General features: G+C 33.1%; 5 protein-coding genes and 2 long non-coding RNA genes across 8 annotated transcripts; 2 read left to right on the top strand and 5 right to left on the bottom strand.

Annotated features, from left to right (window-relative positions):
* The first annotated feature begins 5,517 nt into the window (after positions 1 to 5,517).
* LOC105109598 (uncharacterized) lies at positions 5,518 to 7,881 on the top strand. Its single transcript, XR_839295.1, has 3 exons — positions 5,518 to 6,922; positions 7,197 to 7,732; positions 7,820 to 7,881. It is a non-coding gene; the product is annotated as an uncharacterized LOC105109598 (long non-coding RNA).
* Positions 7,882 to 34,772: 26,891 nt separating this feature from the next.
* Positions 34,773 to 37,491, top strand: LOC105109596 (FKBP-like peptidyl-prolyl cis-trans isomerase family protein). Its single transcript, XM_011004345.1, has 6 exons — positions 34,773 to 34,905; positions 35,221 to 35,343; positions 35,431 to 35,564; positions 35,656 to 35,735; positions 36,761 to 36,853; positions 36,972 to 37,491. The coding sequence occupies exons 2-6, from the start codon at positions 35,235 to 35,237 to the stop codon at positions 37,120 to 37,122; spliced, it is 567 nt and encodes a 188-aa protein (XP_011002647.1). The 5' UTR covers positions 34,773 to 34,905; positions 35,221 to 35,234; the 3' UTR covers positions 37,123 to 37,491.
* On the bottom strand, positions 35,787 to 36,823 carry LOC105109595 (uncharacterized). The gene is made up of 2 exons (XR_839294.1): positions 36,731 to 36,823; positions 35,787 to 36,682 (listed from the first exon to the last, which is right to left on the bottom strand). It is a non-coding gene; the product is annotated as an uncharacterized LOC105109595 (long non-coding RNA).
* A 114-nt stretch (positions 37,492 to 37,605) lies between the features above and the next one.
* Positions 37,606 to 41,563, bottom strand: LOC105109597 (E3 ubiquitin-protein ligase SDIR1-like). Of its 2 annotated transcripts, XM_011004346.1 has the most exons (9): positions 41,393 to 41,562; positions 41,128 to 41,319; positions 40,979 to 41,033; positions 40,782 to 40,834; positions 40,432 to 40,660; positions 40,143 to 40,257; positions 39,229 to 39,274; positions 38,370 to 38,498; positions 37,606 to 37,926 (listed from the first exon to the last, which is right to left on the bottom strand). In XM_011004346.1, the coding sequence occupies exons 2-9, from the start codon at positions 41,203 to 41,205 to the stop codon at positions 37,801 to 37,803; spliced, it is 831 nt and encodes a 276-aa protein (XP_011002648.1). In that variant the 5' UTR covers positions 41,206 to 41,319; positions 41,393 to 41,562; the 3' UTR covers positions 37,606 to 37,800. The 2 variants fall into 2 exon arrangements, with proteins under 2 accessions (XP_011002648.1, XP_011002649.1); XM_011004347.1 differs by lacking the exon at positions 40,782 to 40,834 and having other exon boundaries at positions 41,393 to 41,563.
* A 2,434-nt stretch (positions 41,564 to 43,997) lies between these two features.
* LOC105109594 (aspartic proteinase PCS1-like) lies at positions 43,998 to 45,940 on the bottom strand. Its single transcript, XM_011004344.1, has one exon. The coding sequence runs from the start codon at positions 45,641 to 45,643 to the stop codon at positions 44,309 to 44,311; it is 1,335 nt and encodes a 444-aa protein (XP_011002646.1). The 5' UTR covers positions 45,644 to 45,940; the 3' UTR covers positions 43,998 to 44,308.
* A 9,417-nt stretch (positions 45,941 to 55,357) lies between these two features.
* Positions 55,358 to 57,318, bottom strand: LOC105109593 (E3 ubiquitin-protein ligase RING1-like). Its single transcript, XM_011004342.1, has one exon. The coding sequence runs from the start codon at positions 57,053 to 57,055 to the stop codon at positions 55,844 to 55,846; it is 1,212 nt and encodes a 403-aa protein (XP_011002644.1). The 5' UTR covers positions 57,056 to 57,318; the 3' UTR covers positions 55,358 to 55,843.
* Positions 57,319 to 65,061: 7,743 nt separating this feature from the next.
* On the bottom strand, positions 65,062 to 67,090 carry LOC105109592 (glycerol-3-phosphate acyltransferase 5-like). Its single transcript, XM_011004341.1, has 2 exons — positions 66,346 to 67,090; positions 65,062 to 66,029 (listed from the first exon to the last, which is right to left on the bottom strand). Exons 1-2 carry the CDS (start codon positions 66,892 to 66,894, stop codon positions 65,112 to 65,114), a joined length of 1,467 nt encoding a protein of 488 aa, XP_011002643.1. The 5' UTR covers positions 66,895 to 67,090; the 3' UTR covers positions 65,062 to 65,111.
* Positions 67,091 to 72,089: the final 4,999 nt, after the last annotated feature.

The following is a 72,089-nucleotide window of genomic DNA, read 5'->3' as shown; positions in this document are numbered from 1 at the left end:
TAACTTATTCAAATATAATTCTTTCTCCAATAAAAATATTTATTTAACAGTCTGAGTATAGTATTTAAAGTTTTAAACTTAGCTCTTTTGCTCAAACTAATTAGAATTACATGTGTTTGAAGGGGAGTGTGGATATCTATTTTTACATTAAGCTTGTATGCAGAAGGAATTACTCCTAATAGACTCTTTAATTTTAAAACTTGGATTATTAGGTTATATATATATATATATATATATATATATATCACTTGTAGACTTATCCAAAAGTATCCAATGAATTAGTAAACTCCACTATCCTCTAAACAAATCCCATATTTTTCAGCATTTAAACTTGAATGAAAAATCCAAGTTAGCCTATGAGTTTTTTTATTTTTTTTAGAGTATGTACATTTAAGTACTTGTAATTTATGAAGTAATCAATTCTATCTCCCCCCTTTTTTTATAAGCAAGAATAATAGAACCAAACAAACCATAGTCCAAAAATGTGCATGGAAACAAGTACACTAGAGAAAAAATAAAGCATCAACTAGGCTATAGTGGTTGAGTACTGATAAAGATCTATCTCATGTCCAATTCCACGACTTATCAACTATTAATAGTCGATTTTTTTAAGAAATTTAAATTTTTAATAAGGATATGATAGAAAAAATTGAATATTTAATAGTGTGATGAAAAAAACTCTAAAAAAAAATTCATTGAACTATCAACGTCTAATTGTCTCCTTCATCATCAATATCTCATTATAGAATCTGATTTTGTTAATGTTATTAGCTAGATACATAAGCATCATAACCGTCCCTGGAAGCACCACAATCTTTTCTCCTCTGTTAACAAATTGAATACATATTTTGGCTCAATTACCTACTTTCATATCTTTCATGAAAGTAATCACATGGCAGATTGCATGGCTAAACAAGGAGTGCAGAGATCAAGCGACTTTGTTGCATGGTTTTGAATTAACCATCAATCTTATAGCCTTGCTTATGTGTTTTCTGCTATTATGCTTTTAAGATTATACCTGTTTTGTTTTGTAAAGAAAAGTTTAGCTATGAGTTCATTCTGATGGATATTGATAGTCCTCACAAACTTCATTACCTTGTTGTCCTCTCTGTGCAGGGCTATATGTGGTTCTTTAGCTTTTTTTTTTTTTTTATTTCCCTTAGATTGCGTTTTGTTTTCTTTGTGGCATCTTGCCATAATATGATATTTTGCGGCTTATGTACTAATCTCGCCAGATTTTGGGGTTTAATGATATAAGTATCTTTAAAATAAAAAAAACTTCACCTCTAAGTTAAGATTTTAGATTTTCCACCAATTTCACTGCCATTAAAAATTCACAATAATCTATAAAAAAAATCTAGATTATTTGATCATTGATCCATTTCATACACAAACACTTTCATTTCTATGCTATTTTGATATAAAATAGTGACCACTCGTTGAACAAATCTCCATAATAAGTCTAACTTATTCAAATATAATTCGTTCTCCAACAAAAATATTTATTTAACAGTTTGAGTATGGTATTTAAAGTTTTAAACTTAGCTCTTTTGCTCAAACTAATTGGAGTTACATGTGTTCGAAGGGGAGTTTGGATATATATATATAACCTAATAATCTAAGTTTTAAAATTAGAGAGTCTATTATTAGTAGTAATTCCTTGTGTATACAAGCTTATATATATCGCTCGTAGACTTATCCAAAACTATCCAATGAAAAATCCAAGTTAGCCTATGAGTTTTTTTTTTTTTTTTTATCTTTTTTAAAGTATATACATTTAAGTCCCTGTAATTTAAGAAGTAATCAATTCTATCTCTTCCTCCTTTTTTTATAGGCAAGAGTAATAGAACCAAACAAATCGCAGTCCAGAAATGTGCATGGAAACAGGTACATTAGAGAAAAAATAAAGCATCAACTAGGCTATGTTGGTTGAATACTGATAAAGATCCATCTCATGTCTAATTCCATGACTTATCAACTATCGATAGTCGATTTTTTTAAGAAATTAAAATTTTTAATAAGGACATGACAGAAAAAATTGAATATTTAATAACATGAAAAAAAAATATAAAAAAATGATACAGTATTTGAAAGTCAAGTGATGTGAATCTAGGTTTTTTGTAATAACTATAGATTTATTTAACCACAACCCGTATAAAAGGGTGTTTGGAAAAATAAGAGATATTATGATTTAAAATATTTTTTATTTGAAAATATATTAAAATAATATTTTATTTTTATTTTTATTTTTTAAAAAAATAATTCAAAAACATAAAAAAATAATTTACAACAAGAAAAAAAATTAAAATATTTTTAAAAATTTTAATTCAATCATGGAGCCAAACATCCCTAAAAACTATAAATAAATGCTTTACAGTGTTTTTTTTTTTTATGGATTTACTTAAAAAACTTGATTTCATCTCACCCGTAGTATTTCCAAACACATGCTAATGTGTTTGAGATTGTAATAAAAAAAAATTTTATTTTTTATATCAGCATATAAAAATAATATAAAATTATAAAAAAAATTATTTTTTATAATAAAAACGAAACTTTTTACAGCATGGTAGAAGCATGAAAACAAACCCAGTACAAGGGGAGAGCGTCGCTAGAATCTGTAGAAATGCTGCTAAACATTTATATAACAACATTAATTATGGCATCCAGGAGGGCAAAGCATTGCAGCAACCTAGAGGGTCGACAAAGTAGTAACAAAAACGAGAAAGAGAAGGCAGGAGTTTGTACGTACGAGGAGGATGCTTGCTAGTTGGCATTGCGCAATATGGGTAAACTTCTCGACTTTCACTGTGTTCAACACTGGTTCCTCTCTGTTTTTAAGACACCGTACGCCAGGCAGCAACATCAACATTGTCACATCAGTCATCAAGTCCATTCTCTCTTTCTCAGGTGTTTTTTTTATTCCTAGCGTTGATGGTTTTCTTTGGACATAAAGGCCCAGGGAGAACTCTCTTAACTACCAATGTACCACACAGCCATGTATTGTAGGAGGAGGCTATTTGACATTGCCGTTCAGCCTGAACGTGGATGCGCTTTGAAAGAATATTTGGTAGGAAAAAGTATTAAATTGTATTTTTTAATATTTTTTATTATTTTTATAAGCTAATGTTAAAAATTCATAAAAAAATAAAAAAAATATCAATACATTTTCCAATTAAATACACTTTTAAAAAATATTCTACCGTACAATATCAATGAATACACACCTGTTATAAGCTCTAGTCAATACCTATGGAGGTTTATAATTGAGAGGAAAAGAAAAAAAAAAACTCACGTGCATATATAGTTGGTCTTTTACAAATAATGTTGATTATATCATATTCCTGAGAATTCATGTTTTGATAATAATCAAGATTGGGCAGAAAATATTATAGGGTTAGTAATATTTTCTTATAAACAACAAGTTGCATCACAATATAAAAAGAAAAGCAAAAAAATAACAATAAAAAATACATAAAAGGACACCATAATAATAAGAATGAATAATTATATTCATACTATAAATTATATTATCCACTAGCTAGTCATTATTATATTATCATGTAAACCAACAATCTAAACAACATCAATAACATCAACTCAATATAACAAGTGATCCAATCAACATGCCTATGTATCCTCTCCCCTCGCCAATGCAAGTTTCATGGATGATAAGGTGAAAGCTATCCAATCAAATCACTTGGTACTTTGCAGGCCTAATTGGATAAGCTGAATTGTTCAAAAAAATGATTGAACTATAGCTTATCACAGTGCTTATTCTTAAACAAATATATTATATATTAGTTATAGCTCATCATAAGCTCGTTGAGAGTTATATGGCGGCCATTAATATAACCCACCATTACACCTGGATGGCAATTTAATGATTTCATTTAAGAAAAGAAATTGAAAAGAAAGTTAATTTTCTTACAATTTCTCACAAAATTCAAATATACAATTATTGTTGCTGCTGTAATCTTATGTTTTGTTTTGGTTAGCCATGCCAATAACAAAGCAAACCCTACAGAGCAACTAATTATCATTAAATTGAAAATGGTTTCTTCATTATCCTAGGCAATTATGTCTCAAAGCTGAGATTCAAACCAGTAATTATACAAGTCACCATTCACATTGTGATTTGGTTGACGATGATGGTGATACTCAAAGAAATCTAGAACATTACAATTCGAGTCCCTCAGAAAGAGACGTAAGTTTAGAATCGTGCGCAAGTTGGTATGCAAGGTGGAAGCCAAGAACGATATACATACAATGAACATAAAAAATCTCACATATATGAGATGATCTTCTTAAATTCATTCCACTTGGTACCGGTACTATAAAAGCATTTTTAATACATTCATAGATAATTAATGTGCGGGAAAGATAAATCTCTCTTTTTGTATTTTTATTTTATAGAGCATGATAATTAAAAATAAATATCATTGTTTTAAATAATTTTAAACTTATTTTTTTATTTTTTATAATTTATTAAAAATTATTGATGTTACCATCGAAAAATCACTAGCTAAATCCCATAAAAAAATATATTTTGCAGATGATGGGTCTTATATTCCTAATCATTAATTTTTTAAATGCTAAAAAAAAAATTAATGTGATCACTTTCTATTTAAATATTAATTTTTTTTTTATTATTGAACATATTACATTTTAGATTACTATCATTGTTTATATATAGACACACACATACAGAAGGTGGTTAATATAACTAAATTGCTGGGGGTGGGGGGGTTTATCACAGTTTCCTCTTGGTATTCCAAGTTTCGAAAACTTTAATGAACGAAGACAGAGATTTCACGCACAAATTTTTTATTTATTTGATATCTGGCTAGTACATATATATATATATATATATATATATATGTTTAAATAAACGTCCAATGCACAAAATTGTCTGAAGTGTTGGGCAAAGAGAAAATCTGCACAATCTAGCTAGGTGGTGGAGGCCCTGGAACCGATAACACGTACCGTACGGTGTGAATGGAAACTGAGAATTCTGAATCAGTGGTAATTAAATAGAAACAGAAATATCTTGGATAGGCCTTTCAAATTGAAACACCTGATCAGTAGAAAATCGAACCTCGCATGAAAATTCCAGTGAGAGAGAGGCCGGTGGATAGGGGAATAATTTCACGCAAGACTAGGATACTCCAGTCGACTGCAAATCAATGCGAAAGTAAATTAATTAATGTACTTTGAGGGGCCTACTGAAATTCAATAATTCAACGATGACCCCATATCCCTGAAGCTAGAATGCACATAGAGGAAATGTATGGACAAGCCCTTCAAACAAGAAATAATTACCATGAGAAAAGGAACCGGTAGCTTACCATTTGTCTATCACAATATACACGGCAGTCATAACATTATATCAGCTGGAGGCTGGAGCAAATCTTAAGTTACATATGCATGTATAGATACATGCACAGAAAGATCAGAACTTAAAGTATCTCGTCCATGGTTTTAACTTAAAAAACCATGTAAGTGTATATATTCATAAAAAAAATGGAAGATATACAGACATGAAAATGGGAGTACAACTTAAATTATATAACCCACGAAAACACTGAATCTCAATGATGAAGTGGAGCCTGAAATAGGGGGGTATATAGGGTATATGTACATATATGTCGATGAAAATGAGCACTAGAGAAACAAGTATTACTTTACGTATCTAGTTAAGTACTCTTGGCCTGTTGGATAAATTAGACTGTAGATAGAACTTAAAAACAAAAAACAAAAGTGGGCATAAACTTTGCAATTCTTAGTCACGGAGAAAAGCTTCAAAAGGGCCCAAAATAGCAAGCGAGGGATCAAAACAAGGAACCTGAAACCCTAGGAGACCCCCTTCTCCACCATCCCGGGTCACTTGACATGCGAGGACTGGTCATGGCCTTGTCAATTCCATCCCCCATGCCGCCCACATGAAAACGCTTGTAGAAGACGCAACCTTTATCAACATCTACCATTACTGGCGGTCAGAAGTTCATTTTCTCATTCTCAAAGTGGCTATTGTTCCTTTGATAAAAGAAAGAATGACTTGGTCAGTGAGGTTTAAAGATTTTGGTATATTTGGTACCGTGGATTACGATGGATAACTGTTGTGGGCACACCAACAACCCGCCCACACACCACCCGCCTTACAAATCCAACCAAATAATCATCGCACCTCTAGTATTCATTCCCCATGGTAACCCTAGTGAGCCTCCACTAAGAGTATTTATACCCCTAACACACTTCAATGTTTCAGCACTCAACCATCTTCTCCTTTCCTCCCCTTGTCTGCCCATTGAGTCTTTTTCTTGAGGCTTTTTATGTTGTTGAGTAAATAGTTCTCCGTGTTCTCTTGACTCTTTCTTTAGCATTTGTCCGTTTGTGCTTAAGAACAGGCGCCAGTAATAGCTTTTTGTACCAAGTGGGTCTAACTTATTTCCCACTCCTGGACAGGGGGTTAAACTTTTAAAGCTTTTTTTAATTATCGTTCGTTATACTTTTTTTTCCCTTCACTTTCCCCTCATTGGATAGATTTAGGGTTTGGATTAGGGTTCCCTTTGCTAAAGAAAAATAAAGGTAGGAGAGAAAAAGTCCTAATTAGCCAAATAGCTCTCTACTCTGGTCTTTCCCGTTCGTTTTGTTATCTCTTTTGCATGGGGATAGTGAGATGATGATGATGATGGTTGCGAAGTTCTAGAAGAAATTAACGAAACCAGTCACTGTTTGCCTATGGAGCATCATCAAGATTCACAAGCTTTATTAGGGCAAGTGAGTGGTGATGATGGTGGCTTTTGGTGGTCCCTTTTTCTCAATCCAATAGCCCTTTGAATTGGGAATCTTGATGATGCTGCAGCGGCAATAAATGGCTTATTTATCTCCTTTTCTCCAACTTTACCGGCTCCCAAAGATGAAGGTAAACTCACTAAATACTTTGAAATTGAAATATATACCGTTTTTTATACTCAGTTAAATTATTAAACAGCATTCTTGAAGCTTATGTTTCGGTTCACTACTTAATTTGTTTTGGCTATTTTCAGTCATTGATACCTGTTAGGGTTTTGTGTTGTTTAACCCGAACTTGCACCAGGGTTTTGGTAATAGGGTGTAAATCTCTGTGTTCACTTAAGAGATTTGAATTTGTTGTGATGATTCCTTTTGAGGGCTTTTATCTGACTTACTTTTTCCAGGTGATTTTTTGGTACTGCCACCACCTCTTGATCTGATCTTATTAAGTATGTCTGTACTTCGGTATGAACCTGTACATCGTTAGACATCGTGGGCCTCTTTTATTTCTTGGATCCATGGAGGTTCTTTTGTTCTCTCTATATATGTTTCTTCTCTTATCGTCCTTTCTTTAGATCTTGATCATCATTCCCAGCTGTGTATAATATGTGCAATTGTTCATATTACTGACAAAGCTTTTAATTATTCCCGGGATATGATGTGCTTGAATGCACCAAGTCACACATACAATCATTTTTTTGCTCTTTTGTACATGTAGATTTGTAGAGTTTCGATTTTTCCGTTGCCTCTTCATCAAAATCTTTAGCTTGATGACGGGATTTTCTTATTTTGCCTTTCAGTTTCATATCACCAATATTGTAGTTGTACATTTGAGAATTAAAAGAAGGAATTACCGTGTGTTCTTCTAAACATATTCTTGGCAACTATGTTTTATTTTTTCAGGTTCAGGGAAGATCTTCTGATTTCTCAAAATTTCGGGGTGTGTGTGATAAAATATTCAAGAAAATATCCGTTTAATTTTAAGCTATTTATTAGGGTTTACTAATTTTGTTGTTTATTCTTTCAGATAATAGCTTGTGCCTAGCTTGATAGGCTGCTTGGTATACACCCATACACGTTTAATTAACTGAGTTTTTACCAGGTACTATATATATATATATATATATATATATATATATATATGTTTTTCTTTCTAAAGCAAAGTAAATATTTTAGATACCATGGGAATGAGATACCTTAATTAGATTGACATTTGATCTTTGTTTTTGCTGTAAATAGTTAATGTATGTGCAAAAGATAAATCAATTGGCTGTCTAATATCTTGTGGAAGTACTGCTCAAGTAATCTGATATGTACACTACTCAGGAAATTGCTCATGCCATATATATTAATGGGAATTATTTTGTGTTGATCGATCTGGCTCAAAAGAAAGAATTTGCAGCCTTGATTGTAGTTCTATTGTAGGAGCTAGATGATGAAGTGGATTATCCACTTTACCCTGTAGGCTTTTAATCGGTACTGGAACCCTTTCTTTTTTGACCGAAACAACCGTTTCTATAAACATTTCAATATTGTCTTGAATTCTTCTGCTCCACATAAATCCTTCACCTTTTGTTCTCTTTCCATTTTGGTGGCAATTTTCTTCCTTGTATGTATCTATCCACTGTACTCAAGGCTTTTAATCTCATGTACATGTTGCATATTCGATTATGCCAGGTAAAGTGATTTCCAAGTCATCGTAAGAAACCTGTGTTATCTGATGATCAATCTTGAAAGGAACCATGTTATTGTAAGTGATTTTGTGAGTGATGGATGTCGATGAAATCATTCCTGATGTATCAATTCTGTATTATGGCTTCACGCCTGCCATATCTTTTCTTATTTGTCATAAATCTTCTTGCAAGTACCAAGTACTATTCAATTAGTTCCACTATGCAGCTGAGCATACAAATATTTTAACTAAAGCCATGCATGGAATTGGAACTAATGAACTGTCTCTCAAAGTATGTATTGTATTTGGATTGCTTTATATTTGATGTTGCCTATGTTTTTGGACAATTTAGGGTGTTCTGTTTTTAACATTGGACAATCCTGTGTTCTAGGTGTGCGGTGAAGTGCTTTGGCTGCGGAATGTTTGAGTGATAGTCAATATCTCAAGATCACTCTTTTAAACTCACGATCATCTAGTTGAACGCCCAGTGACACTTGAATTGGCCCATTGACATTATTTATAACAAGGGTTTGGATTGAGCCTGCTGTGCTATCTGAAAGAATAAACAACAAAATTAGTAAACCCTAATATTTAGCTGATTTTTTGTAATTTGCATGAGATTCAAGTCAAATGATGTTATTTGCAATGTTTAACTTAATAAGATGAATTTCTTGTTATTCTTGCATTTGTATTACAGCAATTGACTTGAAGCCGGTGAGTTGGATAGCATCCGCTCATCATAGCAGATAACAGCATGTTAATTCAATATATATGGATAGATTCTAATAAATAATCAGTTACGATCATCATTATTTTGTTCTTAGCTAGCAGTTAAAAATGGTGGAAAATCTATCTTTTTTATTTCAATTTGAGCTTAATTGATAACAAGCAAATTTCTAATAATTGATTGAAAAAACAGAAGAAAACACAGAAATAATCGAAACAGAATGGACGAATTCGAAATTTCAAAATGAAAAGGTTGTGATTTTCTTGGATCCTTCTCCCCTCAAGTATAATTTTCCAAGAATGATTAAGTCGATTAGTGAAAAGTAATTTAAAATTACCTGTCAACTGATAATATTCAGCTTATTTTTTACAATTCTTTGACCCCCATCAAGACACTAGTATATATTTATCAGTAATAAACAAATTAACCAAAAACCTTGAATAAAGCTTATTTTGTCGGGTGATCTCAAAGCGCCAACAAACAGATTGAGTATTAATAAGTGATGAATTTTGGTGACTTGAGTTCTCGACAGCAAAAATCTTTATCAACATATGAAGAAATCGAGTCGATAATTAACATTGATGGAGCTTTTGAAGTTTTGTTCGTGTATGGTCTTCTTCTATTCCCCTTTTTAGTATTGAAAACATGTGTTATATAAGGAAAAGAGAAATCTCGAAGGATTGACGGAGATTTTTTCTTAGATTTCTAGTTTCAAACTTGAAAGCTAAACTTATTAAGATCTTCTTAATGTATTATTCTAATACGAAGAATGTGTCACTAGAATCATTCAAGAAAAACATTATTCTCAATTTACGTGTAAATTGATCCGAGAAAAATAAAGAAAAGAAAAAAAATTAGAGAGGAAACATTAAGAAGATGAATCAAAAGAGGTTATGCTAATTATTAGTTGTGTTGTGTTTTTATGTGAGACATCATTAGCCTAATTAACTGATCGAAGAAAATGAACGAAACTAAAACTCGAGGGAAGCCCGTTCCGAACACGCAGAACCATTTTAGTACAAAGTTGATGAAAAATTATGGCTTACACGTTGTTACAGGATTTTTAAGGAAGTTACGAGAAGTAAAGTACTACAGTTAAATTTTCCATAATTCAACACTTATTTTTATTATTCTCTCCATTAAAAGAAATGGAGAACATTACAGTGCTTTAGTATTTATTTAGTGTTATACAAACAGTAAATTACCTTATTTATTTATTTATTTATTCTGTTTTAAAAATTCTACCTTTTAATTTTTTTTTACTTTCAATTTTATAATTTTACTTTATTAATTTTGAATTGGTTGTTCATAATTTATTTTATATTTTTCAATAAAATCATCACATTTTTAAATATATATCTGGATATTTAGTTGAAATTTAATTTTTACAACTGTTTATTTTTCTTACCATGTTATTAAATATAAAAACTTTTAAAATAAAATTTTTTAAACTTAACAAACTTCATAATCTGGCTCACAATTTTTATAATTTAAATTATAAAATTCAGATCAATTTAATCAATCATTTAAATTATTTTTAGACATGCATTAGATAAACTAGGTCAGGTTAGAACAATTCTTACAAAGTTAAATTTAAATTAGGCTAGTGAGAAATTAGATTGGGGGAATTTAATGTTGAATTGAAAACTAGCTGTAACTAAACTAAAACATGCGGTAACGAATATAATATAATTAATTGCATGCACCGAATTTTACGCAAAATAACGAATGAAGCTATTGATTAGGTCATTCTAAGAAAAAAAAATAATTAAATCAACAATTTCGCTAAATTTAAACCTTCAAAAAATGTAAATCTCTCAATGCACCTACAAATTAAAATATGTTTTTAATTATCAGAAATGTTAAATCGTCAAGTAACCAACCATTTTTGTCCTTATACCGTGATGCTTTGAAATTGTTTTTTCTATTCAGAGGGCTGCGTATCTTGGAGAACTGGGGACGTTTCTTTCTTTTCGTTGTCCTTTTTTTAAAATCTTTATTTACATATATTAGTGGTTAATTGCTGGCATAATGCTATGATTCTGAAAAATCATGTTCCAAATAGGTTTCTCAAATTATTCCTACTCTCGAATAAGTCGAACTTCGATTACATTCATAAAAAAATAAAAATGAAAATAAAAATAAAGAATCAGAGAAAGCCATTTGGGGCATGATCTAGGATTTCTGGCGTTTCTCGGCGGTCGCATCCTTGTTGAGCTTCCGGCAGCTCAATGGTCTCTGAGGCTTTGCAAACTTTATGATAGAGTGCCACACGGCCCAACAATAATTGAAGGCAGCGTTTAATGGGCCTAGTGGAAATAATCTCGCTTTTATTTGGGTCAAGTGACAAATTAACCCCATAATTTTTGGTTGCTTTTCCTTAACTTTATTTTTTCCCTTTATTTTGTGGCTCGAGTTAGATACAAAATATCTCTTCTTCTTTTTCTTTTTTCTTTGTTCTTTTCTTTCTGGAGATAAGATATAAAAGCATCTTGACATGATGTATGTTTGTTTTTAAAGTTAAATCCATGATCTTTGTACAAGATTGTCTGACAAAGGAGAACAAAATCCTGAATTCTTAATCGTAATCAATAGTAGTAAGATCACGAAATCAAGCAATAAAAATGCAGTGATAATTTAGCTTGCTCCGAATCATCCTGGACGATTTCTTGTTCCTCCACGCCATATTTTTAACACATTTCGGTTCAGACAGCGAGGAAAAAAAGAAAAAAAGAGAAATTGATTTGAACAAAGATACGGGGAATTATGTCTCATGTTCCTATAACGATTCTCTCTCTGCTATAAAATTATGCGGTACATAGCGTCATTGCATCAGAACTAGAACAAGCAGATCACATGCGCCTGTGGTATTCTTATCCCACATGTTCAAAGACAAAAAAAGATAAGAGTTAAGTCTTCCCATTAGGAAATCGGACACGATCATTGTTCAATTAATTAGCTAACGATTACATTGTTAAATAAAGGCATGTGTTCGGTTTCTGCATTTATTTATTTATTTCAATTTCAATGCTTTCGATAAGAAGGGAAAAAAAGATGAAATTTAGACTAGTGCTCGTGAACATTAAAGTTTGTGTCGGACAAAACCATATATAAATTTGGAATCGAAAGAATAGAATAAGACTTTAAAATGTAGGTTAGTCAAGTATAGATTACAAGTTAGCTTGCTTAAGAGAACAGATTGACCAATATCCCATGATCCTAGATGCTTTCTCTCCTTTATAAATTTGTTTTGGTTTTGTTAATTTTCCATGTGGTAGATGAGCTTTAAACGCCACCAAAAAAAAAAATCTTGCTTGCATGCTATTGTATATGTAGCATTTGAGAGAATTTTGACTAGTCAAGTTATCAGCTAATTAATCACAAACCAAAACTTAAAAAAAAATTGCCAGGAGAGTGATTAAATCAAAGACCTCACCAAAAAAATAAGAATAAAAAAGGATGAATATTTTTGGAGTGCCTCCTATCCTTTAGACATGGCAAGCAAGCTTTAAGAGAGTTGCCCCTATTTTGCAACGATCAGTTCATTATAATTATAAAAAAGTTGTTACTTGTATGGAACCCCTGATTGGAAATGCATTGACATCGAAAACCACACAATTACTAATTGTTCTTTAATTTCAACTCCCATTCCACCATGAGTCCTTGATTTTGGCTTTCATTTTATCCGACTAGAGTTGATTTTTCCGTGGAAGAAAGCCTTCAAATTCAGTAAAAAAGATAATTACCACACACATAGCTAATTTGTAAGAATTGGTCTGAACATTCAAGTGAGAAACTCATAGAGGATTGCTGTCCTTGAAGGTATGATCTATTTGAGTACGAATGAAGTAACAAACAAAATCGTTACTGTATATGAAGCGAGAAGATCTCCTTTTTATTGGTTTAATACTTCTACCGCAAGCAAAATCTGCCTGTCTGTATAAGGACTGGGATTTGTAGCTAGCAGCAAGCACATCGCTTTTTCGATGGGAACAAAATCAGATTGTTTTGCTGACGAAGATAACTTGTCTAAAAGCAACAAACCTAGTTATAAATGGTAAGAGCATCAGCTTGCTAGACCAAACAATGCATTCTCATCCAACTGATTCATTGAATTAGGACACGGTGGAACTTCATGCTCGAATGCATGCAGGTAGATGACCAGATCGCATGCATAAATGTTCATGCTTGTTGTTTCTATGAGGTACTATACATGCCTTCAATCTGTCATTGCTTGCAAGAAAATGTTAGCAGTCATAAAACTTGGGCTTCTTTGATTTTTTAGATTACAGTAAAGATCAATGTTTTTCACTTTTTTCCTTTTCTATTGATTATCTACTTAGCCTTTTGCAACTTACAACATTGAAATGCCACAATAAGATCAGTCAGCAAAAAATTAAATTAGAATGCAAAACATCAAGAAATATATTTCTCTCTTCACAAATTGCATACTTCTTTTGTAAAAATGCAGGAGGAAAAAATTAATCTCAACCGATCGCCATTGTATATCAATCAGATTACAAAATCTATATATTTCCATAACCACAAATTATATCATAGATCATGCATCTTCCGTAGCTTCACATCATGTTCTGGTAGATTTGGTCTGCAATTAAAAATTTACATCTAAGTGGTTTTTTTAAAAAAATAATGGAAACCGTTTTCATCACCCCTCTATATCTAGTGGTAGGAGGTCCGAGTAAGTGTAGCAGGCAATCTTTCAATGTTTGCACATAGTCATCCGTGAAAAAAGCCATTAGTTATTTTGAAGGTCATGTGATCATGTGATAGATAAATTCATCATAAAACAAACAATGTGTTGAATTGACCAGATGGGGAAAAATATGTGATTAGACAGAAATGAAGTGAATATACACATATATTGACTGTCCTCTGCTAGCACAATCAAGGAGAATAACTATATCTGAATAAAATATCAGAAATAGGAGGCTCGGAATGCATCGAATCATCCTGCGTGATTTTTGTCTTCCTCCGAGTTATATTTCTAGTGCATCTAGATTCTTATAGCAATGAGAAACTTAAATTTATTTTGGAAAAGGATAGGGCAAGTACTGAAGCCTCTACATTGACATCAAATAGGCTCTACTTTGAAGATTTAAACCATGTAATCCACGTGGATGCATGTGATATTATCATCTCAATCAGTAAGAGCTCCCACCAAACTGTAATTTAACAATACCAATATGTTTCAAGTTGTAGCTTGTGCTATTCAAACTCCACAGTAAGTGATTACAAATTTAAGTATACCAATGGTTGCATAATGATGACTGCATTGAGGTGGTGGTTTAAAAATTCATCGATGATAGCTGAACATTATTAAGTTGTTAATCGTTACTGGTTAGATAAAAATAACTAGCAGCTGGAATGTGAAAAAATTGGTTTAGAGGTGAAGTTACAGGCTTCTTTTGTTGACAGACTGCAACTTAAAAGGGAAATGTTTGGACAATGTTAGAGGCAAACTTCATGTTATGTGTAGCATGGAATCATAAATTAGGAGTTAAAATAACAACAAAGAAGACTTTGACAATGCAGGGTTAGTAGGAAGACTTATAAGCAGCAATGTTATTATCCTAGATGACGAAACAATAAATTCAAAATCAATAGCAAAGGATGCGACCGAGTAGGACAAAGTTCGCAATCAACTACAAAACTTAATTAAGCTATATTAAGACAAAAAAAATTAACCACTCCATGATCCCAGATTCCTTCTCTTCATTTCTTAATTTGGACGTTTGAGTTAATGTGCAGAATGATAAAATTAATTCTGTGCTTGTATGGTACTGCAATTTATATTTGAGAAGAATTTTTTCGGGTCAAGTCAGATAATCACAAAGAAAATAAAGATGCCATGGAAACCAATGGGGGGGGAGGGGCTGATAAGTTTAGAGTGAATGCATCCTGTCCATAGAACATGGCATGCTTTAAGGGAGCTGCTCCTGCCTTTTCAATTTCGTTTCATATAGTATTTTCAAAAAGAAATGATTTAATTTCCAGCAGTGGAGTTGGTGATAGATTTTCATCGGCATCGATGAAGTGCCCACTGTATTCTTTTCCATTTTTAATGCAAGGCAGCAGCCTAGGTCTTTTTATAAGCAAGCTGCATGAAAAGAAATTCCTATAGGGTTTGCGGATAGACTAATCATTGATCTCAGTTATTATTGTGAGCAAGAATTCTCTAGGGACTATACTGAAGATCCATTTGAGTGGAATTCAAGTAAATTTTTTCTTGGTTTCTCATTTGTTGGAAATAAGAACGTTGTTTGGTACTTGTAGTAATCAAACATACGATTTTGCATGAACGGCGTGCCTTCATTTAATTCATACATTCAGTTGGAACAGAAAATAAAAGTAGCGTTAATGCTTTGCCACAAGGGAACTTCGTTGCGATTTTTCGCTTTTGAAACCTAGTAACTGACATAGCCAATGTTTTGCTGCGTTGAACATCAGCAGAATCAGTTCAATTAACAATATTCGTATCAGATAGGCATAACTCGAGAGATAATTGTTTCCAAGTTCCGAGGCCATCATCATCAATAGAAAAAAGTTCTAAGGGGTCCATATTAATCATCTGATTAGAAAATCAATCAAGTATGACGCCTAAATTTAAAAAATACAGGCAGCATTCAATGTCTAAAACAATTGTGTTGCTCCAAATATCATATTCTACGTCACCAAGACTCCGACAGGAACGATAATAAAAATAATTTCCTTCGAACAAAGACATGGGTAATGGTGTTTAATGTTCCCTTAATGACCCTCTCTTTCAAATTGACTCACATGGATTTGACCAAATTGGGACAAAAATTATTTTGATCAAGGCTTGGAAAAGTTCTGCAAATTTTTTTAATCTTACTGCAGCTTTTGCAAAGTAGATGTTGTGCGAAATAACTTTGACATTCACAGCCAAGTGCTTAGTGCCAATACATAACAATAGGTTTGATTACCAATTAGCAGGCTACACTGTCATGGAGGCATGCGAGATTCTAATCCCGCTTTGATTAAACAAATGACAAAACGGAAAAGTTGTGCGGGAAGACTGTTTGTCCACTGACTTAAAATTCGAAGTTTTTATGGAATTACACGACTTGAAATGCAGCACATTAAAGCTGATAACAGAGTTTGTTCCTTTTTTTTTTACCTTTGCTTTTAGAACATTACTTTAACTTCAGAGGTGAAGAGACTCCTGCACGATGATAAAAGAAGTCACAAGGGGAGCAGTCAACTCTTATTTAGAAACAGTGTCCAAGGAAAACATATGGAGAAAGAGGAAGATAAATCATGCCCAAGCTTGCCTAAGCAAAGTCAAAAGCATTGTTAGTGGTCCCAAAACTTGATTTAGAACACCATTAAAGGGCACGACCGAGAAGGACAAGAGGCTCTGATTGGTTAGTTAAGATAAATTAAGACACTTGATTAGCCTCCTCATGATCCCAAGAGGCGAAACTATTCCTTCCTTATTTTAGCCGTTTTCAATTTCATGCGTTGTCACATTGATGTCACAAACTGTATTCTTTAGTATGCTGGCATCCATTTTGCAGTTGAGGAGAGCTTTGACTGCTCGACTCACCTAATCATTTTTATCAAGAAAAAGAAAACATCAACTAACCATCTAGGTGGTGGCCAAGTGGTAAGAACTTGAAATTAAGAGGTTTGCTTACTCTGTGATCTCAAGTTCGAGTCCTTGGTTGCTCATATGATGACCACTGGAGACTTATATGGTCGTTAACTTCAGGGCCCGTGGGATTAGTCGTGGTGCGCGCAAGCTGGCCCGGACACCACGTTAATTAAAAAATAAAAATAAAAAAAATAATGACACCATAGGAATTTATGTGGAAAAAAACTGATGATGAATATTTTCAGGGTAAATGTGCACCCATGAACATTGCCTTCCTCATCAGAGCTGGTCCTTAATTTTCACAGTGTATTCACAAAAAGTTGAGAGCGCAGCTCAATACGCAGTCTCGACAATTGATAGTGCATCCACCGAGGAAAAGAGAATTAATTTGGAGTTCGGTGGTACAACTCCCAGTTGATCAAAGACAGTAGCATAAAATCTGGGATGAAGCCTCTTGCAACAGTAAATAAAAGACTACAACGTACTTACAATTCTCTTCAAATTCTGATTCATGGGATTTAGTCCAGGTTTCGTTATAAACAAAAATAAGACTATGTGCTCCATTTTGGTAATACTAATTTTTTTTGGTTAAGATTTTTATTTATAAAAAATCTTTTTAAATAAAATAAGTCTTGCAATCATGTTAAATTCAAAGTATTTGTATTTAACAATCAATCAAGTTTAAAGTAATGTAAGTTTGTCTAACATGTCAAATTAAAAAAACTTGAACTTTATAATTAATCAAATTCAAGAAAACTTGGATCTACCAAACATAACAAATTCAAAAAATTTTAATTTGACAATCAACCATGTCCAAGAAAATATAGATTTAATAAATATGGTAGACTCGAAGAACTTTAATATTACTAAGTATCAAGGCTATATATTTGATCTTGAACAATTCTCTACAATATAACTATAAAAGACATGACAAACTATCATTTCTCTTCATCTAGAATAACGTTCATATTAAGATAATAATTTCTTTATATTTATAGGTACATATAATGTTTTTTAAGAAACTTACCATATTTATTAATGATATATAAGAGACATTTATCTCCTATTAATATTACTCAAAAAAAAGATTTTGCAGTTTTTTTTTTTTTGAAACAACAAGATTCAGGGATATAAATATCTCATGAACCATTCAGGTAAAAAAATCATCATTTTTTATCTTTTAAGATAAAATATACATAGATTTCAAAGTATTAATCAACTTAAAATTCAAAAACAAACATCTTTATTTCTTGAATTTAAAATTCTTTAAAATTATTTATTATCTTAAGTCATTTTATACCTTTATCATAAATATATTGATTTTATTATCAAAAGGTTTTTAAGTTCTTCGATTATTTTGTAAGTGTTCAAGTTTTTATTATTAGCCTAAGTTTCTTAGATTAAAAAAATAAAATTCAAACACTTATATATTGATTAACAACCATCTCAAACATTAAATAACCTTTTAGTTATAGATTTTTGAACTTCATCACCCTGCAAGCAAGAAATTTCCATTTTGGGATTTTCACTTTAGGAACTTCTACCAATAAAATTGCAATGAATAAATGAGCAAAACACTTCGGAATTGTAGGATGCAGTCAAAATTTCTTGTCTGTACATCCAAAGATTGTCCCGGGATTGCAACAGAGGCATGGATTGGATCCGTTTATCAGCTTGTCCAAGTTGACCTTGAATTTTTATTCACAGTTAATTCAACGATTTCGCCAGAAACTGAAACCGAACTCCTCCAGTTATAATTGTTTGTCTAAATGCACTTAACCGAACCTATATATTAGTGAGAACATCAAATAAACCAGTCCATATATATGTTCTTGTCCGAACAGGTGCATTCGATCGGGACAAACTGCAACTTCAATTAAGCTGAAGAACACGGGCACATTAGGATCCTTGAAATGCTCATTGCATTTCTTAAGGTGGTCATTTAATGTCCTCGAATGTACGATTTACTCTTTAGAGATTAATTTTCAACTAGTTGTTGACATAGGAATCACTTGCACTATTGTATTTAAATTTGTCTCCAACCTGACCCTCAAGACTGCATAGAAAGAGCTGGTTTATACAAGAAATGTCACAGGATCTTCATTCTAAATGTGCACCATGTTTCCTCTGAAGATGCCCTAGTCATCCGACCTTTATTTCATTCAGATTAACAGGAAGAAAATCTGAGGGTTGTCTGGATGTCAACTTACCCAGGTTAATGATTTATTTCAAAACCAAATGAGAAGGACTACAAGTCTGAGAGATTATTCAGTTCTTCTAAGGCAACAGTCTCTCTCACATTCATGCATGCAAGGGAAAGATATATAGTGTTTACATTTTAAAAGTGGATCATAATTCCCAAATCATATGAATGTGAGCATTTAATTGAGCAGCTAAATACTACTTTTATATTTTAGGTTTAATGATTTACTTATATCTCGATGCAGAATTAACTTAATTTTGATATATAATTAATTCAAATATGTTTTTACTATTAGTAAAATAACATATAAGAACCAAACTACATAGATAGAAGCAAATATCAAATCATGATTCAGTTCAAACTTCAAACAATTCTCGAATTTCAAATGCAATTGGATCAATTTATCATGACTCCCGTACTAGAATTCTTGCTACATGACTGACATGTGATCATTTTTTTTAAAATGTTGGAACCATTGACCGGACACCATCCAAAATTTATCAAACTAATTTCCATTCAATGAACCTTTTTAGTTTTTCTTTCTATTCACAATGCCCCAAAAAAAATCGCCTGGGCAGTCACCTTCTACCTTATTTACACGTGTACGCGCCAGATTATCTCTCTCCTTGTCGCTCGTGTATAGACGTGACGTTTGACCAAAAAAGAAGGGTCGATGAGGACTTTCGATCTCTGTGACCCGAGACACAAAGCTTATGTAGTGCCGATCTACACCTGTGCAAAGAGGCACGAGTAACCTCAAGACTTCACAAAGACTTTCAATATGGGAATGCTCTTTTGTTTTTCATTTTTTCTTGTTCAGTCCTACTTTTCTCTCTCAAAACACCATACATGTAATATTTTTCTATAGAAACCCTTATAGGTCCAAAGAAATTCAAGAAAAATCAAAATCCCCCCACTAATTGTGTTAGTTATTTAATGGAAAAGGGTCATATTGAACTTTTTCAGAAACTTTATAGAGCTGATATATATACGCACCTTCAACCATGGAAACTGAAACTGATATAACTCAATTAAGGGGATTGGAGTATTGTAATTTAGCCTCGCTAAATTACCATACGATGCGTAAACAATCTATAAAAAGCTGGCCTTAATTGTGTTATCATGTGCACCATGTGATCACACCAGTTTACGAGATGACGCTATTCAAGAAGAAGAATGCTTCCCTCTACTGCATATACTTGATACTAAATTGGTGTTTTTTAAATTCAATTATTCCTGTATATTTTACACAGAAGAAGTGCCCAATATATTTTAAGCATTCCTTTTATTTTATTGTTTTAGTACATCGTCGTCATGGTATCTTTTATCTCCTGAGTTTTGGATGATTAATATCAAAACAAATTAAAAGAAAATAAAGACTATAATGAAGCTTGGAAACGAATTAATTAGCTAACTTTAGTGTCAAATAAATCTAATTAGTCCTTTAGTGAAATACCAGCTACTATTTCACTCATTAAACTAGTTCATGGTCCTATGAAATAACACCTTGAAGAAAAGGGCTAAATTTTAGAAAGTAAACATGGATGCCTTTGGGGAAACTGTCCCCTGGAATGATATATGGCCATTAGAAATATAATTATTCAAAATGTTTGGTAAAAACACGAAAACTTAGGGTATAATATTTTTATTGTGTTTTATTATTTTTGACAATTCATGTATAATTGAAATAATATTAGTACTATTTTTATCCTTAAAATTATCCATGGTAGTTGAATTTGAAATTAAGCTGATAAAATTGTAATGATCAAGTCATTAAAATGCTACCTTCAATCCCAGTTGACTAAGAAAAGGCTACACTAACTAGCACTACAGTTTTCAGATTCGTTGTTCCAGGATTTGTCTTATTAACAATCGAGTTAACTGCGGGGAATTTCATGCTCAACATTAACATTTCATTCAGACCACAGTTTCGAGACTTAAATGAGTGTTGGGGGCGTATGATAACTTTTATTTTTTAAATCATTTTAAAAATATGTTTTATTTAAAATTGTGTTAAATTGGTATTTTTATAGTATTTTTAATAGTTTTAATGTATTGATATTAAAAACATATATATGAATAAAAAAATATTTTAATATTTTTTAAAAAACATTATGCATTATAATATCATACATACACTATGTAAAAATAAAAATGTTGTAGGGTAAAAATCTACCAGGCACGTTAAATAAAATAAAAGCTACAATATTGAAAGGGAAATCCCATTTTCTAAATTAATTTTTTTTATGTTTAGGGGTATTATATTAGAAATTCTTAAATAATTTGATAGCAAAACTTAAACTGAAGAGCTTCATATCTCTAGCTAATTTTTTTCTTTTGTCAACGATAGTTCAGATTTTACATAGATTTCAGGCATTTCTAGTAGAAGAAAATCATAACTTTGTTCTCTTAACATTAAATATACGGTACACTTTCGCTAAAATTGCAAATGTGCTTTCTGTCATATTTCATAGATGATCCTTGATGCATTATTTTTGTCCTTACGGCCACCTTTGTCGTAGCCGCGCATGATAAAGCCTTGGAACAATTGGGGCCACCATTGGCAAGGATCACAGAGCTTAAAATAGAAAGCACGCCAGCCATCAGTCACTGGGTCATTAGCCCTTCTTCGTCATGTCTTCGTGGATCGGAGGTGATTTCCTGCACTAGGTTACCCAAAGTGAAGAGCATGTCGGCTCAGTTACTGTGTACGGTCACATCCACTGACCCACAAAATCATTTCACTAACCGGAAGCTAAGAAAGTTCAATGGGCATGAAGATTTGTGTTTATTTCGTCAGTTAACTCTCGCAGAATTCTAGGTTCCCGAGTTTGCATTTCGACTCAGTCCCATGAAATCCAAGTAATTTGGGTCCAAGATTTATGATTTGGCTAATTAACTAATTTTCTTGTTTTGATAATATTATTTTAATAATTTTATTGTGAAAAAAATCTCTGATATATATATTAATATTAAAAAAATATTTTTAATATAAATATCAATATTAATAAAAATTATATTTGAAATATATATTATATTAAAAAAAAACAGGTGGAAATAGCTACATGCATTTATAAAAATACAGTTGTTGGCCTTTAAAGAATTTTTATGCTTTATTCTTTACATGATATTGATATCAATAAAAACATGTTGAGCTATTGGATAACGTTTATATACCTGAGATTATAAAGAGAATATGATTCAAGATGTAGTTGTGTCTATTGGACTGAGCTCTTTCCTTGAGCTAAATCATTCTCTTAGTTGAGTTCAATGAAGGTTAGGTTTTTTATATGATTGAGCCTAAAAAATATGGGTTTTTTAGTCGCATTAAATCTTGGTTTGTCAGCAACCTCAAGTCCAAGATGTAGTTGTGACAGGTGGATTGAACTCTTGGTTAAACCCAATGAAGGTTGGGTTTTTTTTTTTTTTTTGCAACTGAGCCCACAAGAAGTGATTTTTTGAGTGGTTTTTTATTCCCCTTAAATCCAGATTTATTAATAATCCCCAAGTCTTTGTAATATTTGTATGCAAGGACTTATAAAAGTGTTCGATATGATGAGCTTAAATATGCCTTGGTTGTCTTTCGTTGGATGATTTTGAAATGTTGTTAGAAAAAAAACTTGTAGTTTACTTATTAGTTTCCCACATATGTTATTTTGATGAAGTATTAACAAATCCAAGTAGTTCGTGGGACAAGACTTATATCTTAGATAATTAGTTAATTTCTTAATTCTGACAATTTAATCCATTTTTTCTATCCAATGTGGTTGAAGGTAGGTTCTTGATACCTATAAAGAGTCTTTTTTAGTGAATATAGAGACTCTCCAATGATTAAATCATTGATTTTTTGAGAGAAAATACAATAATATTATGGAAAATTTTTTGAAATAAATATACAGTAAAAAATAAAGATTTTAAATATTTTTTTGTTGAAGAATTCATGATCTATTTACATCTCATAAGTTTCTTCATAGAGAAAAGAGGTTGAAATATAATATTGCCCTAATAGTTGTAACGAGTGAAAATATCTCGAATATACATATTAATATTAATGAAAAATGTCTTATATAAATATCTACGTTGTACTCTATTTTTTAAGTTGAACTCATAAGAGATGGGTTATTTTCTTAGTTGAGTCTAAGAAATGTAGTTCTTTTTCTTGACAAAGCTCAAAGAAAATTAAGTTTTTTTTCTTGAATGAATTAAAAAAATGTTTTTTAGATTGTCTTTATCCATTAAATCTAGATTTATCCCATTGAGATTGAATTTTGATTAGTTTAGCCAACAACACTTTAATTCAAAAAAACAAAACAGAGAAAAAAAAAGTCAAGGCTGAAATTTTGGCTATTCTATATCTACACATCTATATCTATGAAGTTGTGTGCACATTCTGGGTCCTCGATTCAGTAAAAATGCTGGAATTCAAATTTTGGAATATTAGAAGAAAAAAAAGCCTTGCCATGGTGCCCACTGTTTTCATTACTAGTATAATGCGAACAAACAAACTTTTGGAATTTTTATTGATGGTGGAGATTGCTTACTCATCGCACTTGGGTCCAACATTTGTACTTATACGTCCGTCCAAAAAGAATTAATGTCGTATTTTATTAAGTTTAAGTTTCATATTGCATAACTGCTCGGAGACTCTAATTAAGAATTTTATAACAAAAAATCAATCACTCTATCCAAAATAAAACATCAAAATCTCGGTGATATTGTACTCGAAGACATGATTATATATAATGAAAAAAGAAATGGAGTGCGAGTAAACTACGGGGACGTCGGAGTGTTGTCTTGGCGGTTTTGGGTGTGTGGTCGGTGGGTTCCTGCACTCGGGTAAGTATAGAGACTGTGCTCCTTTGTCAGTCTCGACTAGAGTCAAATTTAACATTCCGCGCATACTCATTAGAGTAGTCAGAAAAACCTTTACTCTCTTTCTGTACTCGACACCACTTCAAGTTCATCTGACGATGAGTTGCCACCTGTGAGTTTCTGGATCTTGTGGTGAAAATCAAGAAGATCTTTTGTCCTTTCTCTGAGAAGATAAAATCTTGGACTGCTTCTCTTTTTCTTTTTCTTTTTACCATACGTCCGACTTCCTACGAAGGCTAAATTGTAAAATATACCTGAGAAAACAAATTAATACTTTGAATAAAAAAATTCTTCATTTCTACTTTAAATAATGTGAATATTTTATTATGACCCTTCTTGGATGTTCTAGTGAAAAAATGACATGAAAAAAATCCTGACAAGTCTTTTTTATTCGTCACCCTTTTTTTATATATACTCTTAAAAATATTAGAAAAACATGAGAAAGGAGGGGGAGAATAGATGTATTTTATTTTTCTATACCATTCTTTATTTCTCGTATTGTTACTGCAGTGAGGATTTTTTGGGATATTTTCAATAATTTTTTAATAAAAACCTAATAAAAAGGTTAAAATAAAAAATATATATTATTTACAATAAACTTCCGCACCCTCTTACTTAAACCAATGAAGGGATTTGATCTGTGCTGGGATTTTTCCAAAATGGCTCTCTAACTAGGGAAGATTTCCAGGTGCCAAAGTTTTTAGGTTAGAGTGGCATCAATAAAACTCAGATTGTAATATTTTTTTCCATAGTGATTTTAAAAAATATATTTATAGGAAGTTACAAGTTATAATTTTGAATTACTGTTTATTTTGTATTTAAAATTATATTTTATTTCATTTTAAATATATATTTGATTTGAAAATGCATAAATTGATGTGCTAACATTAAAAAAAATCAATTTTTTTTAATATAATTTCAAATAAAAATCACTTTTAAAAAATATTATGCATTACAATATTAGACATATGCATGGTGAGATCAATATAAAACCCTGGCATGTATTTATTAGCTAAACACTTTTAAAATTATATTTGAGATGAAATATGATTTGTACCAGATCTTATAATATCACCCCATCGAGCATGGTCAAATTAGTTCTAAAAGTAGATATTGCTATTAGTAAAATGTTATTTTTTAAAATAATTTTTATTTTAAAATATATTAAAATAATATTTTTTTTAAATCTATTACTACATCAACACATAAAAAATTATTTAAAAATACTAAAAAAACTTAAAAAAATTTCAAAAACATTATTAAATTTAAATGTCAATCACCACCTAAAAAAATGGATTGTTTACCAACCCAAAAGCGTGGAAAAAAGACAAAAATATCACATCGTCTCTTTAGAGAGCGGCGTGCCAAAAAAACAAAACAAAAAAAACAAAGGGTTATCTGGATATGAAAGCACTGAAGCTGAAAACCTGTCCATTGAAAAGGCCGTAAAATGGATGACATCATGCCAATTGAGCGCCTTTTAGTTGTTGAATAGGCTAAGATTATAGTAACCGAAGCTAGCTGTGGCCTCGAAATTTGCATTCCTGGCTCGTTTTTAAGAAAATTCGTTATAAAGTTCGGTAACGTGCTGCATTATTTTTTTCAAACTATTTTTTTATCATAAATATATTAAAATAATATTATTTTTATTTTTAACATCAATATATAAAATTATTTAAAAAAATTAATTTAATATTTTACTCAAATAAATAACAATTTAGAAACCATAAGCTACCCTCTTTGTGGATTTCATTGCGTGCAAGATACCGTTTTCTTTTTATTGATGGTCTGTAGATGATAGGCATGTCAGAAATCGCTGGAAGGCTATCGATTGCATGTTTTCAATCTGTGAATCGTGCTCCGTAAAATCATGTCTATTTATTCGATCGACTCAATTGAAAGCAGAGAGCAGCTAGTGCATGCTAGAATTTATATTTTATGAATGTATTAATCCAATATCAATATTAAAATTAAAAATAAATACTTACTGGTACATGCTCCGCTCAGCTGATTTATGCGTCCCCAATTTTTACTTACTTCGCAGCGCTCTTACAGCAGCACAACACAAATGCCATCTGGTTGTGAAGTACACAAACATAACACAGCACCATCATAAGACAAGATTGAGATGATAACTGCATTGACGAGCCAAAAATAAATAAATTCGAGGCGACATGAACAAAACATTGTCTTTGTTGGGAAAAATACAAGTTATGGTTTGTCTAAATTTCATATACAATTCACGGCAAAAATACAAATGAAAATCAGGCACATTCACGATATACACCGGGACAAAAGTTTTTTTTTTTTTTTTCCTCCTCACACCAAGGGGGAAAAAATGCCTTTTCTAATTTACTAAGAGATTTACAGTTGCAGGCTTACAGCCCCACACAGCTCAGTGAGATTTCCTGCATTGAATTTCCTTCACCCTCTCTCTCCCTTCCATGGCCCATGACGTGTGTATTGGGAACCAACCTCAATAAAATACAAATGGATTTTATATAAAATAATTAAACAATAAAAAAAATTACATGGTGGGCCTCTCGAGGCAAAGAAGGCCCGGATGATACCCGCTGCCACACCCTTCTGCAACCCTGTTTATTCACTCCTAATTTTATTATAAATACGAGCCCCTAACCCGGTAACCTGCCTCAGTGTCGCGGTCTCACTACTCCAAGAAACTCACTGTTTCGTTTTCACTTCCTGTGACTCGTTTTCTCTCTCTCTATTCTTGCTTTGAAACCCATTGAAAGAGGGAATTGAGAATTTTAAGTTTTCTTGAGAAGTAATTTCTTGGTTAATTGTCATGGCTATTGCTCTCACTCATAGTGCAAGGGAACCACCACAATTCTACTTTGATGAGAAGTGGAAATTGTCCAAGAAAGAGGGGTCATCAAGAAGCAGATCCTCAACTTCTTCTCTGATGAAGGATTCATCTCAAAGGAGATGTTCTTTTACAAGAAAGTGTGCAAGGCTTGTTAAAGAACAAAGAGCTAGGTTCTACATCGTGAGGAGGTGTGTGGCGATGCTTATTTGCTGGAGAGACTATAGTGATGCTTAAAGAATTTGGGAAGAGAAAGAAAGGAAAGACAAAGGGATCTAGTGAGAGAAACATTGGTCGAAGTTTCTCTCCTTTTTTGGACTCTTAACTTTATATCTCCTTCATTCAATGAGATGGTTTCTTGGGTTTTGCTTCAATAAAAACCCATTTTCAAGGCATTTTCTTGGCATCCAAGAGGAAGAGGAAGGGCAAGATATATATACATGTATATAAAGATTTTTTAGCATCTCTCTTTTTTCTTTTTCTTTTTGCATTCTTTTGCCTTTTGGTTTTTTTTTTTTTGGAATCTGGAAATTCCTTAGAAGGAGATGGTTTCTTGATGTTACTGTTAGGTTCAGTGTTAGAGATTAATATGATAGAGAGATCATTCACGCGTAATTCTCCCTATTCTTCCATGTCCGTCATCTATTTTCCCTTTGTCTTAATGATTGAAGTGGAGGGTGTGATCTCACATCACTCTAGTTTCTCCTCTCTCTCTCTCTCTCTCTCTTTCTCTGGACTTTGTGAGAGAGACAGAGATTCCATTCAACCATTGCAGCTATTGCAGGTGTGTCTGTGTGGAATTGCGGATCCGGTGTGCTTGGCTGCATCGGTTACTATCTTCACTTCACTTTTTTCAATTTTTTAATGCATCACCATCACTGATGTTGATGATTAATGAAATTAGTATAGTCGTCTCAGTGAGAAGATGGATCAAGTGGGGGGGGGGGGGGGGGAGTATCTTTCTTAGGTCCTTCAATGGCCCAAAAAGAGCGCAAAAGAGATGCCGTTTTCTTCAATTGTTTTTCCACATTAACTGCCATGGCAGTCAATAAAGCTTGATTTTGAAAGAAATTAAAGATTACACTTAGCACTGTTTATGCTTTGTCATTTCTACTAAATAGCGTTTCCTTGTCATAGCTACGGAAGTTAATGGGCGCGAATCTCAATGTCCAGTATAATGCTCCAAATGACTATAATATCCTGCATTCTTGAGCCGCTGACCGGGGCATGGACCACTTTGACTGCTTGTCCTGTTCAGGGTTGTTCTTGTACTTTTCACGCGAACATCAGTGATAAAGGGAGGGGGTAAATCTCTGAGGCATGTAAGTGGTAAATTAGCAAGTAGTTTGGGGGTAATTCTGTCCATGGAGATCATTTACAGCTGGCCTCCCCCTCCCCTGTCGGCTGATACCTAATACCGTGGCTGTGCAGGGTGGTGTTTACATCATGGGTTCTGGCTACTACTCGTTATAAAATGGAAACCTTTGGGAATCATAAAGCTTCAAATGCTGCTGAAATAAGGTAGGATTTAAGAATTTTAGACTTTTTGGCGTGTAATACAGAGCGGAAATTACATGATTTTTTCATTATAGTACCGGGTATAGCATGCTGATTTAAGTAGCAACAGCAGGGCAGTAGTTGCTGCGTTGGAAATAGAAAGTTGGCTTCATCGCTGCCTATGCCCTGATTGATCTACACATGGGTTCGCAAATTCGTATTCTTCACGGCTCACAATTCACGTAGCAAATGTCTCTCACCTTTCTTCGACCGGCGCCGTTTTGGATGATGATAATTGAACTCAATGCATGTGCCTAATTCACGCTAAATGATCTTAATAATTAGGTTTAAACGGACCGTATGCATGCAATGTAATACTTGCTTACATCTCAGCATTATAGTTTATTGGGTTATGACACCGCCTTGATCCTGAGTTTGCAGCAAGAAAATAAAATGTTTTCACTGATTTGTGTAAACATTTTGGAGCCATCTACTATTCTTATTACAATAATAACAAGGCACTATTTTTATTTCTTGATATTGATTAGAAGAATCAATTAAAAATAAAAATACTACCTCAAGTAAAATTACATTAGTGTTACAGTAAATAGAGGGGTGAAAATAACAACGTAAAAAAAAGACTATACGGTCGGCTTTTGTGACCGGTTTGGTAGCTGGAATTAATTTAAAATACAAGGAAAGTGTGGGGGTGCGCCGGAAATCCCAAATCGGAATACGGTCTGCTTTTGTGATGTGCGGAAACGCATCATGCTCACTGTCCTTTTAGTTTGAATTCACGGGTTGATAATTGATAGTTTGGCTATTAGAGGTGTCTTTATTTTTCGACTACTTTCCATTTTCTCTTCTTTCCCTGGTCTTACTTGTTCATTAGGGTCAAACAAAAACTTTACTTTCCTCCTAATTTTTTCTTCTTTACACGCACTTTCTACGCAATCAAACAAGCATATCTTCCAAACAAATTAAGATTTCGATATTAATCATTGGAATTTAGCTTGGCGTGCCAAGGGAGACATCAAGAACAGAAAGAAAACAAGGATAAACGGGTCTCCTTCCTTATCTTAATTAATTAGTGGAGAGGTGATCTGGACATGATAACTCCTGGAGAAAAAGAAACAACGTCAACCCGCAAATCCTCGCCCACTTTTATTTGGGTCATCAGAATCTTGATGGGTTTTTCATGTGTAACGTTGGTTTATTTTCTATTCCATATATTACTATCTTTGTTTGTTACTGTTGTGGTTCTTATTATTATTATTATTTTATGATTAATGTGGATTTTGGGATTAATTTGCATGTATTTCTAACTAATTCTATAAATTTAAAATTAATTAATTATTATTATTATGATTATTATTACTATCATTCAGCTGAATGTACTATCACTCAAAAACATTACTGTGTATTTGGAGATTAAAAAATATTTTATAAGTAAATGTTTAGTATGCATATTTCTCCTCAAGTGTAGCAAATATAAATTAATTTCCCACATCTCTCTAATTAACATGGTCAATCCAAGTCATGATTTATGATCTTAACTTGATTCTTGGAACAAAATTTACTTGACAGCTGTGGTAATAGGAGATCGAGTTTTGTACTCAAACGTGGAAAATGTTAGGAATCAATCTCTCTGGGACACACAAAATCCCCATTTATGATTGCATATTGATTCCCTTAGCCACAATGCGAGACTTGCGAGCTCTCTCAGTAAACTTTCCACCCTATCCTTCTCTTGACCAGGTCCATATCTATAATCTACAGCAGCCTCAGTTAAATTTTACAAGCCTTTTCTTTTCGGCGTAAAGTATATTTTAAAAATCACTACTATTTATTTCACCTTTTCTTTTCACGTTGTGCCATTCAAAAATTGTATAGTATAGTTGGCCGTGGATCCATTGGCTTTTTCAAGTGAAAGTAATCTTATGTTTTCTCGATTATAGAATAACAAGGAAGAATTCGCCCCACTGTTTATCCCAATGGTCCTTGTTCTTTGGGAGTCTTTGATGAGCAAAAAAAATAGAGGATTGAGTTTATACTAAAGGAATGTGGATGTTCATAGCTTTTTTTATCTTCAGCATTTCAATCAAAGCTCTATAGAACCGTTGATCAAGCCAAAATTCAGTCTATTAAATGAATTTTAGCAAGTTGTTTTATGCCATACATCATCATCGACAAGCTTTGTATGTCTGTCTTATAAAGACGTGTCAAAGATCTGCACTCAATCTGCTGAAGCATATTTTAAAATATCGCACATAAACTATAATTTAGCGTATATGTATTTTTTATTGTTTTGATAAGATATCTTTAAAAATCGATGTTTCTGTTATTTCTTTATAAAATGCGGTTGTTTGGTACTCAAAAGCAATTATTTTTTCCAGCTGCAGATCATCATTCATCGGTGAAAGGGAACACTGATTTCCATCCTAGTTATATATCTTTATTGACTGGACGGAGATGAACCAAAAGAAAAGTTTTAGCGCTTGCAGTAGCGGTGTGACAGGTTAAAGTTTTATTTTATAAATTATAGTTTTTTTATAATAATTTTTTAAATATAAATTCTTTTAAAATTATAATTAAAACAAAAGACAACTGCTATACCTTAACACATTGACGAGCAGACACACCCTCATGAATATATATATTTCAAGGCAACAACTGGGGGCGCGCTCCACTGTTAATTTCGGGGAGAAGCATGTAAGAAGCCAAAACACGTTTCTGTGTGTGGGCTATAGAAGAAAAGCTAAACTGATGGTGGGCCCATTCCGGATCCGTGACCCGCTGATTTTTCAAAAGCCCCACAGCAAAAGCAGCCCTCCAGGTCCCTGTTCGGTCAACGGTCACATCATGGACACGCAAGGGTGAGTCGTCTGATCAAGCGGCCGAAAATAAATATTACACAAAGTGGAACTCTTCTATTGCACAGCGCTATTTGGAAACGTGATCCCAACAGCGTTATCGCGTTGGGTGGGTCCCAATTGGGAGTCGTTATTTTATGGGATGAGTGGCGTGATCTTGGATTGGGATGGGTAGGAGGTGGAGGCTCGAGCAATTATTGAAGGGAGGGCCCCCTCCCTCGAGTTCCTCAGCTCCGAGGACATGGGCGTGGTATCCAGATACCACGCTCCAACAATGGAGTTTCTGGGATTGAATTTTGCGACATGCTCGGTTTTTGGGATCTTGGACCACTTTCTCTGCGACTAATACATTGCATTTTGGACTGTGTAATCACTTATCACTAACAGTTTGACCATCTTTAATTTTAGGTGATATCATTTCGGAAAATCTTATCTCCCTTTTCCTCTGAGGTCCCTCCCCCCCAGGCCCTTGATAATGATATTACCAAGGCCATGCCCATTGTTTGGTGATTAGAAAGCAATTATTTTAGGATACAGAAGGCATTTATTTATTACCACCGAAAAAAAAACTAAGAATTAAATGTGTCTTCAAATACTTAACATTTTCACTGTAATACTGTATTTATTATTTTATCATTTCAACAAAAAATTAATTAACTTGCTATTAAGGGTTATGTGGGTTTTTTTTTGGTATAAGGGCCATTAGTGATATTTATTGAGGATAATTTGGTGTTTTTTTCTTTTAAATATATATAGTATAATATTACTCTTAAGATTAAATTTTTAAAAAAATTGACGGAAGAATTCAATATTTTTATCTTTTACATGTGTGGTGTAAGGATTATATTACCTTTACAAATAAAGTTTTTTAAAAGGCTAACAAGAGCAATTTTATCTTTTATATTTAAAAACACAGTGAAAGGATTATATCATCTTAAAAACGTATCTTGTCATCTTGCATTTAGGATATTTTTTATATTTTCAAACTAGTTTTTAGTTATTATCAAGTCTAGTAAGGAGCAATTTGGTATTTTGACAAATATAAATATTTTTATTTTACAAAATTCTTGATGTATGTAGCGTTATCCCATATCCAAATACTGTCCTTAAGGGCAATGTTAAAAGGGTTTTATTATGATCTTTTTGTTGGTACCGTGCTTGTACACAACAGGATAATGGTTAGATTCTAATAAATTTCTCTCTTTCTCTCTCCACTTTTTCAAAATATAAAGGTGTTCTTTTATTAATTTTTTTTTAATTTCATCTATTATTATTTGGTTTCATTTATTTATTTTTTATATGAAACTTGGTTTCTATTTTTTTTGTTTGTTTATATTTTTATTTTCCTGATTGAACTTTTTTTTTAGTCTCATCACTTAATATTTGATTTTAAGTTATTTATATGTCCAATTTAGTCCGTAATAATTTTATTGATATTTCTTTTTTGTTTGGATCCTTTTTAATTGTATATTTTATTTAATTCCATCCCTTAATTTTGTTGTGCTTTTTTTAGGGTTTATCTTCTATAGAGTTGGTCACATGTTGATTTTAGTTATTTTTTGGGTTCTTTTTTCAAATTGATTTTTTAAAAAATTTCTTTCTTTAATATTTAATTTATTATAAATTAGTCTTTTTACTCTCTTTTATTTTTTCACTTTTATTTATATAGGGTTATGCAAATGTCATGCCTAGGGTTACAGGGTTAACCTGATTTTACTTATATTTTTTTTGTAATCTTTTATTTTAATATTAAATTATTTGATAATCAAGCTTTATAGTTTTTCTATGTTGTTAATTCTTTTTGTCGGTTTGTTTATTGTTGTTGCTTTTTTTATTCATATTATTTCAAATAGTTGAGCTTATTAAATACATTCGAGTCAATGATTCGACTTTTAGATTTCTTTTTATTTTTTTAGAAATACTTGCATCATCTTAGTTTTTTTTTTACATTGAAAAAAATTAAGTCGACCTACAACATGAACGAGCTCTATTTGGTTTGAAACTATGGTCCATGACATGGAAAACGCACACCCCAAAATGAAACCATTATTTTCCAAGATATATTGCCTTAATTTTTTTTAACAAAATGTGAAATTCTAGGAAAGTTGGTTATGTTTCAAAATCCAAGATATATAAATAACATGTTATTTAGTATTTGAGATAATAATTAATCAATATGTTCATGAACTTGGATTTCTTCTCTTTGGTCTTACGAAATCCATGCATGTAGTAAAAGTTTAAGTACTTAAAAAAACAGTTCCAATTGATGAAACTTAAAGACCCACCAATGTTAAAGTTAGTATAAATGAGAAATGCAATAAATATCTTAAGACAACAAATGACTTGAACGAGCCTTAAATTCAAGGAATAAAGATATTTTTTCTTGAGTTTTAAGTGTGTTATACTCTAAAATCCATAAAAGTTTATCTTACAAGATAAAAAAAATTATGAATCCTTACTTGGCTGATTTAAGGGATATATATACATTTTTGAACCTTGTTATTTTTATAAAAGGGAAGGATTGAAAAGTTCTTTGCTTTCGACAACATTAACGAGACACGAAATAACCCTTATATATATTAATGAGGTAGTAAGTAAGGTAGGTCTCTTATGAAATCCTGTGTACACATATGAGTAAAAAAAAATCATTACATCAATATAAATGATTATTATAGATGGGGAAAAATGACAATTTATCATGTCTTCAGTATTTTTATTTTAAGAGATTGTCTAGAATCAAGCACATAGTTTTACAGTTTGGTAATAGTTGAATCGAAATGCCTAGGTTTAGCATATTTGTCAGATCCATGTTTTCTTGGGTCTGTTAATCAGTCAAATCAAAATTTTTTGGGTCTAGCATGTTTGCAAAACCCATGCTTGCTGCATTCGGCATGGCTGACCATTAAGCTCAAGTTTTTTGAACCTTTCATATTTATTAGACTCATGTTTTTTTGGGTTTGGCTAATTGTCAAACCTAAGTTTTTTTTGTTTCATATATTTGTAAGATGCACGTTACCTTCATCTTGGCTAACTGTCAAATTTAAGTTTTTTGGATTTATCATATTCTAGATTCATGTTATCTTAGACTTGATTAATTGTCAAATTCAATTATTTGAGTTTGATATATTTACAAACTTATGTTATTTTAAGCTTGGTATAGTTAATTTTCTTTCTATAAATAAAAATTTTACCCAAATATTTTGACTCATCATAAATTTTATATAAACGACACCTTTGAAAATACTAGCTGAAGTTTTTACTTATAATTATTGAGTCGACAAAAAATGTCACTGGATAAATCCTAATAGAATCTACCCAATTTAATTATTTTTTCAAGTTATTTTACATAAGATGAATCATTCTGCATTCGACACCATGCTTTTCCACGAGTTCATAAGAAGTTATGTAATCTCGATGTAGTAATAAAGCTCAAAAGTCTACATGGACCTTTAAGAAGAAAACAGAGAGCGTGCATTGGAGGAGTGATATTAGCTCAGCAAAACTAAAAACTTAAACCAACATTAGACTCGCGTACATCCCATACCGAGCCTAAAATATCCAAACCTGCAAGTAGAAGAAAGGACCATGGGCTTTAAAGTTCTTTCTCTCTAATCGGATACTGGGCTTCAAGCCCACATTCACAATTGTCACTCACTATATTCGTTTCTTCTCACACACAGCTGCGCTGAAAGACCACATCAAGACGCCTATGGCCACCGATATCCCTGTCATTTCCTCCGATACCTCGTCACTGATTCAACCCGATTTCTCCATCTCTTCTCGTATTCTCTTCTCTCTCACTGAACCAGGTCAGTTCAAACAAAAAAAAATCATCATCTGGTTGTAAGATTTTATTGCAGTTTTTTTTTTAAAAAAAATTGTGTATTCTTATAGTGAAATTTGAACTGATGTTCGATTAATATGCATCTAATCACTTGTTTCTGTATATTAATATAGAAGTGTGAGGCAAAATGAAGCAGCATTAATCTTTTTTTAGTTAGTAATTAAAACCCTAGGGTTCTGGTTCCGATTGTCGTTGTTTTTATGTGTCTGATTCTAGCTCAATAGCCAATAATAATAAATGTTAATTAGTGATTATTATCTGATCTAATTGAATGGATCAGGCTATTGAGGTGACATGAGTGATTCAATTGATTTATCCGGTGATGGAGGTGTTGTCAAGACAATCTTGAGGAAAGCGAAAGCTGATGCGCTTTGTCCTTCGGATGATCTTCCTCTTGTTGATGGTATGGTATGCTCTTGTTTCTAGTTAGTGATTTTAACTAACTTGTTTTTGGTTTACCAAATAAAATATGAATTCTTGTTTTGAACAGTTCAATACGAGGGCACACTTGCTGAAACCGGTGAAGTTTTTGATACGACACGCATGGATAATACTGTGTTCTCATTTGAACTTGGGAAGGGCTCGGTGATTCAGGCATGGGAGATTGCAGTGAAAACCATGAAGGTCAAAACTTGCTTTCTCAATGCAAGCTTTGTACTTCGTTTTAAGATTTTTATCTCTTGTACAGTAACATGTATATTTTTGGTTTTACCAGGTTGGGGAGGTTGCAAAAATTACTTGCAAACCAGAATTTGCTTATGGCAGTGCAGGTTCTCCGCCAGATATCCCACCTGGGTATGTCAATGCAGACTCATTTTTCAATTTGTTGTTTAGAATTACTTATCAGATACGGAGACTTGTTTGAATTAGGAACATTTGTGCTCAAAATCAATGGCCTAGGAAAGATCTACTGGAGATGAAATAAATGTGATTGGAGTTTTTTTGTCTCCAAAAGCGTTTCCTAAATATGATTGGTATTTTTACTAGAATCACCTACTGCCACTGCTACTGCCACCACCATTCTCACCCCAGCTCGTTGAGCATCCTCGTTGGAATCCTTATTGGCCGCCACCATTATTTTCAACACGGGCTGCTCGAATATCCTCCTTGGCACCGCACCCTCATCAGCAACCTATTCAAAGTATTAATAAAACCTGCACGTGTGCACAATCAACGAGGTAGTCGTAGACTGGTGTTTAAACACTTAACAGGAAGCCCATCCTTAATTTTTCCCCGTATAGGCTCAGACCTCCCTTTCAGACAGCCTTTCAAATCTCCAACAAGATTTAAACCTTGGTGGATGGCAGTTGAACTGAATGTTTTTCGAAACCAGTAATCCAATTCTCCTAGTGGATGGTTCTGAGTGTAGTCTTGGATCTTCCATCTTGGATATCTGATTCTAGTTTTCTGATATATTAACAAAGGATGTATACCTACCTATTCTTTTGATGTTATAATGAAAAAAATAACTCATGAATCATGCATATAACATTTGAGGTGACCGTTTCGATGAAACTAGTCATGCAATTTTGTGACAGAAACAAGATATGAATTTGTGGGTCCAACTACAGAGGTAGACTGTATGTTGGTCCAACTACCATTAGAGATATGCAAGAACCTTGTGCAATTTTATTATAAACTTTGCAAATCAGTTACTTTGGTGGATCAAAGATCTAAATTTTTTGAATTGAAAATGGAGCTTGTATGGCTAGAATAATCCAATGTGCCAGTTTGTGCACGCTCTTGGTAATTGTCTTCGCACTATCATAAAAGCGGAGGTCTGGATCTACCTTCATTAAATATTTGTATACTTTAAACAGCGCAACTCTAATTTTTGAGGTGGAGTTAGTGGCCTGCAAGCCACGGAAGGGTTCCAGCGTGACCAGTGTTTCAGAAGAGAGGGCCAGGCTCGAGTAAGTTACACTCCTGGACACAAATATAGATCACTCTCTCAATTTTGGATTTTTTTTTTTTGGAATTTTCCTCACTGACAACAAAGTGGCCTCATGACATTCTTTAATGTTGAATCAGGGAGCTGAAGAAGCAGAGGGAGCTTGCTGCTGCAGCTAAAGAGGAAGAGAAGAAGAGGAGAGAAGAAGCTAAAGCCGCTGCAGCAGCCCGAATACAAGCCAAGCTGGAATCGAAGAAAGGTCAAGGGAAGGGGAAGGGAAAGGCAAAATAGGGCTATGTCGCTGTTAACTTCATGAAGAACGAATGTTCGATAAATGATAAGACATATGCAGGGAACATTTGTTGTGTGCTTATTGACTTTACCATATTATGATATGAAGGACCTTTAAATTATAAGCTGTTAATACCTTAGCTTTTCAGTTATGGCTTAGTCAAGATTAAGATGGTGCGGGCCCTGGTGGTGCTCATGCCTCTGATATAAAGTCCTAGACCGTTCTCACCTGGGATGGTGAACTGGGTTATCTTCTTGGATTGGGCAAAGAGCTAGAAAGGCCGAGCCTGCTAGTGTCCCCTCCTTGCTCAGAACAGATGGCCAACGCATCATGCCCGAGCTTTAAAAAGGAATCAATCTATTACTTAAGACACAGGCTTTAATTTGCATCTTTTGACCCTGAAGGAAGATTTTACCATATAGTACTTCTTAGATACCACATTGCTCGGTTAACACCGTAATACAATATAATTACCTTTCTGAGCTGCTGAAATACTGTGATATAACTTGTATTTATGTCATTGGTTATACAGGAACCTCCGTTTTTATAATGTTAAATCAAGTGTTACAACAATTGCTAAGCCACCCTCAATTAGTCCTTCCATGTTCATCAATGAGCTTATAAATGCTGTGTATTTAGTATATAAATCTATCAAAACTATATGCCAGTGCTCATAACTAAACCATGTATGAAGCATCCAATCCACCTTGTCCATTTTCATTCCACCCGGATCCTGCCCCAAATTTACAGACTGGGCATGTTCCCTGTTGCCGTAGCCATGGATCAATGCAATTCGCATGGAACTGCAAAATGAAGATATTTTCTGGCATGAGGTCTCAAAACTTGTACTGGTAAAACACAAAGCCATTGAAGATTACTGTTTTGCATATGCATAAAATTCATCTGTTTAATCAATAAAATTCGGGATTATTTCACCCAAAGAGGGAGATAATTAGAGTTAGGGGAAAGAAAAAGGAAAAGGGGAACTGAAATAACTGCAACATAACAGATGCAGAGAAATTGCTTCAACAAGTCACTACTTAGTATGGGCAAAATTTGAACCGAGTTTCTGACTGCCCAAGGAAGCAAGTCAGTGACCAAATGGCATAAAAGAATGCACAGCTGTCTATGTTTTAAGCACTTAAATGAGGGACCCTCTGTGAAGTTAATGAGACCAAGTGGTCAGTGCAGATTAATAAAATAAAAGGGTGCAGCAAAGTTAAATAACTACGAGAAGAGTCTGAACCTGATGTAAACATGGCAAGGTGCGGATCACTTCCCCCACACTAGCTTGCTCTAAGCACACACTGCAAGTCAGCTCATCATCTGAAGACTTCATGCTCCCAATAGCATTACCTGTATCTTGCTTCTTTTTCTACAGAGAAGAATAAAAGAATGGCTGATTAACCACGCTGATGCGAGCCAAAATGAAATTGAAAAATAGAGAGCTCCATTGCTGTAAAAAAAATAAAAATCATTATGCCTGATGTACTAAAAAGTTGTCAGCAGGTGCAGAAATACTTAAGCTGTCTCGAGTTGCAGATGCAGTATTATGTTACTGTGTTCAGTATGCACGCCCAGTTGCATTTGTAGCATCATCTACTGTGTCCAGTAGGCACACCCCATTGCATGTGTAGCATTATAAACTGTGTTTGGCATGCATACCACTCCCACATATAGAATTGTATGTGCCTGACATGGCTGATCATGCAAAGATCCCCAAAAGTTGATTGTTTGAAACTTAGGAGATGCCCATTTGACAAGAAACGATCATTTGAAGCCAGTTCTAGACCATTAAAAGAGACAATTATTTGAAGCCAGTTCTAGACCATTAACGATGGTAAACTAATTATCTATCCCCCACACTTCTATACCACTAAGTAAGAAGCTTCACAGCACTGACTTTTACAGGGATACAGCCAGTGAATGTGCATTGATAGACCAGATCGAAAGCAGTTGAATTGTTAAATGACAAGGCAGCAGATTGCGAACCACATTTGCATGTCTCAATGTGTACAACATAAATTTTAATGAACCTGCAGTTTTGGCATACCTAGACCAAAAAAAAGGAAAAGAAGTAACTGACATGAAACAAAGGCTTGTACCTCAGCTGAGACAGAAGAAGAGGCTTGTTGCATTGAGGAGCCACCACTGTCAACAAGAAACAGCTTGTTGTCAAGACATCAAAACACAAAAAAATATGCAGAGGGAACAAAAATATGTATGATAAGCTATACATATGTTGCTGATTCAGACTGGTTTTGTTTCTTTTCAAAAAGAAAAACTACATTCTTCTAAAAATCATCTTATGTGTTTGATTATTTTTCACTTTGCTAAAACCATAGTTTTGAAACCCGGCCCGGCCCGGCAAGTCGACCCGGGGCTGGAACCGGGCCGGGTTGATGAAAAAATAGAATAAACCATGACCCGGCGTGACCCGGCCGACCCAGCGGGTTGACCTGGAAACCCGGACGACCTGGCAAAACCCGGTTGAAACTCGTTGCCTTTTGTTTTACTAAAAGGACGCCATTTTGAATTTTTTTAAAATAGAAATTGACCCGGCCGACCCGGTCAAAACCCGGAACCCGGGCCTTGGACCGGCCCGGGTTTAAAAACTATGGCTAAAACAGCTATCAATGACCTGATGTCAGGGAATGTTGGAAGAGGTGGGAAAGTGAGGAGGCTCTACCTTCTCTGGATTTGGAGTGTTGTTCATTCATTCAGACTGGTTTTTAAGATATTCAAGTTCTCATAATCAACAAAGAAATCTGAAAAGGTCATTGGGAGCTCCAAAATTTTGTTAACTGCTCCAGCCTGACAAGCAAACTGTTTATATGGAAACAAAATTGACACAATATGCAATCCCTAAGCATGGCATGCTTGCAGACACCCACAACCCAAAGGCCAAATGCCTAAGCAAACTCCTATGTCTCTATAATGCCATTCATATATTTTTCGAGCAACATTCACATAAAAGCACTTCTAAAATACACAAGTCAAACAAAACATTAACACTTACTTTTGAGGACCAGTGACCTTGTACTTGTGAACTGGAAGGGCATTTATCTCTTCCTCGCTCATTGAAGTGCCATTGGAAACGTTATCACCATCCAGTGCTCTCAAAGTGTCATAATCTGCATGCAAACAACAACGCCTACATGAACTATCCTTTTCAGAAAACAAACGAAATTAACAAGGAAAGAACAAAAGTAAAATGAAAACTAAACAGCATGTTTCATCTTTCAAAAAAATTGACTCGTAACACATAATTGTCCCCTTCCATGCACAATACAACCACAAACACAGACCTAGGTCATCAAACTCTCGATCAAGAAGTGCAAGCTGAAGCCTGAGTCCTTGCAAACGCCCTCTGGTAGCAAGGGCTATGGATGGCGGCATATGCAACCGCAACTCAGTATGACCAAGAAGACCACTTGCCATCACAGCATGGGCTTGCGCCTGAGCTTGGAGTTGTTGACACGTTGCGTACATCCTCAAAGTCGTCGCCATAAAAAACACACCAAGCACTAGCCACAGCTAAATCTCAAAAAAAAAGAAAAAAGCATAAATTAGTTAGCACAAACATCTCTAAAACTCATCATTATCATTAGAAATTTACTAGATTCCGTATTCAGTTAAAAAAGAAGAAAAAAAATACCAGGAAATTAGGTGACATTTGGTGCGAGTTCAAAATCATGAATAGCAGGAGAACTGCCAACAAAACCAATAGCAAATAAATAAAACAAAAGGCAGCAAGAATAATCTGAAAGAAAGAAACGATTAAACTATAAGACGGATTTATTATTGTTGTTATTATATTATTATTGATGATGATGATGATGAAATTCAAGTTACCTGTGACAAGAAAAACAAGTGAATTGGAATTGACAGGCCGAGTTGCGTGAACACGCTGATTATTGTTATTAGAAAAAAACACAACAAAGTATTATATAATCAACAAGAAACAAGAATAAAGAAAGAATTGACATTAATAATAAGATTACCAGTGCACGTCGTTCAGGAACAAAACTAGGGAAGCCATTTTCGGTATCAGATCGAGTTCCTCGGAAAACAAAACTCATTCTTCTTTTCGTTCCTTCTATCTTGATAATAATTATATCATCAATGTATTTCTTTTAATAGCAGCAACAATAGCAACAGCACCAGCTTCTCCACTCAGCTTCGATTCCGTCAATCTGCAATTAGTTCGTGATTTAGGGTTTCAATTTTCAAACACCTAACTCAAGCAATGAAATGAGATGTACTTACAGAGGATGATCATGATGGATATGATGCGATCCAAGGGATTAAACAATGAATTTGTTGGTTGGTTTTAGGCCTTTCCTTCTGTTTGGTTGCCTAAAACCAACGCTTTCATTTCAACCTTTGTCGACTCCTCGAAGCCAATACTCGGTTCCTTTCGTTTTGTGACCATTGCGTCCGTTATTATTTGTTAGTGACGATGGTCTAAGCGACGTCGGTTTTGTGCTTTTTATTCACCACACGAAAATGCTTACCGTGTTCTCTCTTTCTTGGGATCCTTGGGCTGGGCTGGTATGGGCTGGTATGGGCTGGGCTAGGCTGGATGAGTATTTCGATTTTCTTTGGATTTTCTTATGAAACGGTCTCATTTTTTTAATATATCTAATTCATCTCTCTTGTAAAGCATATTATAAATTCAAATGAAATTACTATTGTGAGAGAAGTAGATACGATTTGGTCTTTGTAATCCCGGTTTCAGGAATCAAGCTTTTGGACCGTTACTATGCAGGGGTGCTCTCAACTTTTTTCTGAGAATTGCTTCAATTAACGATGATAAAATAATATGACATTTGACTTTTTAATTTTAAAAATATTCCATCGAATTTAAAAAAAAAACTGCATGTAGCCTTTTTAATAAACACCGAGTGTAATTATAAAAGCTATATGAAATTTTATCCCGGCATTAAAACATATTAAATCCAATTAACCACTTAAAAAAATAAAAGTTTACATCAACGTGAAGAAAAATTCTGTTCTCGTAAAAAAATATATTTTTAGTTCATGGTAGTTAACCGTTGCAGTAATTAAATAATTTTGAGTTTCAAAATTATCATTTAATCATATTATAAATTCAACAATTGAAGATAGTGATAAGACTACTATTTAAATTTAAAATATTTATATCTGTTAGTTATTACAACATTGAACTGCCACCAAACTTATTTATTTTTCTTGTTCATTAAATACAATACGTGTGCAGATGAAGAGTGTGTGAGTGTGAGCTGGATTTCATGTTTAACTTGAAGAATTATATGAGATATTCTAACTAATAATTTTTTAAAGTATTTTTTACTTGAAAATATATTAAAATTATTTATTTATTTATTTATTAAAGTGTATTTTAAACATAAATACATTAAAAAATTAAAATAAAAAAAGATTTTCATAAAATTCCAGTTTCACTGCTGGGAGGCATATTTGAACCTACCTGGCTTTAAAGAGCGAGATAGACAGGAACTCAATTACCTGCAACAGTGACACACGCATGTGCATGTGCAATTGAGCTAACTTCTATGTTAGGTATTATACCTATAATATGTATCATGTATGAGTATTTTTTTTAGTGAGTGTTTGTTTTTATATTTAAATTTATTTTTAAAATATTTTTATTTTTAAAATATTAAATTAATTTATTGGATGTTTTTAAATGGTTTTAATATGAAAAAAATAAAAAAATTATTTTGATTAAAAACACTTTTATAAAATATCATTAATTATAATACTAAACACCCATAATTGCATGGACGGTACAGGCCCTTTGGAAGGCTTTTTGCCAAGCTATCACTAGCTATATCCAATCCCACGTCATCTTAATACATAACTTACTCCCTTCAGCTATCACTATGCTTTTTATTTGCTACCCTCCCTGATTTAGATTTCTCTAATCAGATCAAAATGGATTTGGCTTCTAATTTATTGCATATAGAACTACAAAGATAAGATAAGATTCGCAAAGGACAGTCATGTAAATATTACTTCAAGCAAGAATATTATTTTTTTCAAAGGAGATTTTTCTACAGGCAGACTGTACAGTGTTGAGTGACTACACATATACAAGTGGATCACATATGGCGGCTGACACTGCCAGCCTAACTCTCAGAAAGTTCAGAAATCCGTATTCAGAAAAACTAATAGCCCGTTTATTTAAAAAAATATATAATTTTTTTATTTTAAAATATTTTTTTATTTTTTCAAATCACTTTAATATTTTAACATCAAAAATAATTTTTTTAAACTAAAAAAAATATCATTTTAAAATAAAACACTCAATACCAAATTTTCACTCGATTCCAGGAACCGGAAGTCAGGAACCACAGACGAGGCTTAAAACATCTATGATTACAAGCCGTCCATTTGCATCAAAAGACAAGAGAGTACCTTAACACGAGAACCGCTGGCTGGACAGAGACATGGAGATTGATGAAATTTCACAATCAAATGGCTCTCCAGAACAGCCGAGAGGGCAACTTTTGGACACCATTGCTAGTTGTAAAGTGGAGAACAGAGCAAAACGTGTTGGCATGGCACCCACAAGCCAACTGCCCACAGTATTAAACCAAATTAATCATATTTCATTGGTTATTTTTATTTTTATTATAATAATAGTTGTTTTTTAAAATATTATTTTTATTTTTAAAATTTATATACGACATTATATATCAAAATTATACGAAAGTATTAAAAAAATTAATTGAAAATAAAAACTTTAATTTTTTTAAAAATTATTTTTGAAACAAGAAGACAAAACCAGTCAGTAACCTGACACAAACCTAACCAAATTCAACAGAGATTCAGAGAATAACAAATATGAAAGCAATGGAAGTGAGTTGAATAATGTCATGTACGATACAAAAATATATTACTGAGCATTGCATTTGATGCTCCAAAATCCTAAATTTTCTTCACGCACAGACACTGTCCCAGAAATATATTACTGGACAATGACTCATTAATTGATCACAGAATCCAATCCCAACACTCCACGTCGCCCCCCCAAAAAACATGGAACTTTATATATTCTCAACTCTTTAAAAGAGGGTGGCACCCCATCCATCAAAGACCGGGTAATAAAGGGCCATTTCGCCTTTTTTCTACTGAAAATATATAGTAGCCCCACGTGTGAGCGGACCCGGCGCAGAGGAGTCATGCTAAATTCTTGACGTCCAAGCCGAGCCGTTGACCAGCAAGATCACACCTTAACTCCGCAAATCCAATCCTGGAATTTTCAAGATCATACTCCATCCAGACATTTTGCTGTTGGTGGTGACCAATCAAGAACGATGAGATTCCCAACTCGTCAGAGTTTCCGAAAGTAAAGCACCACACTGAATCCTTCCCTCTAACTTCACCCGGGACCCGATACAACAGTCTTTGACCCGACACACTCATCTCGGCTCCCCGAAACATTAACTTGACAACCGGTAGATTTGGCAAGGTGGCCCTAGTTGAGTCAATCAAATAACAGAGATCCATTGCTCCTTGAAACACGAAGTGCGGTTCGTTTAAAACTCTTAGAACCCCTGCAGTTTGTAATAGAAATTCTTTTCTCAAGGCACCATAAACCGGACCCAGTAAAAACGTAAACTGGGTACCCGAGTCGACCATGGTTTGCCCTGCTCCGGTATGGTCCGGTACAAACACCGATTTGGGCAAAGTCAAAACCTTGTTATTTACCTTTATTCCCTCAAGCTGAACAGAGTAAGCGACCCGATCAAAGTAGGGTAAAGGGGTCGACATTTGAACCAAAGGAGTGTAATCCAAGGGTTTAAGCCACGAGTATCTGGCCTCCCCGAGAAGCAAAAAACCGGTCGAGTCAAGACCCGATATGCAATACGAGAATTTTCTCAATCCCATCTGGTTCACAAATGATAATGACCCACGGTTCATGCCCATTAACCCGGTTGTCTTTGCATCTTCCTCTGTATTGGAGCTAGAGCCCGAGTCCATGCACCCGAAAACAGTAGCGGGCGGCGTCAACGATCCGAACCGGAAAGTTTCAAATGCGAGGTGGCCTTCAACGGAAGAGGCATCAGCGTAGGAGATGATGAAGTGGCAGAGCTTGGACGGGTCACAAGTAACGGGCAGGGTAAGGTCACTGGTTCGTGTCTTGCAGGTTTGTGAAGAACAAGGTATTTTAGTGTATGTTTTGGAGGCAAGAGGATTAAAAATGAATGTAAAGTTTGGTTCTTTTTTGCAACGGAGCCACGAAAGCTCACTGCCTGTGTCAAGAACCATTGTAATGTTTTGTGGGGGCGTGCCAATGGTGAGAGAGGCAGTGAGGGTAACATTGTGATGAAATAAGAGCTTGCCTGTGGTTTTTGAAGAACTATTGGAGAAGAGTCGTCTTGTTGAGATATGATGGTTGTTTTGGGTTCTTAGAGGTACTATTATTGGTGATTGATTTGAAGAGAAACATTGTTTGGATCGCAAGAAAATGAAGGAAATAAATAGCTGGACAAGAAGCCGAAGCAAAACCATGATGTTTTGTTTAATGAATTCTGTTTATCTTTGCTTGGGGCTTCAACCGCTTTCAATGGCTTATAATTTTAAACTTGAAAGATCAATGAACGAATTGATGAAGGCGAGGGAGGGAGTTGCGGTTATCCTTGTGGAGTTTCCTTTATTTGTGTTGCTTAAATACTATGCTTGGAAAAATGCATTAATTGTAAGAGAATACGTGTCGTTAGTTTTGGAGACTGGGATTTTCGTCGTGTGGACAATCACAAAACAAAAGGCCTTTTCTCGGGGACGATGTGAATGACAAATTCGAGTCCATCACAGTTGTTCATGGATACTGTCACAGGGTTCATTTATGGTCGAAAATTTCCAGCTTTTATGCTGCAGACTAGCTTCTTCTCGAATTCAGTCCTTTTTTTTTAATCTACTCGTTTGTATCTAATAATCCAGTATTTTTTTTTTTAAATATTTCTTCACACTCTCTCTTGTCACGAGAGAAACAAAATACAACTAGAGACATATTATTACATGTACCAATCTTAATTTTTATTAATCTCAACAATAACAAAAAATACATAAATTTGTATGTGCTAGATACAAAACTTACATAGTATATACAAAACTAACATATGATATATCCATGCTAACATTTCCCATACACAGTTAAGATTTTGCAACATATAAAAAGTTACAAAACATAAAACCATCATGTTTATATTTTATAAATTTAGGAGATGATTTTGTCTCATCATCTTATAATCTTACATAAATTTGTATATGCTAGATACAAAAGTTACATAGTATATAGTATTTTAAAAAGCAATCTCAATTATATTTTTATGTTCAGCACTCATGCCTCCATGATCTAAACATGGATTGTAACTCATGTAACAATCCAATGTACTGTTGTATATCTGTCATTTTATATTATCGAATCTTTTGTGTTTGTTGCATGTTTTGGATTGTTTATCATCCAAATCCAAACTCGCATTAATTCACTGTTCACATAAAGATTTCACCATTACAGCTGAATTTAACACTATTTCACGGGCTATCACTGTTTATTATGTTTTTCTAGCAATATTTTTTGTCTGGATTTTGATTCCGTTACATGCACCATTCTCGGTAGGATAAGGGTAATTTTTCAAAATGAAATTGACAAAGTTCATCTGCTAAGTTTATCCACGGCACACATGAGAATAGTTTATAAGATAATGATAGTTATTGAATCAACCATGTTGAAGTGGGGATTAATACATGTTTGGTCGGGAGATGACATATAGATCTTAGGTTAGGTGCTTAATTAATTGTTTTTAATGAAATCATAATTTAAAATTCGAATGTTACTTTTCTCCTTCCATTGTTGTCGTTAACTCGAAATTTCTTTGTGGTTTTGTTAATTTGGCACGAAAAGCAACGGTTATATGTGATAGGCAATGCATTGCGGCTTGCATTTTGGCGAATTCCACTCCCCTTTCTTTGCATTCTGATAGGTAGCAATTGCTTCATGTTGCCCCAAGTCAATTTAGATACTAAAAAATTAGTTAATCAAGGCTTGAATTTCTTGACGACGAAACAAGAACTGTCTTGCTTTAAAGTGATTGCTACATTGAAACTATATAAAAGAGTTCGGTAATTAAATCATCTCCATGAGACCCTGTACGCTAAAACAATGTCCTCTGCCTTTAAAAGATTATTTTATTGAAGTTTCCATGAAAACTTCTGGACCTTTTCTCTTGGCCGATGTCAATTGCTAGGATTTTCTACTTCATCACATATGCATGGTGTTCTGTGTGCGATTGTCACAAAACTTTTGTAGCACTATGCTGTCCTATAATTTTACTACATTGTCAATAAAACGACAACATGATATTATTACAGGCTCGACGTGAATTTTTTTCTTCTCCTTTGAGAACTGTGAGCACTTATAATTTTTGTGTTATGAGAAATCTGTTGTTTTTTAGTTCAGAGACTGTATCTCCGACTGCTTCCATGGTGCATGGAGACAGTTTTACGATGGCCAACGAGCCCTTTCAAAAAGGGTATCTCTGGAAGGTGCAGTGGGGGACAAAAAGTGGATTGTGTTATCAAAACCAGGAAGAGCCCAAGAACCGGTAGCCATCAAAGCCCTTCTGTTGGACATGAGAAGCTCTTATTTAATATTGTCTCTTGAACAATAATAGACAAGCGAAATTGATTTATGTGTAAAATATTCGTGATTGTAAACCAGAATTAAACAAAGGTTTGAAATTTGAAACTTTCGGCAAAGATTCATAATTGAGACTTTGGTCTATGAGCAGGAAATAGCTTGCCAGCTCTTCCAATCAATAAATTGTAACAGGGAGAAATTTTTTAACTTTAGGTTTGTCTCGATTGCTGATTGACGGAAACAAGTCAATTATAACATATTGACAAGAGTTTTGATTTCTTATTGTAATCTCACATCTCAAGAATGTTGTGATGTAACTAAAAAAATATTGTTTTTTTTTATTATTATTGTATTTAACAATCATTCCATATTGCATATTATGAAGTTAAAATATTGAATTAATTATATGCTGAGGTAAAATAAAGCAAGGATCAAAATTCTAAAATACAAGGGACACGCGGGATGAAACTCAAATTACTCCATTGATTCATCTGCATAAGATCTCTAGCCCATAAAAGAAATATATTTTCAAATGTCCACTAGATAAAATGAATTGTCATTACTTTTAAAAAATATAATGTAATTAACAATTACAGTTATAATGAATTATAATATTAATTACAACCTTTAGATACAATAAAATATTCATGTAATAAATCATGATGAAAAGTAATCATGGTCAAATCTTATTGCAAAAGAAACTTCAAGAAATAAATTATTTTTTTTAAGATAACTTAAAGATATATAAAAAAAACACTTTCAAATAAACACTAATTAATTTATTAAAAACTTATTCATTATTAAAAAATCATTTCAATTTAAAACTTGAATTATTAAATGAGATTTGAATATATAATTTATATTATTTTTAATATATCTCTTCAATTGAAATATGCAAGTATATGATTTATATTATTTTTAAAATATCACCTCAAATAAAATTCCTTTAAGATTAAAACTTGCATCAATATATAACTTATATTATTTTTTAACATTTTTTTCAAATAAAATTTTTTAAATTTAAAATTTATATGTACTCATTTTTTTTTATGTTTTTAATTAATTTTAACTATAAAAAAAACTGAAAATGTTGAAATTTAAATTCATCCTAATTAAATAACTAAATTTTAATATTATATTAAAAAATTACAATTTAATAACTTAAACTATATATTAAAAAAACAAAAATATAAAATATAATTTATCTTATAATCCATTGGCGGCCACCAAAATTCTTTGTGCTTCTGCTTCATCGAGCATTAGCTTTCTATCGTGAGACAAGCCAAGTCACAACTGTGCTAAAGAATCACGAATCTAGCAGCTAGCTAGCTCGTGATGACACCTCAAGTAACCAGACGAACCTCTCGCTATCAATCGCAAATCGAATAGTTATTGCATCGTTGGCTTTTACACAATTGAGCAACACATTTTCTAGAATAAAGACAGAATACTTTGACGGTAAAGCGCCCATATTTACACTTCTCTGGAAAATTGCGGGGGTTACAATGTTCATCTTATGTCCACTAGTGAGTTGAAAATATGCGTATCCTTCCAATCCATTGTTTGGTCACCGACTCACTTTCCAAAACATTTTCAATTACTGTTCGATAGCTGGATTGATATGGAGACCGGCAAGACACTCAATGCCAAGAGAACAGCTCCGGTTCATCTCATCTTGAACTATTGAGTTGAAAACATTAAACAACAACTTCGATGTTTTTCCTTATCATTTAGCTGAGTAGATTTACGAACTAAGAATCTCCTTGACGCGATACTCGGTGTAGAACTCTAATCTCATGCTAGAACACGGAGTGAAGTTTTATGAAATTCCAATTTTGGAGTGGATAGCCGATCATTAATAGAGATTAAAAACAAAACTTGAACTTTGCTACAATTGGCTTTCGGGTTGCAAGTTACATCTTTTAGACAATTAGACCTCCGAGGTATTTGCGTTTCAGTTCGGTATATGCTGGTCGATAGTCTAATATCCTTCTTTTATTGCCTCTAAACATGAAGATACCTAACAAAACTGGGACTACTTGTCTCGCTGAAGTTTATTTACACAAACTGTTCTTAAACAAATTAATGGCTAATGGAGAAGTCAAATCGAAGGAAACAAAAGAATTTGGTGCGCTTTCATCATCAAAAGTCATGACCTAGGAAGAAGGTCAGTTGTTGATGAATGCAAAGTGTGTTGTGAACTTTATTCTTGGGAAACCTAACGCGTTTTTAAATCTAGAAACAAGACCCCACTTCATTAGATTTGTGGATGCTGATTCCAGTAAGGTTTGATTGTTTCTGGGGGAGGCATGCTTATTTCTCCATAGTACAGTAATACATACGAATGCCATGCATGATTGCTCTAATCTTACAAAGACCAATACAGATCTTTCCCAGCTACTTGATACTATGCTGATTGTTGACCTTCGTGAGGCATATATATGGCGGTCCATCTTTCATTTCAGTTTCTGTATTTCAATTCTTGTTCTTGGAACATATACAAAAATCTTGTCACGACGGTAGTGAAAGTTCACTTTTTTATTGCTGGAAGTCTTCTTGTCCCTTTTCATGCTCGATATTTAAAAGGAAAATAAAATTGAAACTAAAATAACACTGCGACTTTTTGTATATCTATGCAAGTAATTGTATATAATAATTTTTTGCTTGCAATATGCTAGCTGTCATATGGCTTGCCTGATCTAAAAACGTTACACATTCCTCTCAGTTTTTTTTTTTTTTGATGAGCCACCAGTTCAGCTTGATTTGATTCCTCTTGACGGATTAGCGTCTCAGGATCGCGCGTAGAACATGCATTGGAGTGATAATGGGCTCGTATAAGCAGAGGTGGAGCTGCAAGGACATGGGAGCCTCCACCTTGAATTACAATCCTTATACTTGTATAGAGTATTCACTTATACCCTGAACTAACCCTTCTAAGAAATTTTTTGATTTTTTTTTTTATCATTTTCGAGCTTGAAAGAGTAATTTAAAGATTTTTTACAAAACTTGTTATTAAGGTCCGTTTGTTTTGCATATAATATTTTATAGATTTTCCCGTGTTTGTTTTTAAAAAATAATTTCATATGTTTATTTTTCATAAAATATTTAACACAAAAATTGGTCAATAAAAAAAATATTATTGTTATTTTTCAAACTTAGTTCTGCTGAAAAATGCTTTTAGATACTAAAGTTTTGTAAAATATTATACAAATAATAATCTACTTACAATATCATTTAACTATGACAACCACTATTGTCATTTCACCACCATCATTTTTTTTTCATCACCATTAATGAAAAATATTTTAAAGGTAAAATATTTTACAAGAAAGGGAACCAAACAAACTTAAGTAAATCTTCTAAACATGATTTAATATAAAAAACTTGCAACGTGTTCAATTATATATCTAAGTTCAATCAAGAAACTTAAATATTATCCAATTTAATTTTAAAGGATAAAATCATTGAAAAAACTATTAATAAAAAAAATTGTAAAAGAAAAGAAATGAGGCTAAAATATGACAGGAAAAAACCCAACAAGGATAAAATCAAAAAACAAATTGTAAACAAAAAAAAATACAATTAAATGAATTAAGACCAAACTAGAAAGATTAAAAAATCACAAGGGTCAAATTGAAAATAATTTGTAACATGATAGATTATTTATAGATTAAAAAATTAAAAGAATGAAATAGGAAAAAAAATTGAGGGCTAACCTAATTGGATTAAATAAAAAAATAAAAACAAAATAAAAGTAAAAAAAATAAATAAGACGACATCAATTTTAAAAAGGCGGGAAAATAAGGCAAATATCTCTAAACCCGGTCTAATCTCTAAAAGCCACATCTTGTAAAAAATTTTACCATAATTCAATCAAAAAGTATAATTCTCAACCAATTTAATTTTGAATAACGAGATCGGTAGAAAAGTATTAATAAAAAAATTATAAAAAAAAACAAAAAAATAAGGATCAAATTTGATAGAAAAAACCCATAAAGAATGCAATTTAATGAAAAAAATAAAAAATAACCCAACATAAGATAAATATCACTTAAAAGAATAAAGACCAAATTTTAAAGATTAAAAAATTCATATATGATGAAATTGAAAACATCTATAAAAACTAAGTAAATTCGAACAAACATTCTAAATGTAGTTAAATCTTAAAAAGTTCGCAATCTATGAAACCCTAGATTTCGTACCCGTCAAGAACTTTATTATAAGACAATTTAAAATTTAAAATTTTAAAAATTTATCAAATCTAAAAAAAATAACAATTAAAGTCTTAAGCAAATCTGATAGGGTTAATAAATTAAACATGTGACTTAGAATATAAAATTAAGATAACCTTATAAATATGAAAGTAAAAAAAATATCAGCAGAAAAGATATTAAAAAATAATTTAAAACAATATAAGAGTTGACTCAGACTAATCATTCAAATTTATTACTAGGATCATGAGATTAGGGTGATCTCATTAAAGGTAAATAAAAAAACAAAAAAGTAAGATTCTTAATCAAATAAACATTGATGTATGAAATTGAGGAAAAAAAATCAATGAAAAAATATCAATTAAAATAATTAAAATTAAATTTGATATAAAAATTAAATGAAATTAATTATTTTAGAAAAAATCAAATGAAATTAAATGTTTAGGGATAAAATTGTAACAAATAAATTCTTTAAAAAATAATTAAAAAAATAACAATTAAAATAATTAAGATCAAAATTAAATGAAAATAAATGCATTGGGGTGAAATTGAAAAAAAAATTAATCAATTATAAAAAGTATTCAATACAAAACAAATAAAAATTAAAAGAATAAGAATTAAATTTAAAAATAAATAATATAAATATAAATATAAATAATCAATATAAATAAAATAATTACAAAGAAGAGAAGAGGTACAAAATAAAATAAATAAATAAATAGTAATCTATGTTATGGACACAATAACATCGCAGGGGAAATAGTTTTTCAGACTATGTTTTCTCACTTTTAAATGTAGCAACCTAAAATAACTTAGAGTACCCCTCAACACGCACGCAGATACACATATGTATTGTTTTAACTATTAATTTTAAAAATAATTTTTTAAAAAATAATATGACTTTAATATATTTCTATATATAAAAAAAACCTTAAAAAATATTCACATCCATTAAATTTATATTAACGGCAAAGCCTCGAACCTGTAAATCACCTTTTGCATAAAAAAAACAACGAAGAGACGGGACCAGCTCATCTTAGGAATTAAAATTAAAGGCATTTCCCCCGAGAGAGGAAGCCATTTAATATTTGTTTAAATTGCTTGAAATATCTGTTCAAGCTGGATAGAAATCTTTTTATTAAAAAATAATATAAAATTATTCTTGGATCAATATAAAAATAATATAAAATCCTTGTTAAAATTATTGTGCTGAGTTGTTTTTTTTGGCATGTATCATTGCAATATAACCTCCCAGATAACACATCTTCTTTAGTTTATAGCTCAGAGCAGCCGACCATGGCCATAAATCTCAATGCAGTCGACCTCAATCCTACACTACATGATTCTCACCATTATACTTCTTTGAAGCAGCTTACCCATAAAAACTACTTATTTTAAAATGCTCAAGCTCGTTTTTGGTTGGACAGGGTCTATATTGTGGGTTCGATGATGAGAGCAGCATGTGTCCACCTGAATTTCTCCAACATGCCAGCCCATTAACACTAGGTGGATCTTGAGTGTTTGGAAACACAATACAAAATCATATTATTTTTTAAAATTTCTATTATTTTACTTAAAATAAATTTTTTCATGTTTTTATATTTTTTGATGTGATAAGATCAAAAATAATTTTTAAAAATTAAAAAAACTTCATTTTAATATATTTATAAATAAAAATTACCTTAAATTATTGCCATTACTATAATATGAAAAACACTCTATATGTTAGTTGAAAGCATCTTTGCCCCATCATGTCTTTGGTTTGAGCTCAATATCATGTGTTGGGCAACAGGCCCAAAATCAATCTGCCGGCTAGACGGCAAGTAGACTGTTGTGTGTGCGTGTGTGTGTAAAACACATCTCCACGTTGATTTGAACAGGGAGGCTGATGTGGTGCTCGGGGGTTGTAATGAACGGTCCAAATTCAGACTGTACAGAATCATAATCCTAGAGCCAGGCAATCTTAGAAATCAATCGCGTGGGAGTAGAAAATTTCAATATTGAATTACATTTTCGATATGGCGAGAAATGCTTAAATATATTTGCATCGCCTAGAAAATATTCTGGCACAGCTTTTACTTTCCATGATCATTGATCCCAATTGAACGCAAACTGGGGATCCTAAAATCTTATTCCACATGCCTCGCACTAGTTTTGGGCTCGCTGCAAATCAGAAGCATGCGTAAGAAGTAGGCAACTGAGAATTCTGATATATTGCAAACTCTCGAGCTGCAAAATTGATGTGGAATAATTTTCTTTATTCGTACTCTTGTCATCATTCCTTTCCGAAGTAAGGTCCTCGCAGAATTTTGGCACTTCCAGGGCATGATTTTAAGCTCAAATTACCGTGTTTTAGTCACCGTTTTGTCCCCAAAAGCCATCATACACTCCGTATGCAACTTGGCCTGCCAGCTTAGGAGGCCCTGAATTTTGTTGGAATCACAACTGTAAAGCGTCCCAATATATAGATATGCATGGACCAAATCTCACTTCAGAATTTTCTGTATTAATGACAGTAACAATATGATTCCTGATTGCTACCCTCCATAATTCATCACATTTTAATTCTTTTTTATTGAAATTCTTGCAGAGCAAGAGAGCCAAGAACTCGAATAGGCTCAACTTTGACAGCACATGTTAATTTGTAAAATAAAAATAAAAATTGTTTCGCTATGTCCATTCTATATATTATTAACCCACTTGTCAATATGCGTGACAAGGATTTGTTGAAGAATTCAATTAACTTTTGTGTCCCAGATTTTATTAAGATATTTTTAAAATAATTTTTTTGAAAAATATGTTAAAATAAGATTTTTAATTTTTGTATTTTAGCTTATTAAAACTATAAAAAACACTAAAAAAATTATTAATTCTATCATAAAAAACTATTAATTTAATATTTTTTAATTCAAAAACACTTTTCAAAAATAACTAAAAACATTTACAAACACACTCCCAAACTTAAAATGTGCTTTATTTGTAGCAATGTCATATTTTTCAAAAAAAATTAAATTTATTTTGTGTATTTTTAAATTACAAATGTTAAAAATAAATTTTAAAAAATATATGTTATTTTAATATTAAAAAAACAATTTATAAAATAATTACTACCATAATATCACACAATATCAAATATTAAATTAATTTTTTAAAAAAATTTAAAGTGTTAATGTATTAATGTTAAAAATATATATATATATATTAAAAAATAAATTTTATAAGCAAGTTGCCACACGTAACTCTCTTCACGTTCAGACAAGACCCAGTCTAGGGTTACTCCTATGTTCCAGAAAGTGAGAGAAACAGGCCTGCAACCAGAACTCCAAGAAGATTCAACAAAAGTGCTGTGCGCGCAAGTTAAAACATAGAGAAGCAAAACGCCCAAACCAAAGCTCTTGCTACATGCTTCAAACTTGAGGTGCTAGAATTTATAGATTTGTTGGAAAAAGAATTACAGGTGGAAAAAAACTGCTGGTCTGCTGCTAACTTACAAATACCAAATAATGGAACATTAAAGAAGAAAAAACAAAAAATTGCAAGGCCTGTAGTTCACAGCATGAAAACTAGTTAAAGGCACTTTCGTATAATTAGGCCTGTACCTTCTTGGCTCCCAAAATGTTCCTCTTCCAATGCCAAGCTCCAGCATCTTCAGGTACCTACCTTGCTCCCACTGCTTCTTCCAGATTCTTTCATTGAGACAGTATCGTTACACAATTCATAAAACCTCTCTACTTTTTTATATTATGAACTGAAACTCACAATTGGGTGTCATTCTCAAATCTCCGTATATACAATTCAGTAACAAGCACCTTCGAAGCAAAAAACAGAACATCCATTTGATCATCTCTCATTAATGCATTCTCACCGTCTCCTTCCAGTATTAATCTCAGCGCCCCAACCCCTTCTCCTCATCGAAGAGGAACTGCTAAAAACAGGAGAAGGCCTATTCCTCCCGGTGACTCTGGAGTTTGAACTCGAACCCTGTCCCACGCCAAAACAAGCAAACCAATGCCTCAAAACTCTCCCAAAACTAAACCCTCTATTACCACCGCCTCTACCACCATTAACCCCACCACCATTCTCCCTCCTTCCACCCCCTCCAGACCCCCATGATATCCTCCTCGGCAATCCACCATTGTTAAACGCACCATCCATCTCTGTATAAACCACAGGCAACTCTCTTTCTCCCCTCCTCGCCCCTGTAAACCTCCCCACCGCATACCCTCCTCCAGGTAACCTCCATATCGTCAGCCCAACTGCCTCCTCCTCGTTATTTCCCTGTCCATTCCCAGCTTCAGGTAACGGACTCCCAACCCCATCCTCATCGTCATCATCACCAGAAGGCAATTCATGTCGACAAACCGGACAAGAATTACGAATAGATAACCAAGGAAGTATGCAATCAGTATGATAGATATGTTTACAAGGCATCTCTCGTGCTTCGGATTCTAATTCAAAAGCCTCCTTACAAACAGCACAATGCGATTCGGTAAAAATATGAGATTCGTTAATAATTACCGTAGGCATCGATTCAATCGCCGACTTTGACGCCGGTGGATGCTGATTCTCATAGCGGCCAAACCCTCCATTTATTTCAATCTGTGTTAGCTGATCTAACAATCTCTCAAACCCTGATCCCAATAAAAATTCCGACATGCTCGGCGGCAACGGCCTCAACCCTGACCCGCCACCGTCATCATAATAAAGCTCGAACCCTCCACCACCGCGGCCACCGTCATCTCCCACTACGTCCTCAGCCGCCCCTCCAGGCCCACCACGAAGCACGATCACTGGATTGATCGGGGACCGGTCTCCGCTCCCGGCGGCTCCACCGCGACGGTTCCGGCGATGAGGGTTTGAGCGGTTGCCGATCATGAACATCGTTCCGGCAGCGGGAGAAAGTCTGCGGTGCCTTTCACGTGATGCTTCTGTTTGAATCATGTGCGGAGGGTTGTCGATTTCTTCAATGAACCCGGATTCACATTCTGGGCAAGTTACCGAGTCTTGTCTCCAAACCTGAACGAAACGGTGGCATCTATAGCACCAATACGACGGCGTAGTTGGAGATGACATCAAATTAAAGAAAACCAAAATTTATTTTGGGTTAGATCTGTAGAAAGATTGGAGCTTTTTGGTGTTTGGTGAGAGAGAAAATGAAAGGGGAAATTTGGGGTTTTTATTCTTAAGGGAAAAAATGGAAGGGGATGGGATTAAAAGAGTGGAGAGGGGTAATTTAACGGCTTCAACACGTAAACGGTGTTCGGGCCGTAAGAAAGCGAAACGTGTTTTGTGATGATTGGTGACAGATAAGCGGACGTTATGGTGGGATTTCCATGTTTTTTATTGTTATTATTGTTGAATAAAAGGAAGGTAGATTTTTACAAAAAGATTCTTTTTAGAATTTTCAGGGTGATTGGTGAATTTTGGAAGGGTTTCGATGTGTTTTGGGTTCGGGGAATGTTTTGATGCTTTTATGGTGCGGTGTCGTTTCTAGGTTTTTTTAAAAATATCTTTTTAGCATCAAGATATTTTTTAAAAAAATATTTTTAATACTGTTACATAAAATTATAAAAAAACAAACAATATCAATCTAATATTTTTTAAATCAAATATATTTTAAAAATGCATGTGCTATTCTTCCTATTCATTTAGAGTTTAAAGTCAAATATACAGGAGAATCAAGTGCTATGAAATTCTTTTTTTTAAAAAAAAAAAAACATTATTGGGTGTGAATAGCTTCATAAATTCCACCGAATCGAAACAAACATAGCCTTTTCTTTTTTGAGGAAAAATAATTATATTTACCAAAACCACAAGGTTGATTCCTCATACAAACCAGATGCCGGCTTTATCCTTGCTAGAAAAGTCAAAAGGATTTCAGGATCACGAAGAATCCCAGAATGATAGTGAGAGCAAATAAATTTTAATAAGTCATTTCCAGAAGCAGGCATGGAAAATAAAATCTTTCTAATATCAGCTTTCACCCACAGCCAATTAGGATCGTAGCTTGTTAAACGTACACCTTTTCAAACTCTGCAAGTTGGACGGTCTCTGTCTTTTTTCTTCTTCTTCTTTTTTTTTTTATTAACTTGTATATATATCAATTGATTTTATAAATTTTAAAATTAATAATTATATAACTCTTTAAAAATTATAAAACTAAAACTAATAATTTTTAAAAAATAAATTTAAATTTGGATCAATTAAATTATATGTTTTAAATTTTTTTATATTAATTTATGTCATCGTATATGGGATAATATTTAAATCTAAATTAACAATAATTTCTTGTTGCCCGGAACAACAAGAGTTTCTCCATTCTAGTGTAAAAACATTAAGGAATATAATTTTTTTAGAAAGTAATTGAAGGTGTTATTTCTTTTATTCTTTAATTTTTCTTTTTTCATTATGGAGTTTTCTTGATTTCTAATCATGATAATTAATGATAGTATTGTTACTTGCTACATGTTAGATTATAAAAACTACGGTTATCTTTCAACTGTCACGGGAATTTGGAAATTGTTTATTCAATTAAAATAGTCCTATGTTGATGGTAAGTGATTTTACACGAGTAGGTATAGATTAGGAAGCTGAAGTTCTTACCAATCAACATGACTGTCAATAAAGTAGGATTTCTAGAAGAAGAAAAAATAGTCAATGTTAATTTCTATAGGGAAAATATTTTTTTCATGGTGATTTTCTCCATCTAGTTTATAAAATTAAATATTGAGAATATTAATTTTATATAACCTGATTTATCAAGGATTTTTATCAATTTCTCTTTATTTTCGGGTTGGGGTTCTCGTGTTCTATATTTAGCAATAAAATAATGAATTAAGATTCTTGTGTTCTATTGTATTTCACCCATTAATTTGTTTTTTTCTTGTTGTTGTCTTGATGCTTTTGCTTTAGCTTTCGATGACGTTAGTTTATATTAGAGCTAAATGATCCCATGTAGTTATTGTTTTATTATGTGTTGTAAAATAACTATGGTGGTAAAAGGTCACAGAGCTGGGCAGTGTCAAATAGTTTGGGATAAGAAGGCTCTCCCTGAGAGAGTTAACTCGACTATTAGAATAAAGGGACTTGGAGGATTTGGGTTAGGAGAAGAGTGACCATGGATCCCTAAACAGTATTGCAAACCTATTTTAGAGGCAGAAGCATGAGAGACAACCGCATGATCAAGAGAAAGATAAAACTTGAGATTATAAAATTATGTTAAAATACTTGGATTTGCTAAAACTTTATAAGTATACGAGTTCATTGATTGATTGAATGATTTTTTTAATATAAAGAGTTTCTAAAATGGATGAGGATGAAACCCATTATGATTAGATTGAAGGCTCGAGCTTTTGCCTAGTGACAACAATTAAAAAGGTCACATAAAATGTAAGGAAAGTTGCAAGTCGGTGACTGGAACAAGATGAATAAGAGATGAGTGAGCAATTCTTTTTTTTGGCTACACACAAAACTTGTATAAACAGCTTTATAAGTTGATACAATAAAATAAATCTGTTAAGGATTATACTGATAAATTCTATCAATTAGTGGCCATTAATGCCTTAGAATAAATGGAAGAACATGTACTGACGAGATACCTTGGTGATTTACAATGGTACATTCAAAATGCTATGCTTACAGTTCTTGTGGAGAGTTTCTAAGGTTGATAACAATAGCAACGCGATGAAAAAACTCGTGAACGAATTCTCTTTAACCAAGAAAGACTACTGTAGTAAGATCTTCGAGAAAAAAAAAATAGTTATTATTTAGTTATTATTTTTCCAGGTTTTCTAATTTGTAATTCTATTAAAGAGACATACCATTGAAAGAAAGTTTTCTCTCCAACAATAAAACTATGAATTAGAATTATTATATTCTATCCTATTTCGGCAATTAATCTGATGTGCCCCACCTGCATCTGCAGTTTTTATGATTGTCTGCGGTTGTAAACATGACATTGGATGGAATAAAAACCACCACATTGTGATTTCGAAAACTTTCCGACAAATCATGATTTAGAAAACTTTCATGTAAGACGAGGGCCATTCTACTTTATTAGAATGCGTTGTGAAATTATTCGAGTCATTTACATTTAGCCATTATTCTTTGCCACGTAAGTTCGCTAACATCCAGCCAGAAACTGTATTCGTTCAATGTTAATTATTTATGAGTTTAAACCCATTATTCTCTCCACCGAAAGAATACAAAAATTATCACCAACTAAATGTTGGGGAATTTGTTTGATAGTGTGATAGTTTTATGAAAATAAAATAAAATATAATTAATTTTAAATTAAAAAAATTAAAGTATATTTTTTATTGGTCATTTAGGTTATTTTTAAATTCACTTAATCATGCAAAATAAACTTTTATTTATTATTTGAGAGTTATTTTTGAAATGTTAATTTTAAAATGAAAAGTAATTTAAAAAAATTTACTACCACTACATTAAATCCATTACAAGATTTTATAAAACAATGGTTTTTTTTGTTTGATTTATTTGATTTAATGAAATCTTTTAATTTTTAATTAGATTTACTGTTGATTTTATAAGAGAAATAGCCAATACAAAATAAATAACTTCACATCCTTCGCCACCAATTCATAATTAAAGTTCTGTTAAGATTTTAAAGAAAATATATTTTCAGGATTTTTTTTTAAATCAAAACATATTTCTTACATGCAGCACGTGCAAGAGACAAGCTGGTATAATATCGAGATATGATATTTTTATTTCTTACAGGAGAAGTATAAATAATAATAATAATAATAATAATAAGCTACCATTCTTGACAAATTACGGGGTATAAGTTGCAAATCAATTTAAATATGGGGGTTGAATTGATAATACCGAGAGATCTTAAAACACATGGGGTGGCAGGCGCCGATGGGTAGTGAAACGTGGCACACCGGGCAATGCCTAGTCATGATTCGAGAGAAGGTGGACGGTCTGCTCTCTGACACGTCACCATCTACCAACAGGGCACGCATCATGTTCCATGCCGCTAGGCTGCGTTTGGTTGGTTTTTTCTGTTTTGTGAATCTTTATTTATTATTAGAAACCCTTTTCTTTTAAAAAAAAATGATAATAATGCCTTCTAGTGCATGCAACCTGTAAATGGCTTCATTATTAGGTCCTGAAAATAAATTGTTTATTACAAACTTATTGACACAGAAGAAGACGGCGACCACCTGGTACTGCAATATTGTTTTACTAATTTAATAAATAGCTGGGCTGATTATTATAATCAATTAAATAGAATTTTGGATGGATGAATTTCAGCTGTTCTCTGACCTGGCTTCAATCCTATCAGCATAATCACACATGGGGTATCATCATCGATGATGGAAGTCAGAGCCATTAATGTTTAAGATTATGACATCTTATCAAACTCTGGCCACGTTAATGTTACAGCCCCCTCTCTCCATGTGTGCATGGCTAAGTGTTCAATACATCATTTTTGTATTTAGCCTGTGTGGTTTTTGCTTTATAATCTATTTTTAAATCAAATTTCAAATTGTTTTTCTTGTGCTGGTCATTAAATTGATTGTTTTTTTATAATTTTAATATACTAATATAAAAAATATTTTAATATATTTTTAATTAAAAAATATAGTAGTAATACACAGTGCATGGAGTTAATTTTCTGGATTATTGAATTTGTTTAAGTAAAATAAATATTTTTAAAAGCACACTGTTTTTTAACATTTTTTTAAAATACAATACCAATCACAGAGATTTTTCAAGACTAGACGAATTTCCAATCAACTTTAGAACTCCTCTTTTTTATTCTGAAATATAAATATCCACTTAAAGTTTGGGTTTAAGTAAATTAAAAGATATTCGTGTAGTAAAAGAACAAACAATAAGAGATAACATAAGGAGAAATTAAAGCTTAGAAACCTGATTCATGTTATACATAATAAAATTTACAACTTGAAGATTACACGAATACACTCAATGGTTAGAGTACTGTAGCATATATCTCTTTCTCAGAAGTCTAATGTACGTATCTCCCCATGTAACGTATCCGGTTGTTGCATGAGAAAAACTAAAGGATATATAATACTAGAGCCGTTTAATTCTTTTACTATTTTTTTTTATTAAACGACTTGTCATTGTGTGATTGGTGTTTTATAAATCACTTAATATCTTAAAATGATAATTATTTATTAAATATCATAAAAATCCACATTTTATAGTGTGATTTTTTTTATATTAGTAGATGCCATCTCATTTAATATAAAAATTTAATTACCCTGACATTATGTATAATATGAATATTTTCTTCTACTTAATGTTTGAGAATACAATACAAATCATGTTTTTAAAAAAATTTAATTTTTTATTTATTTTAAATTTTAAATAAAAAAAATATATCAATTTAATATATTTTAATATAAAACTTTTTAAAAAATAATTACAATCACCCTCATCCACGGTTGCTAAAAGCACCCATTTGCTAAGACACAGAAACTTCCATTAGCACTTCGGCTCACAAAAAGAGCCTGTCTTTTCTAGTCCTTCCTGGCTTTTCTTGCTATTAGGGTCTCTTTGCTGCGTGCCAATTTTATGCAGTGAAAAGAGTAATTCTTATCCTCAAAATTAACTATCCATTTAATTTCTTATAAATTAAAATCTACATACATGCATCTAATCTTCATGATCTTGACCAGAATGTACGCAGGCATTAGGTTCACGAGGATTTTTGCGAGGTTCATCTCACTTTTATTGTTTGTGCATGTTTTTCCATACTGGTGGGATTGCTATAGGTCTTGGTGGGATGGGTAGAAAAAGGAAGAGATAAGTAAAGAGATTTTCCACCGAATTCTCAGTTGTTCACAACACTCTCCATAGAACTTTAAAATGATTGCTAGCTGGATAAATGATTTAAAAACACAGTGAATCGAGGTTAAATTGAGATAGGCTCCTAACTTTATAAATCTTAATTTAATTATCGTGAAAATATTTTTATATATATAAATTGTATACTAAAATCACATGACAGTTTTAAAAAATGACACTTGTCTCGTTAACTAATATCCTCGTACAAGTGTCACGTTTTAAATTTAAACTGGTGGAACATGTGTTACTTTTCAAGACAAGAACATGATCCCACGGGGCCAATATCGAAGAACTGATTAAAGGAGCCTATTATATATATAAAAAATAGTTCATGGTAGTTAAATTACAGCTTTTAAAAAACCAGGGGCCTTTCTCAATTTGATCGAGAATTCAAAACAAGAAGCATTGTTCTAACCTACTTTAATGTACTGATTTTCAAACCAACCAGTTTTTTTTTTTTTTAAGATTAATATAGGTGTTCGGACCAGTTTGCGTGTACCACGACTAATCCCACGGACCCTGAAGTTAACGACCATGTAAGTCTCCAGTGACCATCATATGAGCAACTAAAGACTTGAATCTGAGACCACAAAGGGAACAAACTCCTTAATCTCAAGTCCTTACCACTTGGTCACCACCTAGATGGTTAACCAACGAGTTCTTAACTGACCAAGAAGCAGTGTTCTTAACATGACCAAGAAGCAGTGTTCTAAAAAAAAGAAGCAGTGTTCTAACCTCAACGGTTAAAATAATCTCAGTGCCTAATTAGCCATGTAGATGTGGTCGAGTGACGAGCACATAGTATAAGGTTGACAAGCGGGCAATGATGATGCAGGGCCAAAGCGGACAGACCGACAGGTACACCAACGCATATATGTAGAGATAGATTACAGGAAACAAGACTTTAAAGAAAAACTATATGATTTTATAAATTTCAGTTTTCTGAAAAGGAAAAGGAGCTGTGTTCCATGGAATGAATAGGAGAATGCATCAAGATCTCAGAAATAAACAACCAGTCGGTAGACTTAACTAGTCGCCATATATAGCTTTTTCCAAAGGCAAATGAAAATGTCAAAACTACCTCACCAAACAAGGATTACGTACTCTGAGAACAGCACGAAACTTCTCCTATGCGTCAAAGTTATTCCACCGTTTCATTCGATTATGGATGGCCTATTTCAAAAGAAAAGGCATGCTCTGGGGACCATAATTCTTATGGTCAGTATTAAAAACCCAGTTGACAAGGAATCCTTGACGAGAGAAGAAAGAAGTTACACTCGTTAACTTGTGAGATGACTGGCGGATACCCAAATGGCCTAAACCTATAAATCTCTCGAGAATCAGAACCTTACCGCAAGTCATGAATCGACGATTAACCGCAATTAATGGAAAATCTCTTGTTTAATTGTTAAACTCCTTACAGATTTTCCCTAGAATGATCTCTGTGGGGGCCGGGAGGTGGGATATGGATATAGTCGGTGTTAGGTCCTGAACCGAACAGAATGATGGTCCATCTATAGATAGCTTTACTAGGCATATGAATTGCTTTGTCGTAGCCCATCATATGTTACCTCGTTGAATCTGCATCATCGTCTCCGCACTTGAGGAGTATTTATTTCGTGGTCCATCAGAAAGATGCTTTTCGCCCAACAGAGTACGTAAAAAGGAAAGGCATTGCAGGTATTGATTCTCCCCTCCCTTATTTTCGACCTCCGTTTATTGTTTTTTGATAAAGACAGGTATAGTTTTCCTTAATTTATCACATCGAGTAAATTGTTATTTATTTCTTCCAATACGGATTAAATGAGATTACATAATTATATCAGTACTCGGGAAAACAACTTACAGATTGCTGGGAAGGAGTAATGTTTCTTTTTATTTTTTATTTTAGCTTACCGGAGCATCTAATTAACAAGAAATGTATCCTTTCATAATCGGAAGCAATTTAAAAATATTAAGCGTAGTGAAAATTGATTAAAAAGAAAAATGATAACAATAAACATACACACACACACCACGCACGCACACTCGATAGATGAACTACAAATAAGAAAAATATTAGTTCCAAGTCCAAATGAGATCACTAACAATGATAAAAATAACATGATTGACGTTAGTAATCCTCGTATATTATTCAACAATTCCATGAAGGAAATATTAAAAATAAAAAGAATACAAATCCCGGCCATATGCAAAAACAAAAAGAAAAGAAAAGAAAAGATGAACCCGGGATAAATTGAAGCAGATATATAAATAAGTCTTATATTTTCATATATGATGATAGCTAGTGAAAAAAAGGCTTGAAGGTGCTCACCACCTTCTTGATCTGATCAACGAATGAAGTGTACGATACTGTTCCATCGTTCCCAGCGAGAACCCTGTACTTGTCCTTTCTAGTGAAGTTTGTGCATTCGAATCCTAATGTAGCTGCTAAGATTCTTTGTACATAATTGGCAACATCATGTGGGCTTTTACCAGATGAGCATATAGCTTCTACTGGCAACTGATTCAAGAAAGTCACCTCGTAAACTGGTCTAGGATTCATGAAGAAGAATACAGGGTCCAGAGCTTTGCATCCTCTTGCTGTAGTTGCATGGAAAAAACCAACCCTATAATTCATTGCCACTGGTACTATCTGGTCAGTTAATTCAGCGAAAAGTGCACTAAATCTCAATAGAAATGGTTCTCTACAAGTTGTTCCTTCTGGACAAACCACGAGGTCACCTTTGGCTAGTTCTGTTTTGATTTTCTTAGCATCAACATTGCGGATCCTTGTTAACCGAACGGTGGGGATTGGTGATAGGATCTCTGATAATCTCGAAAGGGAGTATGTGACTGCTGGGATTTTACGCCTTAGCACCGTGGATAGGACAACAGGGTCCATTAGAGTTCGATGCGTGCAAACAAATAGCACACCACTATTACCACCGGACGCAGGCGGTGGTGGCTTGCCCTTGACAATGACTTTGCCACCCAATACTCTGGACGAGTAAGGTTTAGCCCACATCGGTAACATTACTCCCACTAGAATTCGGATTGTTGCAAGTATGATGCCTAGTGGCATCCAGAGGATGATTAGGAGAGCCGTGGATGGTGTTGGGCGCTTGACCAGGCGGCCATCATGAAAGATTACAGGGAGAGGGCGGACGAGCGGGTGATCATAATGGTTTTGATTGGCCATGAATGGGGGGTGTGTTTGCTCCTGTCAAGTGTCAACACAAGAAATGGATGTAATTGTCAGCGGTAGCTCGATTAATTAACATGAATAGTATTTTACTTTGGTATTCCATGGGAGATCAAATGGAACTTTAGCTACTTAATGTGATAGCCCCTCTCATCCAGCATAAATCATGCACAATCCTCGTCTAGAGTTTGAATCTGAGGCCTTCTAATAAAACTTCAAAATTTTAGTTTTTAAACAATTGAACTATCAACCGAGAAAGCTTTGATTAAGTTGATAACCTTAAATTAATCACACTAGCTGAGGTTGCCACTAATATATATATATATGCACTCACCTTGCATTGGGATAAGAATGAAGAAGTAATCGTCCCAAGTCCAAAACCAGGCTTTTCATCGATAAATAGTTTGGCGACACGACTCGAGATATAAGAATCAATATTGTTGCCCTTGACAAATCCAGTGGCGAACCCGAACCGGCTTATCACAAGTTCACTCCCAATAACCTCATCGGCTCCCAGATGCTCCTTCACAAACCTTTCTACCATGATCCTTGGCATTTTAGTCACCACAACTCTTCTATCATATGAACTAAACACTTTCCAAGCCTCCATGTCAATATCTTCCATGTAAAACTTTGGTAAAACGGCTCTTGCTACCGACTCAATCTCCGATTCACTAACACCCGCAGTGGCAACGAAGACCACTAGTTTGAGCCCATACTCTTCCATCCCTAACATCTCTAGTAACCAAATTACAGGCCAAAAAATCAATAACAAGGCAAAGCGAAGCAAACCCGATGCCTCAAATGCTACTAACATGAAATAAGAAAAGGGGTCTCGGTCTTTGAGAAGAATTCCTTCGAGCTCTGAAACAACTGCATCCATTAGGGTTTTGTTTTGCTTGGTTTTTGGTCTTTTGATATTTGTTTACCTTGAGAGGATATTTGTGTGTTCAAAATGTTTGTTTGGTTCTTTTCTTCGTAGGTGACAACGGATTTATGTGCTGAAAAAATTATGGGAAGAGGTTGGCTTGACTGCTCTCTGATCCTGGAATTTGACGGTTTATCAGTTTACAACTGCCCCTTATATACTTTATAAACACTGCCTCTTGCCCTCTTGCCTAGGTGTATATATCTATAGATCAATATCTGTTGGATTATACGCCACGTTACCACACAAAGATTGATTACTTAACCCCAACAACTTTGTCTAATTTCATTTATCAAGATTTATAACAGGTTGAACAGTCTATAATTTGTACACCTAAAGTATAACTATTATTAGGTTACTAACCCAGATAACTTGAGCCGTATGTGTATGTACGTACGTATGTATGTGGTATATATTTGTCATGTAATTCAATTCTTGATTTGTGAAGTTTGTGATAATGATCACTCCCACGTTGTTGCATGGGAACTAGCAAAGCTGGCCGATTATTTCTTTTGCTTCTTCACTGTTCACATTTTCCTTTAGTTCTCTCCTCGCAGTTTCTGGAACTCTTTCTGGCTGTGCACTTGTTCTCTATCTAGCTTGCCATGTGTCAAATCATGTGAATTTAGAGTCAGAAAAACAGAAGATGTGCGTAGCTTTGATGCTTTGATCCGTGATGTATTTTCTTATTTTCTTTTAATGAAGTGACCTAATCAAGATTGGTAAGGGAGACGGACATTTCACGAGCTGGCTAGGCGTTGAGTTGTTTTCGTTGAAATCAGAATAATTAAGGTCAATATATGCGTGGTGTACTGATTTAGTCCTTAATATGGAGCATTTTCTGCAATGGCTTCCGAGAAATTTCAAACATACACGCTGGTTGTACATAAACGTACGGTGATCAATTAAATTATGATTGTATCTGCTTCCAAATCAACCTTTTTTTCAGTACATGTACAATGATTTTTTTAACGAAACCAAAGGCACACTATAGATGGCATCGCATTAATTAGGTGCTGGCCCGTCCAAATAACCATTCCACCCCTGCTTGACATTGACGACCTTTGTCGTTAATTGTCACACGCATGCACAAACACGCGCACGAAACCATTAGATAAAGAAGTAAAATCATATCAAAGAGTTTGGATATATACTGTGTGAGAGAAATATGAGATTGAGATTGTTAAAAAAGAATTAATTAAAAGAAAAAACTGTCTTCACCACATTATTTGATTTCCATGTGGATTACAAGCCACTAAAGATGGCCAGCACGCTTCATACTTAAATAATAAATAATCACCAAGTAGTTCGTTTCTTGGCTATACGTATATAATTGCCTGTATAATTGAAAACCATGGTATAAGTTTATCCAGCCGAAGATGTCCCGAAGCTGCAATTTGGCTATCATCATGGGATCCTTGATAATGTTTTAAAGCTCCCTGAGAATTAAAGTAGGAAAGAAAATGTTTTTGCCTTCTTTGAGCACGGTTGGTCAACTTATTTGTGCAACACTCCTTTCGATTATAAAATGCTAGTAGTTAATTTGCTTTTCAGGTTGTTGGGGACACTTTCTCCCTTAAGTTAGGTAAGGTTGGCAGGAAAATGAGAAACTTGTTAGGAAATATTGGCTATGTGTATTGTGTGAGCTGAGTTTATCCAAAGATTTGGCCAGGTAATATTGCAGATCAAAGTTGGGCTGTTTCCTGGTCTGCAAGCAGGGAAAGGCAATACAGTTTAATTATGAAGGTGGTGTTTAATTAAGCTGCGATTTCTTAAAAACCAAGCAAGTAATCATAATTTGAGGATTGGCATGAATATAAATAAACAAAGGATTTGTAGCTATTGTCTTGTTTAACGAGATCTGTATAAGCTCAAGTTACCCTTAATTTCAGGAAACTGGATCCACTTTATTATTCTAAAACTAATTTCAAAGTTACAAGCATAATTTAATAATTGTATGCTCGATTTTTTTTTAACGAAGCACGTTAGCGTCAGTAATTTCAGTTTATTTCGTTGTGATGTAATAGAAAATAATTACCTTCTAAACTCATAAAAAATAAGTTGCTGGGTTTGAGTGGGCGTTGATTCTAGTTGGGTTAACAACTTTGCGTGGAGAAAGTTTGAGAGTAGGCCTTGATACAGGAACTACCCCAAGCACCATAAGATGTTGGAGAGCCACTCAGCCTAAGCCCAGCTCCTCAATATGCTTCTGTAACACAGCAAAAGTTTCGAGGGTGCCTACATCCATTTATATTTAGCCCCAACGATGTGTTGATTGATCTAATTAATGTGATTGTCCGTAAGGAAGCTCAGGCCATCAAATTTGCATGGTCAAGTAGTGCCATTGGGCTCGTTTCAACAGCCCGTTTATGTCTGTGTTCGAGTCAATATTGGCTGCCCCTTGGCGACGAGGGGAACTTGTAAACTCCCAAGTCCCGAGGACAATTTAAAATTCTTTGTTCAATTTCATCATGACATGTGGCATTCAGTTAGACAGTTGACTAGTAACAAAATCGGCTGAAAGGACCGAAATTGCCAAGTAAAGGGACTGAGCTGCTCGAATTCAAAGTTGAGTGGTAACCCAGAAAGGCCATACTTATGGGACTGGAGGGAATTTAAGGTTATCTATTCCTATTAGAAATAACTGTTATTAAAAAAAATAATCAAATTAGAATAAATTTTATCTCGCTAAAATTTTCAGCATGTTTTGAAAATTTTGGGCAAATTTTGGCTGGAATATTTTGTTCTGTTCTGATTAAATATTATTTTTTTCTTTAATTTTACCATAAACACTTAATTTATTAGAAATTAAATTTTATAATTTATTGTATCTTGTTTTATTTGTTGTTATCGTAATCTCATAACTCATGTTATGGATTAACTCGATTCACTCAAGTTTTTTTTTTTTTTTTTTTTTTTAGTTAATTTTTTTAATATTTCATTCAACACCTTTAACATTTAGTTAATTATGAATTAAATTTTATTATTTGTTTTAATTTATTTTTTCTAAAATTATCTTAAGCTTATAATTTGAGTCATGAGTTTTAAGAGTTAACTCCAATAAACCTAGATAGTTTTATGATCTCATGACCTGTATTGATAATCTAATATGTTGTCATCTTAAATTTTTTAAATTTTTTTTTTGAAATTTTTGAATTAAATTATATTTTTACAAATCATCCAAGTTATTTTTAGACCCATTAAATTAATCGAGTCATTTTAGATTAATTCCTAAAATTTCACTTGTATTTAAAATTTGAATTAAATAATTTTAATTTAATTTAATTTTGAATTTAAGTTAAATTATATATATAATATAACTCCGAAATAACCAGCACAAATGCTCTGAAATTAAAACATATTTTCCAATTGAATAACGTCAACCAAGAACAGAATTGAGAATCTAGAGGGAGATTGGGGGAGGGATGAATTGGTTAGATGAAAAAATGAGAAGGGGAAATGGTTAATAAAGTCATTTACAAGATAAATTATCATACATGGTGTAAATTATATTCGTGTTCTCAAAAAAATATAGAATTTATTATAAAAATAATTTTAAAGTATTGAAAATTACAAATAATAAAAAGAAATTTAATTTTATTATAACTAAAATATTTAAAATTGATTTGAAAAAACATTTGTCATCCTTCATTGAATCCCTGTCTTTATTGTTAAAAAGAATGAACACCCAGTACTTTTTATCGTCTCGTTCATCCTTCCGGCCAATCTTTCACGACAGACACACCCAGAAGGAAAGCAGAAAAGAATGGGGGACGGGCAATTTTATTTCACTTCCTTCCCTACCTCTTCTCGTGACCTGCTCCCATCACTATATTTTACCTTCGGCAGTTCTGCGAGGTGTTGCATAACATTTCTCTCTGTAAACAAGCCGGCTTGTATTTTTTTTATTTTTTTTTTTGCAAGAAGAAGAAAATCTGAAGGTATATTTTTTTTTAAAAAAAAAACAGCATTAATTACACATCAAATGCAATATCTATTTCCCTAGAATCAAATGTCAAGTACGAGTCGAGGACAGAGTTAATTACTCATGCATTCTGATTGATTTTTTGTCTAAAAATATTATTTTAATATATTTTACTTTAAAAGGCTATTATTATCTAAAACATCTCTTAAATCGCGCTGTATTGGTGGAAATTAAGCAGCAGCAACGTAAAATTCTTTGGTTTTTTTTCCAATTATTTTTGTTATTTTCTAATTAACATAATCTCCTGCATAATTGTAGTAATTTGTAGTGAGTTAACTACTCATGCATTCTGATTGATTCGAGCAAGATGCAAGCCGCAAGAACATGATCTCTACTGATTGATTAATAACAGTTCAATTCAAGCAAAAACTAAATCTCGCAACATGGTTATGAAAATCACTTTACATGTGCCGTACATATGTTGTTTAAAAGCATGTAATAATTATCTCTTACTGATAATGTCCGGATCAGTTTATCACGTAACCATCTCCCAAGGTAATTAATGGGAGCACAAGTTCATGAACGTGGCTGTGATGACATGCCTGGGTTTTCCAGCACTCACTGTCTGCTCTCCCAGTCCTCGTAGCCGTAAGTGACCTCTCATGCAGTGGTTTTAAATTCACGCATTTGAATGTATCTGGATTTTATTTATTTCATTCTGGACAGCAAGAGAGTCGAGCAAGAGCACTGAAATCAGAGGATAGAAGATAACATAAGTTATTAGGAAAGGAATATCTACATATAAAATTATATCTGTGTAAGCACAAAAGATCAGATTGTACATGGTCTTCAGAATGTATCGTACATGTGAAATAACAATTCGAGAGGGTGTTTGGAGATGCGCTCTTCGGATACTGACAGGCCACGTCATCATAGTTGAATATTTTACAGCGCTAGGCTTTGTTTGTTTAATAATATTTTCGAAAACATTAAAAAAATATTTTATTTTAAATTTATATTTTTATATTAAAAATAATTTTGAAAAAATTTAAAATATTATTTTAATATAATTATAAATAAAAAATATTTTTTAAAACAACTACACGTATTACCATGCTATAAACGGCGTCACATGTTTGTAAAATCATCTTTATCCGTTAGATGTTAAAAAAATAGAGGAAAGGCTGACACTATCACCGAAAATAATGCAAGAGGCTTGGACAGT

The sequence above is a fragment of the Populus euphratica genome, unplaced genomic scaffold (assembly GCF_000495115.2).
Source record: "Populus euphratica unplaced genomic scaffold, PopEup_1.0 scaffold227.1, whole genome shotgun sequence".
Lineage (NCBI taxonomy): Eukaryota > Viridiplantae > Streptophyta > Magnoliopsida > Malpighiales > Salicaceae > Populus > Populus euphratica.
Note: the sequence above shows the minus strand (reverse complement) of the source record. Positions and strands in the feature narration are given on the sequence as shown.

What these genes read in the sequence shown, in the direction of transcription:
- LOC105109594 (XM_011004344.1), bottom strand. Translation starts at nt 45,643, where the DNA reads ATGGTTTTGCTTCGGCTTCTTGTCCAGCTATTTATTTCCTTCATTTTC.
- LOC105109596 (XM_011004345.1), top strand. Translation starts at nt 35,235, where the DNA reads ATGAGTGATTCAATTGATTTATCCGGTGATGGAGGTGTTGTCAAGACA. An exon ending in TTGCAGTGAAAACCATGAAG is followed by an intron (nt 35,565 to 35,655) that starts GTCAAAACTTGC and finishes TGGTTTTACCAG; the next exon opens with GTTGGGGAGGTTGCAAAAAT. An exon ending in GAAGAGAGGGCCAGGCTCGA is followed by an intron (nt 36,854 to 36,971) that starts GTAAGTTACACT and finishes ATGTTGAATCAG; the next exon opens with GGAGCTGAAGAAGCAGAGGG.
- LOC105109593 (XM_011004342.1), bottom strand. Translation starts at nt 57,055, where the DNA reads ATGTCATCTCCAACTACGCCGTCGTATTGGTGCTATAGATGCCACCGT.
- LOC105109597 (XM_011004346.1), bottom strand. Translation starts at nt 41,205, where the DNA reads ATGAGTTTTGTTTTCCGAGGAACTCGATCTGATACCGAAAATGGCTTC. An exon ending in AAATGTCACCTAATTTCCTG is followed by an intron (nt 40,661 to 40,781) that starts GTATTTTTTTTC and finishes TTTGAGATTTAG; the next exon opens with CTGTGGCTAGTGCTTGGTGT. An exon ending in TCGAGAGTTTGATGACCTAG is followed by an intron (nt 40,258 to 40,431) that starts GTCTGTGTTTGT and finishes GTTTGCATGCAG; the next exon opens with ATTATGACACTTTGAGAGCA.
- LOC105109592 (XM_011004341.1), bottom strand. Translation starts at nt 66,894, where the DNA reads ATGGATGCAGTTGTTTCAGAGCTCGAAGGAATTCTTCTCAAAGACCGA. An exon ending in CATTCTTATCCCAATGCAAG is followed by an intron (nt 66,030 to 66,345) that starts GTGAGTGCATAT and finishes GACACTTGACAG; the next exon opens with GAGCAAACACACCCCCCATT.